The sequence below is a fragment of the Chanodichthys erythropterus genome, chromosome 4, assembly GCF_024489055.1.
Source record: "Chanodichthys erythropterus isolate Z2021 chromosome 4, ASM2448905v1, whole genome shotgun sequence".
NCBI lineage: Eukaryota > Metazoa > Chordata > Actinopteri > Cypriniformes > Xenocyprididae > Chanodichthys > Chanodichthys erythropterus.
Window position 1 is genome coordinate 5,310,947 of NC_090224.1, and position 72,089 is coordinate 5,383,035.

General features: G+C 36.2%; 1 protein-coding gene and 1 long non-coding RNA gene across 2 annotated transcripts; both read left to right on the forward strand.

Moving 5' to 3' along the window:
* Positions 1 to 559: 559 nt before the first annotated feature.
* Positions 560 to 2,619, forward strand: LOC137018364 (uncharacterized). The gene is made up of 4 exons (XR_010894904.1): positions 560 to 616; positions 774 to 863; positions 2,126 to 2,214; positions 2,337 to 2,619. It is a non-coding gene; the product is annotated as an uncharacterized lncRNA (long non-coding RNA).
* A 27,275-nt stretch (positions 2,620 to 29,894) lies between these two features.
* Positions 29,895 to 52,813, forward strand: moxd1 (monooxygenase, DBH-like 1). Its single transcript, XM_067382969.1, has 12 exons — positions 29,895 to 30,164; positions 32,244 to 32,390; positions 32,670 to 32,837; positions 33,300 to 33,383; positions 39,426 to 39,605; positions 39,687 to 39,789; positions 40,262 to 40,428; positions 42,513 to 42,704; positions 43,331 to 43,390; positions 45,094 to 45,236; positions 51,427 to 51,595; positions 52,325 to 52,813. Exons 1-12 carry the CDS (start codon positions 29,895 to 29,897, stop codon positions 52,484 to 52,486), a joined length of 1,845 nt encoding a protein of 614 aa, XP_067239070.1. The 3' UTR covers positions 52,487 to 52,813.
* Positions 52,814 to 72,089: the final 19,276 nt, after the last annotated feature.

Consider the following 72,089-nt stretch of genomic DNA (forward strand, 5'->3'; position numbering starts at 1 on the left):
GATATTTTTAGATTGCTGTTTCGGTATTAATAGCTATGTTAAGCATGTAAAACATGGGAGGAAAACGCTTATCGTGTAACTAAACGCATTGCGTTGATATTTTGGGCTTATCTGCTTTTATTGGAATTGTGTTTCAGAGTTTGGTCTTTGATTATCACAGTCTTGGTATATTAAGGCCTGGTTTCACAGACAGGGCTTAGGCTAAACCAGGATTAGGCATTATTTCAATTAGGGCATTGTAGCTTTTATAAACGTAAACTAGAAAAAACATTACTGGTGTGCATCTTTAGATAAAACAATGACATCCACATATTTTAAGATGTATCAGTACAATTTGCTTTCAGTTAAAACAGCTAAAATATGCATTTTAGTCTGTGAAAATGGGGTAAAGCGTTTTAGCTCCTAAAACCTCCCAGTGTAGTTTCTAAGCTATGCAAGTCCCAGTAAAATTGTACAAATAATGCCACGTTCACCTTGCAGATGCATACATTTTGACATTTTATCTGATATTACTTTTTTATGACAGTTTTTCATCATGGTTTTTGGAGTTCGTCACTGTCTTTGGTGAAATAAAGGAAGGAGATTTATTGAAGGAGAAAATGGCGTTTTGGCTAAGGTAAGTGAAGCACTGTATTTGTCTTTTTAGGTTTTAATAAAAGTAGTTAGTTAGAACCCATGGCTTGGCACAATAAAACTGCTAAACCTGCTCTTCATAACGTCTTTGTTTTTTGTCTTTGTTTTTTATCCCATTGGTGTCAACATTCGTTGTCAAGCTGGATGGATACTCTGGAAAACGGATGTTTTCAAATTGAGGAGTCGTCCTTGGACAAAAAATTAAACATCTCTTGGTGCCCACTACACTGGTATGAAAAACTACACTCAACAAAACCTTAAATTAAAGCGTTAGTTTACCCCAAAATTTAATTTCTGTCATTACTCTCCCTCATGTCGTTCCACACCGGGAAGACCTTCATTCATCTTCAGAACACAAATTAGGATATTTTTGATGAAATCTGAGGGTATCTGATCTACTCATAGGCAGCAACGTCATTACACCTTTTGACGTTCAGAAATATAGTTAAAAACATGGTTAAAATAGTCAACGTGACTGCAGTGGTTTAACCTTAATGGTATGAAGTGACGGGAATACTATTTTGCACAAAAACAAAAATAATGACTTTATTCAACAATTTAAACTGTTGTCATACGTAGTGAACTCACTGCTGACTGACTTGTTTACGTCCGAATAACAGCTCGTTATTGGCTGACTCCTGTGTCAGCATCAAATGCACGTGTTCAGCTTCAGCCTATACTAAGTTGGCATTCGGATGTAAACAAGGATGACAGTTCCAATTGTTGAATAAAGTCATAATGTTTGTTTTGTTTTTGACCACAAAAAGTATTCTTATCGCTTCATAACATTAAAGTTGAACCACTGCAGTCACATGGACTACTTTAACCATATTTTTAACTAACTTTTTGGACGTCAAAAGGTGCAATGACGTTGCTGCCTTTGAGTAGATCAGATACCCTGGGATATCAGCAAAAATATCTTAATTTGTGTTCAGAAGATGAACTAAGATCTTACTGGTGTGTGGCCAATTACGACATGAGGGTGAGTAACAAATGACAGAAATGTAATTTTAGGGTGAACTAACCCTTTAAAACAATATTCTCTCACTGGGGTTATGGTCATGAGCATGCATAAAAAAACAGATATAAGATTGTTTATTACCATGATAAATACAATAAATGCAAAGTAACTGACAGATGTTACATGTATAACACTATTGTTAATGGACAATGTTCTGCAGAGTTTAGCTCTAACTTACCCCAGCGCAAGCTGAAAAGTTTAACACTTTGTTCTTATTTGAAAATTCAAAAAAACATTGATGGTTCAGGTGCATTTAATTTGGGTCGAGCTAAACTCCGCAGAACAGTCCCTCTAAGAGCAAGCTTTCACACCCCTGATGTAAAGCATGAGGAGGATGGATAACTGAAAGTGGTTGAGTATGATGGGAGCAATGGCAGGGTAATCCTATGGAAAGGTGAATTATTTTCATTTTAAAGGGTAAAGGCTATATTTGGGTAATGTTGTTGTTGTTGTTGTTGTTTGCATCTTTAGAATGGTGACATTGAACTGAAGAGAGAGTGCACAATCAAATCTCTCTGTGTCTACATGAAAGAAGGCCCTAGCAGTCTGATCTGTATATGGTGAGTATATGTGCATTTTAAAATGTTGTTTATTTTCAAGGATGCTAAATGCTTTGTTAAAGTTAATACACAGGAATTTAAGAGTACTGTTTTTTTTTTTTTTTTTTTAATATCCACACTAGGACAGGACAGGAGGCGATTCAGAAGACTTTGATGGGGATTTATTTCATAAGACTGGAAGGTGCAGATATAGAAGAGAGCCTAGCAGATGTTGGAGTGGTGTTAGAGGGGCAAAAGGTTCTTCAGACCTTAGCAGTGTCCCATATGCCATATACAGCCATGTTGATGAGAGTAAAATATGGACTGAATTTGAGCTACCCTCCTGGATTCAGGTATACTTTCAAAGCACTGCAAAAGTTGATGGCAACAAGTTATCCAATAAAGTGCATTGAAGGGCACAGTACCATCTGGACACTTTTTTTTTTGTAAATTTGTATAAAAAAAATTTAATTGTATTTATCCTTTGTTTTTTGTTTTTTTTTCTAGGTTAATTTTCACTTTCTGAGTTTGCAGAAGTCTTTTGATTCTAACATTATCTAAAATTACTTTTACATCAGACTGTTAAAAGCATTTGCACAAGTTTAAAGATTCTTGAATGTAATGACTGAATAGGCTGTTTAAAACATAGTTTATTGCAACTGACAAATACAGTTTGATAACTTGTTACATATCTTGTCTTTTTTTTGTCTCTACAAGGTAATCACACACAAATAAATGCTGCTTTGAAGTGAGTTACTTTAAATAGAAATCACTGAGTTAAAGTAACAAAACCTAATTGGATGGAACCACTGTCCATAATTTAATTGAGTTATTTGAAACAAATCTCCTTTTGTTGGTTGAATGAAACATATTTGGCTGGTTTTAAATAAACTAAAGCATGTCCACTAAACTTAACAAGTTTAAGTTACAGGGAAGCAATTGCATTGATTTGATTTGACATTACTATTTTAAATAGATTTGTCCTCATTCAGTTGTGTTGTCACAACACAAGAATTTTACATAGATTAAAAAAATTCTATTAATGTTAATAAAAAACAATTTGCTTGTGTGGAACCACTGTCCATAATAAAATTAAGTAGGTTTAAAGGATCATTTTTTTGAGTGCATGTTCCTGGATCAACATCTTTGTCTTGTCAAGTTTAGGCTTACAACCAGGGTTAGGTGCTTCTACATCAGTGTTATTCAACTATCATTTCCCTTTGATTTTAGTTATAACTTATGGGTAGGGGTAGGTTTAGGGGTAGGGATATGGGTTAGGTATGTGTTGTTCTAGTATCAAAAAAATATGAATGCATTTAACTCTGCAAAATCTGGAAGTGCATTCTACAAAAGGATGCAACAAAATAATAACTTTATTCAACAATATCTAGTGATTCATGAAGCTTCATGAAGCTTTACGAATCTTTTATTTCGAATCAGTGGTTTGGAGTGTGTATCAAACTGCGAAAGTCACCTGAACCATTGAAATTTCGAAACGTTTCGAAACACTTATGACGATGTTTACTGAAATCATGTGACTTTGGCAGTTTGATACACGCTCCGAACCACTGATTCGAAGCGAAAGATTCATAAAGCTCTGATGCTTCATGAAGCAGTGTTTTGAAATCGCCCATCACTAGATATTGTTGAATAAAGTCGTTATTTTGTTTTTTTGGTGCACAAAAAGTATTCTCGTCACTTTATAACATTAAGGTTGAACCACTGTAGTCACATGAACTGTTTTAAATATATCTTTAGTACCTTTCTGGGCATTTGAAAGTGTTAATTGTCTTGCTGTCAATGGAGGCCTCACTGAGCCATCGGATTTTATCAAAAATATCTTAATTTGTGTTCCAAAGATGAACGAAGGTCTTACAGGTGTGGAACGACATGAGTAATTAATGACAGAATTTTCATTTTTGGGTGAACTAACCTTTTAATAATAATGTAAAATGTTATCTGGATATAGATTTATATATATACACAAGTAAAACACGAAAATTTTATCATATGCAGGGGTCCTTTATATTAAAGGTGTAAAAGCCCCTGTCATAGCTGAATGGCACAATTATTTTGCTCTATTAGATTTGCATAGAGCTCAACTTTAGAATAATGCTGTGCTAATTATGCTTAAATTTAAACATCACACTGTTTAAATGTCTGCAATGGGTCCAATAATTTGAAAGTGACTCTCAGCTGGCTTTGAATCTTAATTTTGTTTAATATACCCTCTTGTGTTTTAAAGGAGATCTCAGGGATGAAATATATATGCTGAGTGGACAACCAGAGATAATGGAATATAATGTAAATCAGATGTACTGAGAGTTTTTTCAGCCCCACAGTCATTCAGCCAGACTTATTTCCCCCAAATCTTTCAGGCCACTAGAGGTAAGACTCAACTCAGAGGATTTTTAACTTTTAAACTCTCAGATCTTTATACCTGTTCATTTTTACAGCAGAATATGACTTGGCAGATGAAATCTAATGCTTGTTCATGAATAAACATGAGCTGTAAAAAAATCCACTTTTGCACTTTACATGTCTGTGTACAGTGTTGAAGCCACAAAACCTCCCCATCTGTTTCTGAGGAAGGTGATGGTGTCTTACTTCAGCTTATAGAAATTGTCAAACTTTTAATGGCTAAAATGAAAGATAATGCTATCCAAAGGCTGTTTGCCTAGTTGGTTTGCAGTCTTCAAAGGAAATCAGCCTTCCCACACATATCGAGTTTTGCTTTCCATTCTCTTTACTTATGTAAGATTTTTGTGTCAGATCTCATTTGAATAATCGACAGAAAAAGATTCTTTTCTGTAGCCCACAATACAATCTGAACAGTCTTTTCTATACACTTCCATTACAATGCAACTGCATTGCCAAATGCTCCGTCAATCAAACAGAAAATTATATAATGTTCATCTGACTGTCTCCAACATGTGATGGCAATATGTTGCAGCAGACAGAGGTAAAGACAGACACAGATATGCTGTTCTGTGTGGTATTGATACGGTTCTGCTGCTGTGTGTGGATGACAGTGATTAATGATGTCATAAAGACCTCACATATTCCAGTCTCCACGGCTTTCAAAACCACAGCTCCTCTGACAGCCCAAGATGACACTGGGTCAGCCAGCATAAGTGTGTGTGGGGTGTGGGGTGTGGGGTGTGGGTGGGGGGTGATAGGTATATTCGCCATTGTGACCATGTAGTTGATCCAAAACCTTTTTACAGTATGTGGGCACAGTGGTTCACCCACTCGTGACACTTACACTCACCTCCTATCCAGTGAGTGCCTCTAAAACGCATTCAGTTTCATCCAAAAATAGTGAACGTGAATCTGACATTGTTTTATTATGTTGGTTGTTGTATGTATTGCAGCAGTTTGGAGAGTCCAGTGAGCATCACTAAAAGGTTAATGCTCTGTTGTGTTTGAAAATAACATACCACCTACATTAAACCCTAACCTAAACCTAAACGATGGTGTAAACAAAATAAAACGCAATTGAAACGCTGAAGCAACCATGCCATTTTAGCTTGCTTGTACACATCTTTGAGCGCTTTTATCATGATAAAACTACCCAAAACTATACCCAACTATACCCGAGACCGAAAGTACAATGTACCAGATGAGCTACTGGGCAAGTTTAGTAGGCTATGCCAGAAAAGTCATACATATGGAGCTGGATATGTGGTGCAAACATCAAAAAATTGTGGTATAAGAATCCTGTACTATGGTAAAATGTTTTCAGGACATGATATTGTATTGTGCTTGGAACAGGACAAAATAAGTCTTTATCATTAACGGAGTGTCTATTTACAGTAAGTGCAAATAGCATCTCTTGTTGGCAAACACTATTTACACTAGCTCCACCCACCAAAGTCTGGGGGGGGGGGGTTATTCTCCCAATAAGGCAGCATCCATTTAATAATTTTAATAAATATAATCAGTTACACTCTATGATATTATTGCGTCCTGTTAATGTACAAAAACACTGAGGTGAACAATATAAAGTATAGATAGCAACTAATTACTATTTACTCTTATTGCAAAGAACTGATACTTTTACATGGTGTAAATAGAATATATTGCTATTTTCACCATGTGTAAATAGCATATTGCTAAGAAAATGCTGCTATTGTCACTTAGTGTAAATAGAATATATTACTATTTTCACTTAATGTAAATAGCATCTATCGCTATTTGCACTTTGGAAATAGCCTTTTTAGCTATAGCTTGGAAATACTTTTGCAAATCCGCTGCTTATTGTTTGCCCCTGTAATCATAATTTGTGTGAAAAGGTGATTGACTGCCAATCATTTCAGCTAGAATCTGCAGTGCATTGAATGTATACAATATGTGCATTTTTTTCAAAAATATAGGTAGAGGAACATTTTTCCAGTGAATCTATGTAATCGTCAGTTACTTTAGAATTCAACTCCTTGCAAGCTAAAGCACAGTCAGTCTCTTTATCTCATTTGTAGTGTTTTCCCATTTTCCCACAGGAGACAACTAAAACACCCTACATCCAGCCTCCTGCCCTTCTGAGGTGCAAATTTGGGCTGCGTAATGGCTGATAAAGGTGTCCAGCCATGGGCATAAAATAGATCCTAAATGCCGCATGCTACCGGAGAACAGACTGCCACTCAGACTTAACTGGAGTCTTATTAGTTCGGTGTTGGAGTTAATTTTCATCTCAGCGGCCTGAGTGGAAACAGAATGTAAATGACTCACACATGTCAGGTTTGGTCATCTCTCTCACTCTCACTCTCTCACTCTCTCTCTATTACTTCTATCTCTCTCTCTCTCTCTCTCTCTCTCTCTCTCTCTCTCTCTCTTTTACCTGTTTTTTGAAAATCAAATCTAATCCAGCCACTTTAGGGGGGGAAATAGAATATGACACCGGTCTGTGTAGTTTTACAATTTGTAATAGACATTTTGGAACATTGTGCATTAAGATGGCTTTCCAAAAAAAAAAATGTTGTGTCTTCAGTATGAGTATGAATCTACACTAAATATGTATGTGAATCTCTTACTACAACCTGAATTCTGGAAATATTGGGACGTTTTTTAAATTTGAATAAAATTAAAACTAAAAGACTTTCAAATCACATGAGACAATATTTTATTCACAATAGAACATAGCAGAGGTTGGACAAAGTCATTGTTATGCAAGTCACAAGTAAGTCTCAAGTCTTTGCCCTCGAGTCCCGAGTCAAGTCAAGTCAAAGATGAGGCAAGTCCCAAGTCGAGTCAAAAGTCAAAGCCAACAAGTCTCAAATCGAGCCCAAATCCTACCATTTTAGTTTCGAGTCATTTCAAGTCCTCTTACCACAGAAATAAAATTTATACAAATAAAGTCTGTTTATAGCCTACTGTTAGCCTTTTATATCTGACGACTTTATTTAGGCTTCAAAATCTATAAATGTTGTGTTAACTTGTAAAGATTATCTTTACAGACAAAACGTGTAAGTGTCATAACCCTTTGTTTAACACAGAGCTTATTTTCTGCGATTTTCCAAAAGTCTATGGGAAAAATGAATTGGCTTTCAGTCGAGGGAACCAGTGCGCCGCTAACTTCCGGGTTGGCCAACAAAAACGCGTCATCCCTGGGGCACTCTATTTTGCCGACGTTTTGCACTGGGTGGGGGCGAGGCCAACTTCACGCAGTGATTGACAGGGCGGGACGGGCACATGATCGGCCCAGAATGCATTTTCAAATTGCACATTGAATTTTGCTACATTCATTGCGGGACACTTAATGGAAATGCAATCACAAGTGTCTTACCTGTGACTGTGAGTGTAAATGCAATTAAGAAAAAAATAACATTTAAATTACAATTTTGCTACAGTTTTTGCTTGAACATGTTAATAATTTCTGTTATACATTTTAATTTTAATTTTGCAACTTATAAAGCGTTAAAATTATTATTCAATTTACATATTAAAACTAGTGCCCTCTGCATGCATACAGGTGGTGCACATTTTTTTTCACAGATGCAGATAAACTAAGAGCGGCGCGGCCGTATGAACATTTTTTTTTCCAGGTTTTCATGGGAAGTAGCAAGTCTTCTTGAGTCAAAAGGCGCAAGTCCAAGTGAAGTCACGAGTCATTGATGTTAAAGTCCAAGTCGAGTTGCAAGTCCTTGTACATTTTGTCGAGTTGAGTCTGAAGTCATCAAATTCATGACTCGAGTCTGACTCGACTCCAAGTCACATGACTCGAGTCCACACCTCTGGAACATAGATAACATAACAAATGTTTAAACAGAGAAATTTTACACTTTTATCCACTAAATGAGCTCATTTCAAATTTGATGCCTGCTACAGGTCTCAAAAAAGTTGGCATGGGGACAACAAATGGCTGAAAAAGCAAGAAACTTTGAAAAGATTCAGCTGGGAGAACAACTTATTAACTAATTAACTAGCAACTAATTAAGTTAATTGATATCAGGTCTGTAACATGTATTAGCTATAAAAGGAATGTCTTAGAGATGTCTAGAGAGAGTCTCTCAGAAGTAAAGATGGGCAAAGACTCTCCAATCTGTGAAAGAGTGCGTAAAAAGTACTTTAAAAACAATTTTCCTCAACATCAAATTGCAAAGGCTTTGCAAATCTCAAGAGAAACTAGAGAAATCTTTGTGCATAAGGGACAAGGCCGAAGACCTTTATTGGATGACACTGCATCACTCGTCTGCATGATTGTGTCAATGACATTACTAAATGGGCCCAGGAATACTTCCAGAAACCACTGTCGGTAAACGCAATCCACCGTGCCATCTGCAGATGCCAACTAAAGCTCTATCATGCAAAAAGGAAGCCATATGTGAACATGGTCCAGAAGCACGGTCGTTTTCTGTGAGGCCCATTTAAAATGGACTGTTTCAAAGTGGAAAAGTGTTCTATGGACAGACAAGTCCAAATTTTACATTCTTGTTGGAAATCATGGACACACTCCGGGCTAAAGAGAAGGGAGATCTTCCAGCGTGTTATCAGCATTCAGTTCAAAAGCCAGCATGGGCAGCTTGCATGTTTTGGAAGGCACTATGAAAGCTAAAAGTTATATAAAGGTTTTAGAGCAACATATGCTCCCCTCCAGAGGACGTCTATTTCAGAGAAGGCCTTGTGTATTTCAGCAGGACAATGCAAAACCACATACTGCAGCTATTAAAACAGCATGGCTTCATCGTAGAAGAGTCCAGGTGGTGAATTGGCCTGCCTGCAGTTCAGATCTTTAACCTATAGAGAACATTTGGTGTATTATTAAACGAAAGATGACCACAAACTCTTCAGCAGCTGGAAACATACGTCAGGCAAGAATGGGACCAAATTCCAACACCAAAACTCCAGAAACTCATAACCTCGTTGCCCAGATGTCTTCAAACTGTTTTGAAAAGAAGAGATGCTACACCATGGTAAACATGCCCTAGTCCCAACTATTTTGAGACCTGTAGCAGGCATCAAATTTGAAATGAGCTCATTTTGTGCATAAAATTGTAAATTAAACTTTTATTATGTTATCTATGTTCTATTGTGAATAAAATATTGGCTCATGTGATTTGAAAGTCTTTTAGTTTTCATTTTATTCAAATTAAAAAAAAAACGTCCCATTTCCGGAATCTGGGTTGTAAGTTGCAGTTCATTAGTTTTGGGGATTTTTCAGTTACTCTTTCTGCAGGTTAAATAGTTACAGTTCAGTAGATGGCAACATGACTGACTATGGGTGAGTCATTTTAATAATTAATTCAAATGATTCATTTTAAAAAATACCAATTCATTCATGAACAATACAAGTGAGTCATTGAATCATTTACTCAACTGATTTAATCAAAAACACCATCCCTACATCCAAAATCGCATACTCTGAGTAGGTAATTCTTTTGAATTTGTATTTATTACAGTTTTGTTGATCCTAGAACAACATTCCTGTCTGAAAATGCTTCCCATAACTTACCCCTCAAATCAGAGGGAAATAATAGGTGAATAACACTGATGTAGAAGCACCTAACCCTGGTTGTAAGTCTAAACTTGACAAACTGTAAACTTGTCCCTCGAATCTGATTGGTTAATTGAAATATTGTTCCAGAATCAACAAAGATGTTGATACAGCAACATGTTGCACTTGGTGAAATCATGTTCACCCATATGGCACGAAACATTCGGATGCAGCCACTGTTTTTATGAATCAGTACAAGTCAGTGTGATGTGTTGCTTAGTGACCCATAACAGTTTTTTTATTTTTTATTTTGGCAGAGCATAAATTGCAACATTTTGTCTAAAATCCATGTTATTAACATCACCTAACACTTGCAATCCAACTCTTGCTTCATAGTATAAATTATTTTTTATTAAAATACTAATAATATTAAAAATAAGCATCTAAAAATACTAATATTAATGGTAAATATTATTTTATAAGGTTAAAAGCAGCATATTATTGGTTTATAGTGTTCTTAATGGGGCCTTAGGAAACATAAACAACAAAGGTAGGAAAACATTGACCTTCAAAATCAAATACACACACTATCATTCACACTCCACAACATCTGTTCACATAAATCATTTCCCTCATATGGTGTGTGGCATTATATTATATGCAGTAAAATAATATAATAAATAAATATTGAAATTCTCTTCATGGCAGTGGAAGGTTTAACCTCATCTTCAGACATTAGGACTTCTAGCATGGAAAACCCCAGCTATCTGTCAAGTTGGCTAGAGCGGGCAGCACATGTTCCTGTGGATTCAGATGGCCAGCCAAGGGGATCTCTCAGCAGAGAACCCCTCAGACTGACAGTTGCATGCTGGGACATCACTATGAATCAACCCTCACCAATGCTTTGATGCCACCAAAACACGAAAGAAACTCATGTTCTTGATAAATTGCCTTAAGAAAAAAAAAAAAAAAACTTTGACACGTTGTAGAGGAAGAAAAGTCATAGGAAGAAAAATTACAGCCGTAGCATATTATGTTTTACTCTATTTTTGCCCCTATGTTCCTGTCACAGAAGTTTGACAGATGTGCTTTAAACTTGCAAAATTAGATTTTGATGTGTTTTTCTTCACATACTGTAGAAGCAAACTTATAACTATGATGTAATTTCTGATCAAATTAGGCAATTTAAGCCAGTCAAATTAACCGTCTTCATCTGTTCTCAAAACAGGTCTGATATTAAACAATGCGGTGCCACTGTTTTCACAGGATAGTGTCAGAGAGGCTGGTCTATGTGTCGAACTGACCGACCAGTGTCCCCTGGGGCTCCTTTGGTGTAACGGAGCTGATATCTGTTACTGGGGCTTCTCTCCCTGTCAGTTAACAGACAGATAAGCTACGGCACACTGTCCCTGCTGAGGGCAATCAAACCCTGAGTGGCTTCTCAGAACACTTTTGGACCACACCGGGTTGACAGTTTCAGGGGGAAAGAAGAGGAGGAAAGAGAGAGGGAGAGATGAAATAAGCTAAAATAAAAGAAAGGGAAAATGTACTCTTGCCAGACATGTCGGTTTTGCTGAACCTGAGAGCCCTGTCATAAACTGACTATAGCCGGTCCCTATAGAAAACCTGCTGAAGGATAACATAGTTCTCTCCAGCTACTGCAGTACATCTCAGATAGTGTATGGTATACTGTTCCCTTCAACTTGATATGTTTATTCTCTGAAGAATGTCTAGTAAAAAAATACCTCAGAGATGAGATATTTTTATTTCGGAGCACCTAAAACAACTATTTTCTTTAGTCATGTACTTTTTACAGTGTAGGAACACTCTGCACCGGATTCATAATTATATCAATTACTATGTGTAATGAGAAAAGACCATATAATCTAAGTTTAACTACAATGCCCTATCTAATTGTCAAGAGACACAAACTTTTAATGCAAGAGCATTATGTACTTAGAGGGTTGTTTTTTGTTGTTGTTGTTGTTGTTGTTGTTGTTTGTTTTTGTTTGTTTTTGTTTTGTTTTTTTTACAACAAATGCAGCCAAGAAATATCTATTAGCTATTTTTTGAGCTAGTCATTTTGTACAACCTGTTTTTGGCTTTCTCATCGCAACTAGTGTGACCAATTGATGTTGATTTTCATAAAAGTGCAGCTACTGCAACTTTTGACACTGCATTGTATTTTTCATTGCATTGTGGTGTGATGTGAAGAATTTTGAATAGGCCAATGATTTCAGCTCTTTCCAGTACAATATATATTTTTTATGAATGAGAATGTTTTGTGTTCAGTCGCTTTTTGTGAATACCAACTGACTCTTGATCACATGTTATTTTCGGGGAATATTTGTTTAAAATGAAAAGTGTTGCTGCACCAATGATGGTGTGAATGCCATGATATTTGGAAACTGTAATTTTTTACATTTTTCTAGAAGAGTTAGAGTTATGCAACAAAACACATTTGAATTTGTTAGGTAACAGAGTGACAAATACACTGCAAAATGCAAAATTTTGTAAATTTTTTCATTTTCCAGTACAAAAAATATCTGAACATTCTTAAATCAAGATACATGTACTTGAGAAGCAAAACAACATAACTTTTTTTCTGAAAAAGAAAAAAAAAATCAAAATTAAGTGGCATTATGCATAAATAATAACTAATATCTTTCAATGCATGTTGTAAGAAAAATGAACTTGTTTTCCCTTTGAAGTAAGTTTATTTTTCTGACCCCATAATTGGCAGATAATAATAAGTAGCCTATAACCATTTTTTTCTTCAAAAAATAAGAATTAATACCTTAAGTAATTTTGCCTCTCATGTAAATGTATGTTGATTTAAGAATGTTAGTCACAAAAACAATCAGCTCCCTAGTTTAGTAATCAGGGCATTGATCAAGGAGTCAGCCATTTTATAAAAAATAAATAAATAAATAAAGTCCCACAATGCACAGTGAAAACCAGGGAGAATTTATGCTCACTATATGTTCCTTTAACATAAACATATTTTGCTAGACAGGTAATGAACATAATCTAGCTATACATTTTTTTTATAAATTTATTTACAGCTGAAATGTAGCAGGGATGTGTAACAATCAAAGTATCATAATGTACATTTAAATAACATAAATCATGTCAGAAAGATATCTGCTACTGTTTTTCATAAAGTAGTGACATTGTACAACAAGGACATTGTCATGTCGCCGAAAATATAGCCATCAGTATCTCAATGTGTAGTATACTGATTCACATCCTAGGGATCTAGGGAGCTGATTGAGATGTGCCCTTAGTCTTTTTAGCACATGTACAAGTGTCCTATTGATAGAAGTTAAAGGGTTAGTTCACCCAGAAATGAAAATAACATCATTTATACTCACCCTCATGTCGTTCTACACCCTTAAGACCTTCGTTCATCTTTGGAACACAAATTGAAATATTTTTGTTGAAATTGAGGCCTCTATTGCCTGCAATGTCACTCAACCACTGACAGCCGATTTCAAAACACTTCTTTAACCCTTAAATGCATACCTCGGGTCTTTAGTGACCCGGGACGTCATTCACTACCCTCCTCCTCGTTCATTTTTTAAAGTTAGACATCAACCTTCTTGATATTCCTCAATCAATTCATTATAAAGAATATAACAAGAAAAAAATCATAAAATTATAAAAGAATGCCTATTTTTGTATTCATTTTTTTTAAAAAATTGTATAGGGTCGCAAACGACCCGAGGTGTGTATATGTACATATATTTTTTCTGCACAACAATAATTGAATCTTAGATGACAGAATAAGTGCAATTCACCTTTATTCCACAAGGTGGCAGTGTCTGATACACAATGCTGCAGTGACGACTCATTTAGACAGAAAACGAAATAATAAGAGAAACATGAAATTGCTCAGCGATTTACTGCAGAACAAGCACTGAACGCAATCAAATATGACTGTAACTGTCACTGGATGGATCTGGTGAAGCTGTTAGCGATTGAAATATTGATTTTGAAGATGTTGAAAATTATATAGTTCTGAGAATATGTTTGAGATCGCGAATGGGCTCATATTCGTGACCTCAAACATAAAACTAGTAGCCTGACGTGGTCATACTCAATTCTAGTTCGAATATGAGTCTGATACTGCTCCATTGGGCTTTGATTATGGGGGTGTATTTCAACCGATCCAGGACAGACCTCAATTGGATAGACCTACAACCAATCAGAGCTACAGAGTAAGTGATGTATGTTGAGCGACGCATAGTTGTCAACAGAACTCAACTGCACACATGCTGGAACTAGTAGAAGATGAGCGTAAACAATCTTTGCCGGTGTTGTAAAAAGAATTTAAGTATACACGGAGTACTTGCCAATTAATGCGCTGTCGATATCTTCTATAACGGACGCGATGGCGGAATCTACACATCTCAGTTCTTCAACAACAGCCATCATTGTTGTAAACTAATTCAACCCAAGCACTCTTTGATGACGTGGCTGATTATGTTTCTGGTGATAATCTGTCAGTCATCGCCCTGACAAATGTGATTGGTCCGAACAGTTTCTGTTCGGGCATAATTACTCCTCTACGGATCGAGTCCAGACCGAACTCCCCGACCTCAAAATGTTGTGGGCGGGGCTAAGTTCGGCTGGCATCCAGGCTATAAAACTAGCCCATTATTTGCTGAATTTACTGGGAAATGAGCTCTGACGAGGACAGTGATGATGGCATAAAACATCTGCTCAAACAGAGCCCTTTCAAGCTCCAAAAGGTAACAAAATATGATTTATTTTATTCTTCTGTAATTGTTACTCTAATATTACAGGAGTTTTATATTATCACGACAGGTAGAGATCCTTCCGTGTTAGATATAGATCCGGGTCGATAAAGACCCTAATATGTAAGAATGATTGGCGAAACAGTTAAGGGTTAAAGCTTTACAGATCTTTTGTATCGAATCAGCGGAGTGCCAAAGTCACGTGATTTCAGTAAACGAGGCTTCGTTTATGCGATCCGAACCACTGATTTGAAACAAAAGATCCGTAAAGCTTCGAAGCAGTGTTTTAAAATCGACCATCACTAGATATTGTTGAAGTCGTTATTTTGTATTTTGTTTTTGGCGCACAAAAAGTATTCTTGTCGCTTTGCAATATTATTATAAACCACTGTACTCAAATTAACTGTTTTAAATATGTCTTTAGTACCTTTCTGGATCTTAAGAGGTTCAGTGACATTGCTGGCAATAGAGGCCTCACTGAGCAATCGGATTTCATCAAAAATATTTTAATTTGTGTTCTGAAGATGAACAAATGTCTTACGGGTTTGGGAGAACATGAGACTGAGTACTTAATGACAGAAATTTCATTTTTGGGTGAACTAAACTGCAAAATTATGTTTATGCAATCCAATTGTATAAGTTAGCTTTATCAAAATTTCAATTAAAGGTCCCGTTCTTCGTGATCCCATAGTTAGTGTGTAATGTTGTTGTTAGAGTATAAATAAAATCTGTAAAATGTTAAAGCTCAAAGTTCAATGCCAATCGAGATATTTTATTTAACAGAAGTCACCTACATCAAACGGCCAGTTTGGACTACATCCCTCTACTTCCTTCTTTAATGACGTCACTAAAACAGTTTTTTGATTAACCTCCGCCCACAGGAATACACAAGAGTTGCATTGGTAGAGTGTGTTTGTCGCCATGTCGTCGAAACGCTGTTATTTTCATCCCGCAGTCCAATCACCGGGTCTGATTCCGGCTCAAATTGATAGGGTAAAATTAAAGACATGCTTACAATAACACTGAGCACGTGCATCTCCACGTTATGGTAAGAGGCGTGACCTTTCCGGGCAAGATGCGCTTAACTGCTGTCGAATCACAACACAGGAACCGCTGGCACAATCAGAACTCGTTACGTATTTCTGAAGGAGGGACTTCATAGAACAAGGAAGTCATCAGCCCATTTTTATGACAGTGGAAACAGCAGTATACAGATAAGTAAATTATGTATAAGTATATTTTACACGCGAAACATGAACACATGTTATATTGCACACTATAAACACAATCAAAGCTTCAAAAAAACACGAAAAACGGGACCTTTAAATTGCATTTTATATGCTTGCGTTGTACAAAATCAAAATGTAAAGTTCTACCTACTTAATCTTTGAGTTTAACTTAAAAAAAAACTTGATGTAACTGATTACTTCACATTTTTGAGTTCTGCCAACTTATTAGGGTTTACAGTGTAATATGTTTATTATGTACACCTTAAATTCTTAGTTTGCAGAAGCACAACTTATCAACATTGTTGTAGTTAATGGCTTAATGTATCCAGTTCCATATACAGTTATACAAAGTGTGGATTTTATGTGGATGACACTTTATTATATTATATTAATATATAAAGACAGAGGTCGGTTTCTTTACTTGGCTTCTCGCAAATGATTTTTCATTTATTGAATGTCTCATCTGGATTTCAGCCATATTGTTGATGTGTTTATTGTCAATAAATGGGCACTTGAGTCTTTCTGATGCAGCTTTCAGTGTACTTAAGACAGAAAAGAAACCCTGAACCAGACAGACATTCATGGTCAAGTGGAGACAGTTACTAAACGATTAACTTATTCATGATTTTAGACATAGTAAATGGCAGCAGCTTTCTTTGTGCAATAAAAGTATGAAAAGTATTGATATGCAATAAAAATATTCATTTAATTTCTGCTATGGCATTGAAAAAATTCCAGGTATACTCACATAATGCAGCAGCTTAAACCCTTCATAACTGAGCTGTTTTAATGGCTAGAGAACAAAATTAATGACTCCAGAAATCCGATTCCCACGCAGACAACCAGGGACAGTTTAAGTCATTTTCTCCCCCACCCATTCACTGCATCTTTCTTGTGACAGGAAAAGTTGTGGTTTTGCTGACCTTAATTTCATCTCCTCATCATGCTGCTATAGATCTCTGTGGAGCGCTTCACCGTGCTAAACAACGACTTCTCCTGCATAACTTATCTCCCTCCCACACACACACACACCTCGAAAACACCAGCGTTGGCCTAGCAGCACATTTCTACAACTCAGTGCCTGCCATCAGCATCACTCACAATGAGGTCTACAGCAGATGACTAGTAATAAAAGGCAGAAAGCTTGACTTCTGGGTAGATGTGGGAGGACAATGGTATAAGCTGAATAGAAACTCATGTGCAACAAATAACCTTTTTTTACCTCAGTAATCATTTGTAGCTCCATTTGATTTATTAAATTTAACATATATCTGTAAACAATATTCTGTATAAAAATTGGTTCAATTGTTATTATTGGATATATATATATATATATATATATATATATATATATATATATATATATATATATATATATATATATATATATATATATCCAATAATGACAATTGAACCAATTTTTATACAGAATATATACTGTTAGTTAACTCTGTAGGCCTAACATGCAAATTATAGAGCAAAACCAATGAAAATATGTTAATTGGTAAATTTGTGTTTCTACTAAAAAAATCTCATGCTTAATTGGCATCATTAAATAATATAATTTATATTAAACAGAAGGCATACATTATTATTAACACATTTCTGGTTTTTACTCTTAAAGACAATATTGTTTAGTTTAACTCCGTAGGCCTAATATGCAAATCAAAGAGCAAAACCAATTAAAGTACGTATTCATTTATTAGTGAATATTTTATTAATCTAAAATGAAACAGAAGGCATACAATATTATTAATTATTACTATTATTATTGAGCGCATTTCTGGTTTGTACTCTGTTTTTAGAGTCTCTAGCCCAAATTAGTTAACGCTGTAGGCCTAATATGCAAATGAAAGAGCAAAAACCAATGCAAGTTATGTGTTTCTACATGCTCTCCTCTGTGATTATATTTCAAAGAGGCTCCCTCTTAATTTCTAAATCACTGAGAAAACTCGACCTAATTTCTTGAAAGAATGTCTACACATGAAAAAGGCAAGGAGGTCTTTGAAGTCTAGAATTAGAAACATGAACTCTTGCCCCTCCTTTAGCGCAATGACGCCTTATCAGTTCTGCTTCTTATTTATTCATAATCTGAATGAATGCTTTTGAGGCATTCAGACAATTGATCCGCAGCAAAACACTCCACATCCAGGGGTTTGTAAATGTTAGGACATATATTCAAAGGCAGCGATTAATGTTTCATATCAGCCTTCGGGATTAGAAAAAGGGTAACGCAGATAAATTGCCCAAAGACAAAGGTTTCTCACTCTAATGCTGCCGTAGCGTTCCCTTAAATATTTAAGGTAATAAAGTGCCATTTATTTTCTCAGTCTAGAGCAACGGATTTAGCTGAACAGCGAACATTTCGAAACAACTCCACCGAATGTTATGTGAATCAGTCACGCTCAATGGCCACTTTGCTGCCTAACCATACTAGCGAAATAATGTGAAAGCCACCAATTGTGCTGTCTTTGTAGTCTCTTATAGGAACGTGTAGACTATGAAAGCATTTATTCTTTCACTCAGCTCGTGCTCACAGCTCCTCAGAGGAGACAGCGGGCAGCTGAAGGACTGTAATTAGCACCTGAAGGCTAATTCTCACCCGGAGTTTATTTTTCGATTAAGGTAGCATGGTGGTCTTACTGGGTCACAGTGACCATTCATTGGAAAGAGTTCAAATTTGATTTATGCGCATGTCTGTTGTGTAGTACTGTAAATTCCATTCTCAGTCACAAGCTATCAAACTAACAGGCTGAATAGGCTACTAACAATCAATGACAAATAACAATCTAAAGGCTACAGATTCAGAATGAAAGTGTCAAAGAGAAGGAAATGGGAAAAAATGTGCTGATGTTGACTCAGTGTTAACAGCAATTACATAATTATATCTAAATGAAGAAAGCTGGGAACATCTAGTAACAGCTTTGAGTACCGGTGTTAATGTTCCTTCCCTCTCCAGCTGTTGTGCTCTCACCTGCTATTGTGTTGCGTGTAGTGTTACAATGTGCCTGCAGAGGGAGACAGAATTCATTGTTAGATTAGTTTTTGTTTGTTTGCTTTTTGGTGAACAATTTTAACCTACACAAACTTACAAGATACACATCAGAGTAGAGTAAACATAAGTTATCCTTCCAGAACAAACATAAACTCAATCTTTTAATTTCGAAGGTGCACTGTTTTTTCCTCATTAAAAAAGTTTTTCATTTTACATTTTTATTGTACAGAAATCTTGAGGTTACATAGCTTAATATTACACTTTGGTAGTCTGACACATGCTCTAAACCACTTATGACGAAGCCTCGTTTACTGAAATCACGTGATTTTGGCGCTCCGAACCATTGGTTTGAAACAAATGATTCGTAAAGCTTCGAAGCTACATGAAGCATTGTTTTGAAATTGCCCATCACTAGATATTGTAGAATAAAGTCATTATTTTGTTTTGTTTTTTGTCGCAAAAAACAGTATTCTCATCACTAGGGTTAGGGTTAGTTCACCCAAAAATGAAAATTCTGTCATTTATTACTCACGCTCATGCCGTTCCACACCCGTAAGACCTTCGTTAATCTTCGGAACGCAAATTGAGACATTTGAAATCCGATGGCTCCTTGAGGCCTGCATAGAGAGCAATGACATTTCCTCTCTCAATAACCATAAAGGTACTAAAAACATATTTAAACCAGTTCATGTGAGTATAGTGGTTCAATATTAATATTATAAAGTGACGAGAATTTTTTTGGTGCATATAATGACTTATTTAGTGATGGCCGATTTCAAAACACTGCTTCAGGTACATTCGGAGCACAAATTAATCAGTGTATCGAATCATGATTCGGAGCACCAAAGTCACGTGATTTCAGCAGTTTGGCGGTTTGACATGCGATCCGAATAATGATTCGATACACTAATTCATTGTGCTCCGAATCTTCCTGAAGCAGTGTTTTGAAATCGGTCATCACTAAATAAGTTGTTATTTTGGGTTTTTTTTGGCGCACCAAAAATATTCTCGTCACTTTATAATATTAATATTGAACCACTGTACTCACATGAACTGATTTAAATATGTTTTTAGTACATTAATGAATCTTGAGAGAGGAAATGTCATTGCCGGCTATGCAGGCCTCACAGAGCCATCGGATTTTAAGCAAAATATCTTAATTTGTGTTTCGGAGATCAACGAAGTTCTTATGAGTGTAAAACAGCATGAGGGTGAGTAATTAATTACAGGATTTTCATTTTTAGGTGAACTAACCCTTTAAGGTTGAATGACTGTAATCACATGAACTGTTTTAAATATGTCTTTAGTAGCTTTCTGGGCATCTGAAAGTGTTGATTATCTTGCTGGCAATGCAGGCCTTACTGAGCCATCGGGTTTCATCAAAAACATCTTAATTTGTGTTCCGAAGGTGAACAAAGGTCCTGTGCTGCGTTCACACCAGACGTGACTTGCGCGAATAAATCGCTCTACTCGCGCGTAGTTGTAGTTGAACATTTTGAGTTTACTCGCTTCATTTGCGCGTGATATTCGCTTTATTCGTGCGTGAAAATCCCTTCACAACAGACGCGAATTCGCGTCATGAGAGGGGCTCTCCCGCTCCTTTTTGTGTAAATTAAAACGAATAAGCTCAATTGGTCGTATTTAGTTGGCTTGTAGTATTGAGTAAAGAGCGTTTTTTACAACTTATCAGATTATCCGACCTCCTCACTCACTTTCTTTCAAACACGATCCTTTTTATTTCTGTTTCTATAAATGTATGAAGATGTATAGCGACGATGATTTTGTTCTCCTTTGTTGTTTCGAATTTCTGCCTCAGCTCGCTACGTCACTACTAGAGCAAGCTCCTGATTGGTTAATGCGGCGCGGAAATTCGCCAAAGTTAAGATTTTTCAACTTACGCGAGAATCGCGCCGCAGGATGTCAATTAGCGTCTTTGTATTGACTTAACATGTAAATCACTCGCACTTACCTCTTCATTCGCGTCCAGTGTGAACGCACCATTACGGGTGTGGAACGACATTAGGGTGAATAATAAATGACAGAATTTTCATTTTTGGGTGAATCAACCCTTTAATTTTCTCATAGTTTCCACAAGATTTAACTGATTTTTATGGAAGCTTGTTTCTGCCACAGAATAAAAAAAAAATAAAAAAAAAACCTAAATTTGACTTTGTATCTGACAGCTTTTACTTATTTTCTCGAAATTGCAAGTTTATATCTCACAAACTTAGAATTGCGAGAAATACGGTCAGAATTTCATGATATAAACTCGCAATTGCAGAAAAGGCAGAAATGCGAGATATAAACTTGCAATTCTGACTTTTTTTTCTAAGGATTTTGAGATATAAACTCACAATTGAGAGAAAAAAAATTAGAATTGTAAGATAAAAAGTCGCAAATTACCTTTTTTATTATTTTATTCCGTAGCAAAAATAAGCTTCAGTAGATTTTTATAGTTGTTGTGGTAAGATGTTGATGCGCTATGTGGTTAGTGGATCTCTAGGTGGGAAAATCAACAGAAAATTGTTGGTTTTCAAGTGATGGGAGTAAACAAACAGACAGAAGCATATTGCGGTCTGTCTGCTAGTGTTGTGCTTGAACAAGGTACTTAACCCCACCACTGGAGTGATGCACAGTAGCTGACTGTGACCTCCTCGGTGTGCTACTTGAAGGACATGCAGGATTTTGCTTGTGCTTTCAGTCCAATGGCCAAAAGCATATTTGTATCTAATGTACATAAACATTTACTTTTCAATGCCGCAATATAATCAAATAACAGTGTTTTTCTTATTCTCAAAACATAACCGTACTGACTACGTGCAGCACTTTAACACTGTGTGAAATCCAAACCCCATTATTTTAGGCCTGGCTAATCTTGCTAGGTGGACACAGCAATAAAACCTCATCGCAAAAGATGTACTGTACTAAACATTTAAACACACTCACTGAGCAGCCCAATCTAACCTGCCAGAAAGCCATTGTTTAGATGTTTCAGTGTGTGAGCGGCCCAAATGAAAGAACACACAGATGGAAAATGGATTTTTTTTTGTCACCAAATGTTTCTTTAGCATAACAGAAACAAGAGTTTATTTCTTTTATCCCTCTTCTTTTGTTCACACCACATTCTTTTAAGGCAGTCTCATGGGGCAGGAGAGTTTGAAATACATGCACAGGTATTTCCAATTATACGTGGAGAAACAGATGGTAAATGAGGTTGATTGAACATTAAAATAACAGTAGCTCATGGTGACACCATATAAAAGACAACAAAAATTAAAAAAGTTCATACATAACTCACATCTCATGTACAAAAGCTGTGCGACCGAGTCTCCTCTCGCAGAGAGAGTGTCCCCTGAAAGCTGCTCGTATTTTATCCACTCTGAGGTGATGGAGGGATATGCCTGGAGGAGAGAAATGAAAAGGATCCGAGTGAAAATTAAATGGCTCCGTCTGGCAGTCAGCTCAGCGGGGGCCTAGGGTTAATCAGAGGGGGTGAGAAAAAGAGAAAGAGAGAGAGAGAGAGGACGACAGTGATGCAGACAGACTGGAAAGCATCAGAGAGACAGAAACAGAGCAAGAGGAGAGACTAAGAGAGCAGCGAGTGTGAGATACAGTCAAAACCAGACAGAAAGATTCATCAGAATGGAAAGACACAGGGACAGGAGGCATGTTTAGAGAGGCTCGGCTGCCCTCAGAGACCTTTTGAACCTTCCGCAGCGGGTCCGTCTGTGAGTCAGCACTACATGAGGTGCTGTATGTGTGTGATGTGCATCAGTGAAAGCGCAGGTGTGTGTTGAGGGGAGGGACTTTTTCAATCTCAGTCTCTATTGAACCTCACCATAGGTATAGCAATATACTTGAAATTTAAATCTAAATTCAAATACTTGAAATCTTATTTAATTGTATAGTTGAAGTTTTTTTTTTTTTTTTGGCCTACAGCTTATTTAATACATGATCGAGGCATGGACTCCACTACATCCCTGAAGGTGTGCTGTGGTTTCTGGCACCAAGATGTTAGCAGCAGATCCTTTAAGTCCTGTAAGTTGCGAGGTGGGGCCTCCATGGATCGGACTTGTTTGTTCAGCACATCCCACAGATGCTCGATTGGACTGAGATCTGGGGAATTTGGAGGCTATGTCAACACCTCAAACTTGTTGTTGTGCTCCTCAAACCATCCCTGAACCATTTTTGCTTTGTGGCAGGGCACATTATCCTGCTGGAAGAGGCCGCATGAGGTTTCCATGAAAGGATGTACATGGTCTGCAACAATGCTTAGGTAGGTGGTACATGTAAAAGTAACATACACATGGATGGCAGGACCCAAGGTTTCCCAGCAGAACATTGCCTCTGCCGTCTTGCCTTCTTCCCATAGTGCATCCTGGTGCAATATGTTCAACATGGGCACCCTGACTGGTCTGCGGCTATACAGCCCCATACGTGACAAACTTTGATGCACTGTGTATTCTGACACCTTTCAATCAGAACCAGCATTAACTTCTTGAGAAATTTGAGTTACAGTAGCTCGTCTGTTGGATCGGACCACACGGGCCAGCCTTAGCTCCCCACGTGCATCAATGAGCCTTGGCTGCCCACAACCCTGTCGACGCCGTTCCTTCCTTGGACCACTTTTGATAGATACTGACCACTGCAGACCAGGAACACCCCACAAGAGCTGCAGTTTTGGAGATGCTCTGACCCAGTCGTCTAGCCATCACAATTTTCCTGCTTCTAACACATCGACTTTGAAGACAAAGGCTGAATCCGAAAACCTGGGCAGCTGATTTGTTGCCTCACTGCCTTCTCAGACAATGACTTATAAAGCAGCGTTTGTGCATGAAGGTACCTCACGAATTTCAGACAAACTTCTGAGGCAGCGTAACAGTTTAAAGATCTACAGCAAAATAGCACGAGCTTTGTTGAGAACTAAACAAATATTTAAAGGTGCCCTAGAACCTTTTTTAAAAAGATATGATATAAGTCTAAGGTGTCCCCTGAATGTGTCTGTGAAGTTTCAGCTCAAAATACCCCATAGATTTTTTTTTTAATTCATTTTTTTAACTGCCTATTTTGGGGCAACATTATAAATGAGCCGATTCAGGGCTACTGGCCCTTTAATTCTCCTGCTCCACGCCCACGGAGCTCACGCTTGCCTTGAACAAGTTTACACAGCTAATATAACCCTTAAATGGATCTTTACAAAGTGTTCATCATGCATGCGTCGGATTATGTGAGTATTGTATACTGTTATATTGTTTACATTTGATTCTGAATGAGTTTGAGGCTATGCTCTGTGGCTAACGGCTAATGCTACACTGTTGGAGAGATTTATAAAGAATGAAGTTGTGTTTATGAATTATACAGACTGCAAGTGTTTAAAAATGAAAATAGCGACGGCTCTTGTCTCCGTGAATACAGTAAGAAACAATGGTAACTTTAACCACATTTAACAGTACATTAGCAACATGCTAACGAAACATTTAGAAAGACAATTTACAAATATCACTAATAATATCATGTTATGAATCATGTCAGTTATTATCGCTCCATCTGCCATTTTTCACTATTGTTCTTGCTTGCTTACCTAGTCTGTTGATTCTGTGCAGATCAAGATGTTAATACTGGCTGCCCTTGTCTAATGCCTTTCATAATGTTGGGAACATGGGCTGGCATATGCAAATATTGGGGGTGTACATATTAATAATCCCGACTGTTACATAACAGTCGGTGTTATGTTGAGATTCGCCTGTTCTTCGGAGGTCTTTTAAACAAATGAGATTTATATAAGGAGGAAACAATGGAGTTTGAGACTCACTGTATGTCATTTCCATGTACTGAACTCTTGTTATTCAACTATGCCAAGATAAAATAAATTTTTCATTCGAGGGCACCTTTAATAACTACACTAGTAATTTGTTGCTAGAAATGACATCAAAAATGGAAAACGCTGGTCAAAAACATACATTTACACACCAAATGACCAGCAAATGCAACTTTTGAACGCCATCTTTATTTTTCTAGCTCAACTGTCACAGAATGGAAAGCACAGGATTGTAGGATATCAAAGGTAGTGAAGGATTCATCTATGCTCCCTTCAAAAGTCGATCAGATGAAGGTATCTCAGGAGACAGGAAGTGAAGCTAACATTGGATTCGGACGTGCCTTGATGCCTTTGTTTCTACCTTGAAATGTGTCCTCCGAAGGCAATATTTTCCAGCTTTCAGATGCAGCCAAAATGTTAATTTGCTGCCTAATATATCCCACCTACTAACAGGTGCTGTGATGAAGAGATAATCAGTGTTATTCACTTCACCTCTCAGTGGTCATAATGTAATGCCTGTAATTATATATATATATATATATATATATATATATATATATATATATATATATATATATATATATATATATATATATATATATATATATATGTATATGTGTGTGTATGTTTTTTTTTTTTCAGAGAGAATACATTTTTTATAACATTTAAAATAATATTATAAATGCTATAAAAATGATTTATTTACATTTATTCTCCAAAATGAGTTTTCTAAAATGTAAAAGAGATAGATAGAAAAGCTTAAAAAGCTATTGAATTATTCACAAATCTACAAAATGTCATATTTTACTTTCATTATTTTCCTCAGTTTGAAAATATGCAGTCCATATGCTCATTTTACAAGGATGGGTCAGCTTGCATCCATGTGCTTATGACAGTGTGCTAATCTCAGTCTGGGCAGCTGCTTCTAGTGAAGGCTAAATATCTTCAATTTGATATATATTGAAAGTTCAGCTGAGTAGTCAGAAGCCATTATCAGCAGTTTAACTCCGCACAGGCTTCTGAAGTCAATTATGCTGCATATTATATGCGACTGAAAGCACCCATTTGACATAAAGTACTTACAGTGTCTATAAAATAGCTGTGCAAATACAGTAATGTCCTTTGGCCTAATATATAGGAATATGAGACAATCACAATGAAGAAGCTCTCAAAACGCTGTTGGAGGCCTTCAGAAGGGAAAGTTACATCACCTGAAGAGATGAGTAACTTTTTTAAAAGGGTTTTTCTAACGCTACACTGCATCAAGGCTTCTTGGTGAGGAAATTAAGGAAAGTTGTTTTTTTTAACAACTTTGAAACTTTAGTGGAGAAGTGTTCCAAATTTCCAAAAGAAAAGCAATTTCACGCTTCATTCCAAGATCCAAACACTACCTTATTGGAATTAAAACTCTTACACACCAAGACTCGAACACTTTGTTAGCACATTAATACCACTTAATTATCAGTATAACACATCTTGTTAACACAACCTCCCATGATAATATCATTAATAGCATCACCAAATACCTTTTGAATCCTAAATTGCCCTCAAAAACAACAATTTCAACTCTTTAATATATAAATACATTGAAGTACTTAGGGCTTTATTTGGATTTTGGTGTGAATTCAGGAAACTGTGCTGACAAAATTATATACTTGAGCAGCATTAAAAAGTAAATAACACTGTTTCATAGAGTAAATATTAAATCCAAACTCTTTATGGGATCTCAATATGGTTGGTAAACTAACTTGTCAGCAATGCTTAAATCTCAAAATCTTAATTTTTTTTTAATTTTTTTTTTTTTTTTAAAGGTCTCTGCAAAATATATATAAGGAAGATGTGACACAGCAGGAAAATTGTGTCAGATCCTGAACACACACGTCCTTCATTGGGAGCTGAACTTATGCTACTGGGAAGAAAGTACAAGTTACCACTGTGTTTAAAAAAAAATAAAAAAAAAACGCTCTATATTTTGATGTTTTGGATCTTTGATGTGACTAATGCCACTCAGTTAATCGTTGTACTCTACTGTCCTCTAGTGTCGACAGAAGAAACTACAAAACAGATAATGGAAATGTCTGCGAAAATAGATGGTCGTACTGTTGTGGATGTATGGCATTAATCACTAATCAGAGTGGTATAACAAAGAAGCCTCAGGTGTTTAAAAAAAATTAAAAAATAAGATAAAATTGTGAAACAAAAAATAGTGTGTACCGATCATCCAATCGACCATCTCGATCTGTTTCCTAGACAACATTCTTAAACATCCAAAGTAAGCCACTGTAGAAAAATCATTCGTTTTTCCACCATCTCGATGTGTTTAAAAGACAGCATTCTTAAACATCCAAAGTAAGCCACTGAGCTAACATAGGCTACACTTACCATTTTTCTGTCCATAAATTGATGTCAAAGGCAATTTACATCCATTAAAATGCCCTAAACATCCCAGCCAATTAATCTATTTAATGAAATCATCCATACTTTTGTAGGCTACTTTGTCTTTCTAAGATTCAGATCTCAATCATTTGTCTAAAACAGCACAAATGGATTTTGTCATCACTCTGAATAGGATTTGATGGACAGATGAATATATGACTGACATTCTCGTTACAAGTGTACTCGTATGCATTGTCACCACTAGATGGCAGTCATCCGTCACAAATGCATAACCCTAGAATAGAATAGAATAGAATAGAATAGAATAGAATAGAATAGAATAGAATAGAATAGAATAGAATAGAAGACATAGCTTTTGTTTCCACACAACCATTGCCAGATGAAATTGTATTATTAAAATGATTGGAACTTTCACATGTAGGCTAAATGAACAAAGATCTCCAAATCCTTTAGAGTGAATAAAAAGGCTTATTTTAATTTCATACCTCCAAAGATGCAGAGGTCTTTAAGAACACATCTTTGCATCTTCCAAACAAAGATTAGGTCTCTCGTGTCTCTCAGACACATATATGAAAAACTGCCAAACTCATAGTTGCCTAACTTGATCTGCTTGTACCTTCTACTGTAGCACAAAACACATACAGTAATTAAACTAGAGTAATTAAGATGAGTCACTGGGAGCCACTTTTATTCTCAGAGTAAGAGATATCTGCATAAATATGTTTTCACTTGCTCGGTTGTAAATGAATTTCAATCAGTTATTCAAAGATCTCAGTTGTCTTCAAACATAAATATTTATTATGGACAACCAACATGTACCACAGTGACACATATAAAAACAGTTATACACACTGTTTTTATATTGTGCTGTAATGCTAAATATCAGTCTTGTGTCTACGGCTGATCACAACAGTGCTGATATTCAGAACAATAACATTTGTGTGATATCGCTTAATTTTGTAGAGGAGACTTTTATCTTATACATTCACTGGCTGCACACTTCAGAATCTCACAGGATGCGTAGAGCATTGACATTACCGACAACAATATTCGAAAGACCCAAGACTTTTCTAGTTTAATATGAGGCTTTCTCATATTTGTTCTAGACAATCCTGTGGCAGGTTGCATGCTTAAACTAGTCCTAAAAGTCATATAAGTTTTTTTTTTGTTTGTTTGTTTGTTTGTTTTTTTCATAATTATATAAAAAAGTAGTCTTAAAAAACTAGTTCTTCAAACTCGTTCTTAACATAGTGGCTACGTTTTTGAAATTGGCCCCTGGTTCCTCAATATATATATATATATATATATATATATATATATATATATATATATATATATATATATATATAATGAGAAAATAATCCATATTACATATAAAACAACAAAAATATTGAAAATTATGACATTAAAAAGACCGCAAGTCACACATATTTCTTAAGGAACACTGTCCAACAGCGACACCCACAGGTAAATTTACAGCAGGAGACATGCCTCCCTTTGCTCTCATAGGAAACCATAGAAAATCATTAGACCCCCGGCGTGCGGTGGGTTTTGTGGGGGGTAATTGAGAATGAATGGGGCAAAGTCACATGAGAGGAGGCAATGTCTCCATCGCGCTATGATTGTATGTAATTGGTTATGATTGGATATGATTGGTTTGTGTTATAAATCCCGCCTCTTGTTTACGTGCACATTCTGCGCGTCAGTTTGACTGAACAAATGATGGCGTCAGTGGGAAGATTAATTGAAAAGTACGTAAACAGATCACCCAGTTAGATATCGCCCCTCTATGTCACGTCAAATTTAAACTTGAAATGGACTGAAAAAATGATGACTGCGGGGATTTTAGTGCAATCAGCTTGGTGAAATTAAAACTACAATTCGTGTCTGTGACAGCCAGTGTTTACAGAGCATGACTGATGATCCAAAATAGCCTAAGTTGACTATATATAGAATACACACACACACACACACACACACACAAACACACCTAAGTTTGTTTAGACCCCAACCTGGCCCCTTGGTTAAATACTACTTTTAAATAGGCCTACTAAATATATTAGGGAAGTGTCCATATTCTGAAGTGTAGATGGGCTCAAGGCTCTTTTTCCACACACTGATGAAGAAATTATTTAGGTTATTAATTGTTATAATTACATTTGAAGATATAGCAGAGAAAAATGAAGTAGGATTTTATATGAACCCAAAGTCACCAACATTCAAGTGATTCTTCACTTGGTACTTGAACTTCAGAAATGAAGCATTACACTAGTTTAACAGTGTATTGATTAAAATGGCTGTATGGCTGTAGCTGCTTGACTTTTGTCGCGTCGCGCGCTCATAGTCACGGTGTTCAGCTCTACACGTCTTTCCACATCAAAGAGAAATCAAATCACACAAGTTCCAACAGTTCAGCGGTGGGAGGCTGCCAGCGCTTGAAAGGATCGTTCGCCTCCAATGCACCAAAGCAAACAAACACTCTTGCCCTCGGAAGTTACATATTTCCATAAACTGCTCTATGGATAAAAAGCGTCCTTGAGTGCTGTCAGTGTTGTTTGCGATTTAACTCAATATGTCTGAAAATCAGCATCTTTGCGCTCTAGTTTTCCTAACTTCACTCTTCTGCTCGACATGCTCACAGGGGACACGATTCGTTCATTCAGCTGCCCTAGATGCGGATGGGAGATACAACATTAAGTGGGGATTTGACGAGTCCTCGATAACTTTTGAAGTAGAAGTGGAAACGACGGGATATATAGGATTCGGTTTGTCACCGACCGGTGCTATGTCTTCGTCTGATATCGTGATAGGTGGTGTGCTCAACGGAAGTCCATATCTGCTGGTAAGTGTGCACGCACCTTTGGGTGTGAATGCATCTCTGATTATACAGTTAAAGATGACTGACTCACAGTTTAAAATTAGCCTGCTGCATTTTGGCCACTGTAAATGTTGTTCTGGATTGATTAATTAGCATATTTGCTTCCATCCGTTTACCTTATGTAAAAATAAAAAATAAAATAAAGTAAAAAAAAAAAGTTTTAAAAACAGTCAAATCAGTTTGATTTTATTTTTACTTTCATTTGTTTTACTATGCCATAATGCCACTGTGAATGTAACAACACTGGTCACATTTCAGAGGCAATGTAATGTAGCTATAATTTTTGCATATTTACAGCCATTTGTTCTCATATGGACATTTTAAATTAATAGTTATAGACATAGTATTTGTGTCAATAAAGAAGAAATATAACTAAAATTAATAAACTGTTCTGCATTTCGTTGTAAAATCATCTGTATTGGTAGTGGTTGTAAAAACAATATAGATTATATATTGTTACAGTTTCTGTCAGTTTTACTTGATTTCCCTATTTTTATTTTTATTTTTATTTATTTATTTTTTTTAACAGTAAATGGGAATCTTACAAACTCTATGCATGTTTCTTAGATTTAAAATGACCCGTACATAATTATCAAGAGTGTGTGCAACATTAAAGACCACTGTCTGCAGTGATATAGTTTTTTGTGTACTGAAATCTATTGCGATGAGATCATCAACAGTAACCCACTGACCTGACTATAATCAGCTGCCCTATTTTGACCTGGTTTTTAATCAGACAGTGCTTGCACAGACACTACTGTTCAAAATTCACACAGTTTCAAATGCAAGCAGGGCTGTATTTGAATACATCCACACCAGCTGTCCATATTCTCTGCACATTATAATCTCAATCCAGCTGTGTCTAACTTTATGCTGTCAATGGCGTGACAGGTCATTTTTTTTTTTTGTCCAAAGGCCTTAATAATAATAAAAAACAAAGATATTACATCCAAAGTATGTAAGGTTGTACAATGAGATCGCTTTTATTGAAGCCAATACAGCCAATTCAATTGTGATTAAAATATCTTAAAATGTAATAAATGTATATGTTTTTTTTTTTTTATTTTGGCATGATTTTATAACATTATATATCAACATAGTGCAAAATGGTATTAAAATTATGTGTAGAAGTCATTGCTTTGTTATGAGAAAGAATGTCTAGAAAAAAGAAATTCATGGATGTCATTCGGAGTAACCAAAATAAAGGGATCATTTTGGATCAAGTCATGCATTCAATATCATGTGACAGGATGTGATATCATTCAAACACCTGCAAAGGACTACATGGTTGTAAAGCAAAGTAACTAACTCTCTCTTAACTATTTGAAAATTCATGTTTTCATTTGCTCATACGCATGTCCCGAAACGTCGCGTCATTCGGTACAACTGCTATAAAACATGGAAAATGTTGTAATATTTTAAAAACTTGTACTAAATAATATGTTTGATTGTCCTTTTGCTAGCTAGCTAGATATCAGCCTGTTAGCATTGCTTGAAAATATCGTCATTTGGTATAACCAAAATTTTTGTTTAACCGAATTACATTTTTGGTGACAAATTTTGTCCGTCTTGTAAAAAATGACAAAAGCAGTGTTAATTAATTATAAAAACCACATAATCTCATTGTTAACACTTAATAAAACTTAAAAATTAATTATATCTCTAGGAGGTTTTTTGCACTTTTAAAAACCTTATTCATCAATGACCCGTATACAATAGTCCTAGATGTTTATGATTAGTGTTCAGCACAGGGCTATTCAACAGCATTGTTTAATGAAGGCTCTTTTATACCTATACATTTTAGTTTTGTAAGCATGAGTCATGACTGCTTTTGTTCCAAAACTTAGTCATAGTTCTGTCTGAATGTATTGGACAAAAATAGGACATTTGTGAGTGCAGCTGACCAAACATTTTGATAACAGGTTATCACATGTGAGCAGACCAAAACCAAAAGGATTTCCTCACATGATCTCAATACTACATCAAAACCTAAAAGATGCAAACCTGAGATGGTCTAACTTGGTTCCTCCTAATTTTGCTCAGGACTACTTTACAGACTCAAACAGAAAGGTCCACAAAGATCCACTGCAGAGCTACAAGCTGCTGTATGGCAGAGAGAATGGCACACATACTGTCCTGGCTTTCAGCAGAAACCTCCAGACCTGTGATGACAATGACAAAGTCATTACGGTAGGTTTGACAACTACATGCATCATTACATCTGGCTCCATAAGTCTAAAAGAAACAGCTTTCAGTGGCAGGGTCTCTTTATCCAATTTTTGGAGCGTGCACCAAAACCAAATCTGTGATCTCGGGTTGTAATTATAATGTCAGCAAATTGCCTTTTGTTCAGGGGAAAACTATAGTGTGGTGTTTTGTTGAGGAGTTCAACAAAACTCAATTACTTATATAAGAAGTCTCTTGCACTTCCAGTAAGTGTACAATTACCCATAATTTGTCACTGACCAGGGCAGTACAGTGAGAGTGATCTGGGCGTTCCATGCAGAGGACGTGGGAGTGTCAGGACCAGTCTACCATGGGATGAACAGAGGCAGAAAGAGTCTGCGATTACTCAACCCTGGAAGCAGCTCCAGCATCCCAGCAGGAACAGCTTTCTTTGACCTTCAAAATGAGGAGGTGAGGAAAGTGCATGCAGCAGACTGCTGGAGCGTTTGATGAGTTAAGAGTGACATAGATCGGCTTAGCCTTAGGCAGTGTTATGCCTACCGTTTTGTCTGTTTGTGTGCATGCTTAAAAATCAAGGTCCTTAATGTCAAGGTTTTGTGGTTACATATGAATCCTTTTAAAAATACAGACTCTTTGCCTGCTGATTGGGAATTTTCTATGAAAACAAGGCCCCTTTTATGCCTGTGGGATACTGCCAAACACCAGATTTTATAAGAGTGTACATATTTACAACCTCATAACAAATACTCAGCATTGAATAGGGAAAAAACAGGAAATGGGATTAATAAAAAGCTGGAAGTCCACACTATCCAGTCCACAATGGAATATTGCTGGTTGTTGCCATCTAACTGCTATGTTTAACTGTTTTGTGACTTGTGCAAACCTACAATTTTGTAAACATTTTTTGTTCAGGTTCTTGTGCCTCATAAGGATACAACATACTGGTGTCAGATCTATAGATTTCCAGAATTGAAGAAGAAGCATCATGTAATCAGAGTGAGTAATAAAACTAAAGCATAAAGCATGCCCATCTTAATGAAATTATAATGTTTAAAACACTTACATTCATTTAAGTCATGTTTTAATCCATAGATGAGATAACTATTACAGAAAATTATAGGCTTACTTATTGCCAATTAAATCCTCCCTGTTGTGATGTACCTTTTACTTTCTCAGTTAACTTCTACTGTACCTACATTTATGGGCTTTAATGAAGCTTGTGCATTTTCTTCTGACTGCGGTTTAAAAAAAAATACAATTAAAGAAAAAGTAACTAATTGCGCTACTTAGTTACTTTTTATGAAAAGTAATGTGTTACGTTACTTTTGCGTTACTTTTTCTCACCTGGGCTGGGCTTGCTTGTTTTTTTAAAGCAAAAAGTTCTATTTCTGGCAAATGCTAAGGCCCTTTCACAACAAAAGTGTATTGAGTAAGCCTAAAGTGGAAGGAAATACATATTTACGCCTGTACAGTAGAGGGCGCAGCTCAAACAAACCTTTCAGCTGTGCTGCCATTCTGGATTAAAGAAGAATAGGATACGGGAGAAGGAAGTTCAACACTCTTATTTCTAAATCTAATATAAAGTAGTTTTTGATTATTAGTACATGTTTGGTTGAATTGGATCATTTGAGATCAGCAGCAAAGACATTGGTTAATAAAGTGAGATTAAATACATAAAGTATATTTGTGTAATTTAATATATTTAATTATTACAGGTTTGCGTAAAATTCTGAGATTGCATTTCACTGTTTTTATTCATTTTGAGGAATACTGTATGTTTTGTACAAGTGAGATGAGTAAATGCATGTTCACATTTAGTCTAGAACTACAATAGCCATCATGTTCACACAGCCCACACAACACCTCTGTACTTACCCTATTTCTCTCAACATGGGGACAGGAGAGCTGTCAGTCAGTAAATGTGAAAAAGTAACTTGTGTTACTTATTTGAAAAAGTAACTTAGATATTTTGTTGTAAATTCAAAAAGTAATGCGTTACTTTACTGGTCACTTGAAGTTAATATATATTCCCCAACACTGATGAGTTTTATGTTGACAGTATCAAACTTGAAGAGATACATTTACACTAAATATGACAAAATCATTCTAATTTACATAACTGAGTCGAAATATAAAACAGGGACTCGAATAGGTGAATCACTTTTGTGAATCTGTTTATTTACGTAGATGATCAGGTACACTATAATGATTTTTCATAACATGAAAATGCTACATATGAAAGAGGACCATTTAGGATGAGCTTTGCTTTGCTAAGCATGTTTGATTATTCCCCCATAGCTATAGAAAAAGCTATTATTATGAAAATAACTGAAATACAAAGTTCTGTCATGAAACTCCAGATGGCGTAGGCCGATAGGTCCTTAACTCAATCTGTTAGCAACCACATCATTCTCTATGGAGCACAGCTGTTGCATCAGCAGCAAATGAGCTCAGTTTTTAAATATTTGGTCAGTGTTTGCTGTAGCAGTTTGCAGTGCTTTTTCAGAAACCCTCCACCTTCCCCATCTCCACCTGTGTAGATCTGCTACAGGTAATTTAAATGTTATATTGTTGCAGCAGCATGTCTTACTTGCTCACAGCAGCGTGTCTGTGTATGTATTGGAAGTAGCAAGTCCTGTACTTGCTCTGCAGCAACAGCCATAAGAGCAGCAGCAGTGCAGCAGATCTATTCCATCCAAACATATTAACATTGTCATATCCATTACCATGCCAAACACTGACAGTTTTCATGACAACTACTGTCACGCTACATTTGTTGTTAGTTACTTAGTGAGATACTATTTTTTTTTTCTTGAAAATATTCAAAACATAAATTAGATTCCACATGCATGTTTCAAAACATGGTATGTTTTACCTCATATTGGTTGTTTTTACATCAGTTTATTTTTGCTGTTGTCACCTACGCCGGTTGCCATCTCTTTCTGTCTCTCTGTCTCCCTCGCTTCTATTTTATGTCTCACCTGCTTATTAATGTCTTTTGCAGCTGCTATTTGTAGATCAGACGCGTTACTGAAATTATACTCTCTGACCAGATGAAAGAGTCTTCCCATAACTAAGCTTTTCAAGTTTTACTTAATTAAAGGCAGAATAGGTACTTTAATCACATGATAAAATACTACAATTAAGCTTCATCCTTTCAGGCTAATTTTTCAGATGCACTAACCTTTAATTTTATTTAATTGTTGTAGTCACCAGTTTGTGTCTATGTAAAATTCAGCTGTGGAAACACAGGCATGCATTCATCTCCATGAATTCATCACTATGGCTACAGCTCCACGTTTTTAGCGAAAACATAAGCAGAAATGAGCAGCTTGCAGTATGAATGCAAGCCATTTACTGTAGTTTGCTGCAATGTTCAGCATGTAGTGTGCTGGATACAAAGACTCTACAGTGAATAGACCTGAGTAGTCCATGTTTTACAGGATGATGAATCATACAGACAAATGCACACATACACTTGCTTGCATTCACTAGCCAGTGGCATACAGCCTTTAGTCATGGCCTAAATCAAGCAGTTCTAAATGACCAAAAAACTGCTGGAGCAAATTGTAAAATAAAGTTTGTCATATCACTTATGTACTGTAAATGGACCATGTTTGAGTTAGATATTATATTTAGTCTCAATTTAACCTCTCATTAACACCAACTGAACACAAATCAGTAAAAACCAACAAGTCAATAGTTATTGCTGACCCCTCTTCACCCTCTTTTCCTGTCTTCTCTACATATAGTCTGGTATTTGTGAAGCTCCAGGCTGTGATGCCAACAGCTGCCCTATAACCACAGCAGTGTCTGGATGTTTCCTGCTCTGTTCCTTCTCAGTTTCATGGAGCAGATGTTGAACTGTGAAACAGGAGCAGATTTTCCAGACATATGCTCTCACTGTCTATATTCAGGCGATATTGTCACTGTCCTTATTCAGGCTAAACCTCATACTCTGTGATGCTAGAAGAGGCTGTCTGGGTGTACTTTATACAGTAAGATCCCAAATAAAAGGTAGTTTATTTGCTCTAACAGATTGCACGCACACATTGCTGATGATACTAACAATAAATGCATAACTGGCCTCGTGCAAAATATACAAACCCATATTTGATTTAGGAATGTGCTTGTAGTAATTGTCACAAATGTTTGTCATCTAGCTAATTTTCTGGGCTCTGTGATGAGCATTTTATCAGAATACCCACTGTAAACCCTAATGCTCAAAATAATGAGTTGGTTTGAGTTGAAAAACTTAAATTAAACAAATGAGTTCACTTAAATTAACTTTTATGAGTATTTAGCACTTTCGTTTGCTTTCACGTTCACAGAACTGATATATTTCAAGTAAACTGAACTGTTTCATTGTTTTGAGTTTTATTAACTTATTTCTTTTAATTTAGACGAACTTAAGTTTAACGGAAACTGGGCTGGGATTTCTATTTCTTTCTATTTATTCTATTTTCTATTTATTTATCTCCTCGAAAGGGAGAGTTCATGTTAAAATGTTGGCAAATGAGCAAGTTAGCACACTAAGTTTACACTAATAAAAATGTTTACATTGAGGATACATGATAATTTGAAGTTAAATGTATGAATATGTACTCAAACATTTCAAGTTAAGAACAATTAAAATAGAAAATAAAAATCTGCCAGTTTTGCTTACTTAAACTTTGAATTTTTTAACTTAAAAAATTTGAGGCAACTGATAGTTTTGCCTACTTATTCGGGTTTACAGTGTGTGTTTACAAAATGTGGCGCAACATTTTTGAATGATTGTAAGTGATGTTAGTGTCTTCTCAATGACATAACACACAATTGTGTTACTTAAACAAAAAGTGCATCTTTCATAGCAACGTTTTGGTTAATATCAATGCAGCCATGTCCGTTAAATCAAACTGTTCAATATAATGACAACATAGCATCATATGGATGGTGGGAGCTGAATATGTGATGGATTTACAGTAGATGGATGGATCAGACATGCTGTTACAATAGAATACTACTACTAACATGTTCATTAGATTTTAGGGTCTCAAACTAAATAGTTCCCCATGGGTAAAAAAGAGGAGGTGGAAGGGAAATAAAGGAATGTTTGAATATTTATTCAGCCACTGTTTGGCCCTGGGTCCCACTGCTTCAGGCAGATGCCCCTGGAAGAGAGAACACAGTTCACTCTGTTGGAAGTGCTTTTATTTAGAATTCCAGTTCCGACAGAAGAAGCCCACTGTGAGGAGAAAAATAATTCTAAATTCCCCCACTTCCTACTCCAAAGATATCCGAGCTAGTTTTAGCTCAAGAATCCACACACACACAGACACACAGAGAGAGAGAGAGAGAGAGAGAGAGAGCGAGTGAAAAAGATAACCTACTTTTAACAAATCTTTATGGCTGATCCCTTTATCAAAGCTCAGAACAGCATGTGTAGTGTAAAGTGTTCTTGTTTTGGATTATATAAAAAAAAATTGCATAACATTTCAAATCTATTTCATTGCATTTAATTTCACCATTTTTTTTGGTTTTGTTTTTAACATCAAAGGAATTAATTACATTTTAAAATATGTTAAAATAAACAATTATTTTGAATTGCAATAATATTTCACAATAGTACACTCAAAAAAATGAATTGTTGGATTTACTTAAAAAATAAGCGTCAAGTGGTTCCACGCAACAATATTGAGTAATTTGTACAAAAAACGATTTAGTTGAATGAACAAAAGAAATTCAAATAAAGCTGACAAAATTTAAATACAAATCATTTGAATGTCACTGTTACATAACGTTTATATGTGCAGTTTACTTAATAATGTTATGTTGATTACGTAAGGTGAACACATTTTTTTTTTTTTTTTAATAATCATTTAAATAAAAAGGATACAAAGAATCAGAATGCAGCTCCTCACCCCAAAATGCACTCAAAAAATAACTTATTGAACAAACTCAATTGAATTGAGAGCAGGAATTTCATCCTATAAGCATGCGAATATGATTGCGCACAGCCTAAACACAGGCGACATTTTTCTGCATGATGGTAATCACAAAATTCAAAAACATTACAGAAACTACTCTAAATGTCCAACATAACTGAACATTAAACACTAACATAAACTAACAACATCTTTCCCTTTACTGAAAAACACATAAAATAACACTTTAATCCCTAAATTTACTCTCCTAATGCAGTCCCTTGCAAAGCATACTGGGGACTACGGATCCACTGCACAGTTAGTTATGTCAACAATAATGTGTGCGTTTCAAACAGCAATGTTAAGTTGACTGAACAAACACTTACTAAGTAAAGCTGACAATACTCAGTTTTAGTAGAAACAACGCAGTTAAATTACGTTCATGTAGTTACATGAGTTTTTTAAGTAATGTGAACAAGGGTGGTTTGAGTGAAACTAACAACAGTGAAAGTTCATTTTTTTGAGTGTACTGTTTTTACTGTATTTTTTAACAAATAAATGCAGTGTGGGCGAGCATATGAGACCCCAAACTTGGTATGGTAGTGTACAATAATACATTTATGTAAGAATTTGCCATACCCATAAACAGGATTGTTGAACTGGAACTTGAATTGTTGTAACAAATTTACTGAATTTTGAGATAAAATATAAATATTAACATCAATAATTTTGGCTAATTATGTCTGTTCATTCTCTGATAAGTAGTTTACAAGTTGTCAAATCTTTAACATAGAAAACCAAACAGTAACAAAAAATGTCCACCACATTGTTTAACATACATATTGACATTTATAATATAATTTTCAGGTTCAATCTATAATGATATAAATGCACTAATAATAAAGAAAGAAAGAAATACATTTTATAGTACATTAGTCCTTCTTAAGGTTTTTCTGTACTGTTAAGGGAACCAATATGAATTTAATATTATTTTAATTCCTTAAATTCAAACTATTCTGCACCATTTGCTACCTCAGTTTAAACTCAGAAATGAACGAAATTCAAAAGTATTCTCAATTCAATTCTGAGTGGCGCACGACCCTGCTTTGCATATTATGTTTGGTGTTTTCAGATAGAGCCATTGATTCAGAAGGGTCATGAGAATCTGGTTCATCACATTCTGCTCTACCAATGCGACAGCAATCTGAACAAGAGTGAGATCAACAGAGGACATGAATGCTACCATCCAAATATGCCAGACTCCTTCTTCACCTGCGAAACCGTCCTGTTCGCCTGGGCTATTGGGGGAGAGGTAGTCATTTCATAAGTTCATATTAATTCAAAGTAAATGATAGTTTCAAATATTGAATGGAAATTATTTTATGTATTGCAGGGCTTCACCTATCCTCCACATGCTGGAATGTCTATAGGAACCTCAATAGATCCAGTCTATGTGCAGATGGAGATTCACTTTGATAACCCATCTTTACAAAGAGGTACCATATGTTATATCTGTTTTTATGTAACACTTGAACAGTTTAAGGCCAAACCTGCCATACTTAGTGACCTTACTTAGTGCATAAAATAATCAATATAGTCTCCATGGTAATACTAAATGATTTTCAGCCAATCAATAATGAGCTTTTTTGTAATGATTGAGCAAACACAATCTTATGGCAATTCATAACTATTTTAAGTTTTGGTGAACTGATGGCGTATGAATGCCTACATTCTTATTCATATATATTCATATACGATCTGCTCTCGCCCCGGTGACGGGTATGTTTGGGGGTGGGGTTAGGGGGGGGGACCTTCATGCTTGCTTTTTTTTTCCGAAAAATCATGTTTTTGTTTAATTCACAAATTCATGTGAAATCGCCACCTAGTAACATAGTTAAGTTTTCCCATGAGATCAGGTTGGTCAAGCCACAAACTTCAGAGCTGCTCAGAGTTTTAATCTCATCACAGGGATAGTGGACAGTTCAGGCCTGCGTTTGTACTACAGCCCCAGCCTGAGGCGCTATGATGCTGGGGTCATCGAGACAGGAGTGTGGGTCAGTCTCTACCACATGCTGCCCCCAGGCATGCAGGATTATATTACAGAAGGACACTGCACACAGGAGTGTCTCCAGGAGGTGGGACTGCAAAAACACAGGAATTATTGTGGTTACACTCCATTTACTCTTTATAATATGATATTTGATAGCTACACTACCATTCAGACAATTGGAATCAATATGAAAGAGTGTTTTTGAAAGAAATCAATACTCTTGTTCACCAGGATGCGTTAAATTACAGTAAAGACTTACAAATGACTACTTATATAAATAAATGCTATTGTAGAGGTATTTTATGCATACCAAGGCTGCATTTATGCGATGAAATATGGTAAAAATAGCAATATTGTGAAATATTAATACAATTTAAAATAACTTTTCCTGGGATGGTAAAGCTGAATTTTCTGAAGCCATTATTCCAGTCTACTTCAGTCACTTGGTCTTTCAGAAATCATTCTAGTATGCTTATTTGCTGCTCAAGTAACATTTCTTTTTATTTTCAGTGTTGAGAACAGCTGGTTAAAGGATTAGTTCACTTTAAAATGAAAATTACCCCAAGCTTTACTCACCGTCAAGCCATCCTAGGTGTATTTGAGTTTCTTCTTTCTGATGAACACAATCTGAGTTATATTAATAAATATCCTGACGTATCCAATATCCATATTATAATGGCAGTGAATGGGACCAGCGAGTATGAAGCTCAAGAAAGTGCATCCATCCATTATAAACGTACTCAACATGGCTCTGGAGGGTTAATAAAGGCCTTCTAAAGCGAAGCGATGTGTTTGTGTAAGAAAAATATGATATAATATTCATCTTATAAAGAAAGCGTAAAACTCTCGCATTTCAAAACGCATACGCTACATCCTACGCCGTATTCAAATTATGGAGAGAAAAAAATGTAAGTTGAAAACGGAAAGCGGTCTGTTTATAACTTTATAACTTGTTAAATATGGGTATTTTTCTTACACAAATGCATCACTTCATTTCAGAAGGCCTTTATTAACCCCCCAGAGCCGTGTGGAGTACAGTTATGATGGATGGATACACTTTCTTGAGCTTCATACTCGTTGGTCCCATTCACGGCCATTATAAAGCTTGGACGCGTCAGGATATTTATTAATATAACTCAAATTGTGTTCATCAGAAAGAAGAAAGTCATATCCACATAGGCTGGCTTTAGGGTGAGTAAAGCTTGTGCTAATTTTCATTTTAAAGTGAATTTAAAGGTGATAAAGAGGATCTTTTCGTCGACTGAGAAACCAAAGACTGTTACTGAGTTTTTGAAATGATCGCATGCGTAAGAACAACCCCCCTCCTTTCGAGGGAACGCCTCCCAAAACTCGTGCCACGAGTATTGGAACACGTGTGTTTACCACCGGCATTCGCTGTGTCATGTTAGTGGATTCATTATGTCGGACTCACCGCAGGTAACTCATAATCTGCAGTTGTTACTCCTGTCTCCTGACAAAAACATTTTGGAGACTCCTGTCCCCAGTGTGGAAAGTTACTGGAGCGCGCTGCCGCGCTTGTCTCTCACAAGGAACGTCATGGCAGTGATTGACAAGCCAGAGGGCCAATCGTTTACACGATGATCGCGTAAACGATTGGCTGATGTTTTTAAGGCCCTACCTCATGCACAGATGATGTATATTAATATTATTCCTTTCAGTGCACCTAATAAATAGTCTTTTATCAGTTAGTAAAGACAGTTTTAAGTAATATTGCAAAAATGTATGAAACAAAACATCCTCTTTAGCACCTTTAATATTTCTGTGGAAACTGTGATGCATTTTTCAAGGACAAGAACAAGAACAGAACTGATTTAAAGTACAAATCTTTTGTATCACTATAAAAATCTTTACTGTCACTTTTGATTAATTTAATGCATCCTTGCTGAATAAAAGTATTAATTTATTAAAAAAAAAAAATTGCATTGATTCCAAACTTTTAAACAGTAGTGCATAAAAACAGAAAACAATTATTTCCAACATTTTTTTTTTTTTTTTTTTTTTACCAAATTAAATGCTACATTGCTGAACAGAAGTATTAGTTTGCTTTAAAAACATAAACATGTCTTATTAGTTCCATACATTTTAAAGTTTCTCAAAACCGATACCACACAAAAAAAGGAGTATAACATGTGTCTCTCTTTCTGTAAGTCATTAGACAGTGAGATGCCCAGTGGAGTTCATGTGTTTGCAGTTCTGCTCCATGCTCACCTGGCAGGACGGGCTATCAGAACCAGACACTTCCGCCAGCAGGTCGAGCTTCAGCCACTTGCCTCAGATGATCAGTTTGATTTCAACTTCCAGGAGTTCCAGCCGCTCAGCCAGGAGAGGATCATCCTGCCGGTCAGTCAGAATCCATTTCAGTTTCATAATCTTCATTGCTCCATCTGAGGGTGAAATTGATGTGTTGCATTAATCACCAGAAATACAGTGAACCTCACAGTTTGCTTTACTAATTTTTTGATATAGTGAACAGACTGTGCTTTTATCCCTCAAAGTCTCATTTGGGTCAAATTAAATATGGCATTTACTCCAACTAAAGTCTTTACACTGTTCTCAGGGTTTATAGTTTATATCTGAGGGATTAGTAGTATTTTAGTAGTAAAGTATAAAGCAATTATCATTATCCGCTCAAGTGTCTCAGCCGTATCCGAGCACTTTGTATTACCTAAGAGTGGTGTAATAAATTCAACATATAAAGAGTGCACACCGTACACCGTAAGACTGGTGTCTATTTATTTAAAAGGGCCCACAGGCAAGAGGTGACTCATGTGTGAGTTGTGACTTGTTATCCTGTTCTGTTCTGTGATAACAATCAGCGAGGTTTTAACGGTTTATACTCAAATAAGTTTCAATGATATATTCATTTTGGCCAGCATACAACAGTGAGCATAATAGATAAGCAAATGTTTTTTTGTAATTCCCTTTTTACTATCCGTGTGTTAACAGACCTGTTATTCTGTCACCAGGGGGATTCTCTAATCACTGAATGTAGATACAATACTAAAGGCAGAATGAACATGACCTGGGTAAGATTAAAGCTTGTGAAGTCTTGTTTGTTTGTTTTTTTAACAACAATTGTACAGATGTGTGTCATATACAGAATTATTTATAATATTAATCCTGGATAATAGCAAACCTTAGTTAACTGTAACAGAGCTGTTCAGTCAAGATTGATTTGTAGGCCACCCCGAGCGGTAATTTCCCATGGCTTCCTTTGGGAATTTCTAATGGGATATTAAAATAGCATTTCTTGATTTATGAGTAAGACATTTCTGTGGTGAATATTACTTGAAACTTTATCATTTTGTTCTCCAACAAAGGGATAGTTCATCCAAAAATGAAAATTATGTCATCATCTGTCATCATGTTTTTCCAAAACTATGACTTTCTTTCTTTCTTCTGTGGAACATAAACGATACGTTATTTAAATTATCTTATTTTGTGCTTCACAGAAGAAAGACAGTTATACCAGACAGTTTTGGACTAACATGAAGGTCTCCAGGTGAAAAAAAAAAAAAAAAGTGGACTAAAATACATTTTATTTTAGTACACTTAGTACACTTTCATAATGTACTAAACGTGCTGTTTTTGTGCACTAATTTTGTACTTAATATACTAAAAATTCTTCTTTAGTACTTCTTTTTTTTAAGTAATGCATTTATAAAACACTTCTGTATATTTGGTTTATTTTATCTGACTACACTTAAAATCAATTTAAGTGTTAGTGCTAATTAGTGCATTTATATTAAGTGTACTTAAGTACACTTATAACCAGTACATTAGTAATATATTTTTATTTAAATCAATTTTATTTAAACTTAGGATTACTATATAATATGCATTTTTAAAGTTTTTAAAGCACACTTTTAAGAAATACGCTAATAAAACTATGTATATTTTTGCGATAATATTCTTTATTTCAATGCGCTAAAAATCAATTTAAGTATTAGTGGTATTTATTATACTTTTTTAAGTGCACTGAAGTACTACTGAAGTAGAAATATACTTTTAATTAGTGTATTTATAGTGTATAATTTTTACAATTTTATTTAGCACAAAAAATAAGAATGTACTTTTCTTTTTTGGGTGAACTATTCCTTTTACAACCTTTTACATGTTGTAAGGTACACAACCACAGTAGTCCTAATGTGTCAACTCTATTAGCAAACTCTATCTGTACTCTATTAAGTACCCTAACATATACAAAAAAAACCTTAAAATTTAATTTAAAATATAAAATTCTAAAAACTGTACGACAATAGACTAAAACTATAGACTTTAGGACTACAAACTGAACAGCTCTATTAGAAACACGTCTTTGAATCTCAACAACAGGGTTTTTTTTTCCAGCTGGTCTGTGAAAGTCTGCATGCTCTTGGCTAAACAATGTGTCTGCAAACAGCTGCAAGTCTGTGGAGATGGATCCAGCTGCTGACGTTTGCCCGTACACATGAAGCCAGTGAGCTGATAGGCTGAGCCGAGCTGCTTTTTCTCTGTAGACAGTCCACAATCCATAAACATCAGAGCCAAATCACTGGTGTTTTGGATTCATATTAGAGAGATCAAGATATATTTGCTGCTCTGTGCATGTCAGTTCAGCTTTGCTCAGTAATGGGCATAATTTGTCACAGGCCTTTGGCTGTAACAGTGATTCAAATGCATTATGTCAGTGTAGTATTTCAAGGTCTTGACCCTAGTAATGTGGAATCTATTTTTTTTTTTTCTACAGGGAGGTCTTAGTACACGGGATGAGATGTGTTTGTCATATCTGCTGTACTACCCCAGGGTTAACCTTGCCAGGTGTGAGAGTTTACCAGAAATTACCGGCCAGCTCAGATTCATTGGGGTCAAAGAGATCCAGGAGCCTGTTACGTAAGTCTGAAAAAAACGCCTCAGAGAAGGGCTTCTTAAGTTCATAACAATGAATAAGCACATTTATCGTAAATGGCACTGAAGTATGCAGCAGCAGTACAAAAACATCCCATTTACCTGAAAGAAATGACTGTAATAACCATCCGGAAATATCTGTGACAGCCTGAAACTAGACTGTAGATTTTTTGTTTAGCCAATCAGTCAGTCATTTTGCTATATCCAGCCTTATTTAGCAATTGTCCATTGTAACTTTATTATTCGAAAGCGCTATTGCTGTTTGTTGCTCTTGTTTTTGTCAAATTTGACAGCACCATTCACATGCTCCAAGTACAATGGTATCTTTGAAGGCGGGGTTTTGGATAGTCTAATTCGGTGGCTAAAGTATACTTCAGTTTTGACATGAATACTAACGTATGCGTACATCCGAACACATAGCCTATTAATGTATACTACATTTGATAGTGTGCTCAATAGACCTCCTTTAAACTAGAGTTGCATGTGTCCTGAAAAAGAAACAGATGAGATGGAACAACAAAGATGGCTGAGTCCCCGTTTACACTAGCGTGTTTTCGCTTAAAAACGCATAACTTTTGCTACAGTTACGCCTGTCGCGTACACTACTCCGGTGTTTTCGACACTAGAAAACGGAGACTTTCAAAAACGCTGCAGAGCCTGTTTTAGTTAGAAAACGCCAGGGTTGCATTTCACTGTAAATGGACCAAAACAGAGATTTTTGAAAACGATGGCGTGGCTGCCCAGGTTCGCTCTGCGTATCCTTGACGACCAAATAAACAATAACATGGGGACTGAACTGCAATCTTTGCTGGCTTTGGTAAACTCTGCATTTTTAAAGGTGTCATCGAATTGAAAATTGAATTTACCTCAGTATAGTTGAATAACGAGTTCAGTACATGGAAAGACATACAGTGAGTCTCAAACTCCATTGTATCCTCCTTCTTATATAAATCTCATTTGTTTAAAAGACCTCCGGGGAACAGGCATAACATAACACAGACTGTTACATAACAGTCGGGATCATTAATATGTACGCCCCCAATATTTACATATGCCAGCCCATGATCGTGGCATTACACAAGGGCAGGACATCTGGATCTGCACAGCTGAATCATCAGACTAGGTAAGCAAGCAAGGACAACAGTGAAAAATGGCAGATGGAGCGATAATAACTGACGTGATCCTTGATATCATGATATTTTTAGTGATATTTGTAAATTGTCTTTCTAAATGTTTCGTTAGCATGTTGCTAATGTACTGTTAAATGTGGTTAAAGTTACCATCGTTTCTTACTGTATTCACAGAGACAAGACTGGCGTTATTTTCATTATTAAACACTTGCAGTCTGAATTGGCGCATTTGTAATTATGCCTCAAAATAGGCAGTTAAAAAAATGTATTAAAAAAGTCTATGGGGTATTTTGAGCTGCAACTTCACAGACACATTCAGGGGACACCTTAGACTTATATTACATCTTGTAAAAAAACGTTCGATGTCACCTTTAAATACTGCAGCTATCTACATGCGCAAAAGGCTACTGTTTAAACTTGTACACGCATGCCAAGTGTGCATGAACGGTCATGTGACATGCGTTTTCGGTTGTGTAGTGTAGACGCAGATCGTTTCTGAAACGCTGTAAAAATGGCAGTGTAGACGAAGATCGTTTTCATTTCAAAATGCCGTTTTAAAATGAAAACGCACTAGTGTAAACATTAACAAGCACTTGTGTGAAAGAATTAAGAGATACAAGCAACTAGTTTTAAAAAGTACAAAGTTATCGGTCATAACTTCTGGAGAGAAATAGCACAGATAATGGATGAACACCTGTGTTCACACACACTGTCAACTTTTCATCAAAACTGATGTATACTTTGGGCTTTAGAAAAATTAGGGTGTGAGCATACAGTTGGCCAATAACAAAATTTACATCACACACACAAAAACCTGAGTATCCACCTTATTTTACAACGTGGAAGTAAACTATTTTCAGATTCATTAGTCACTAATAACTAGAACAAACAAAGTGCAGTAAACATTTAAAAAATAGTAAAAATTACAATATCAAGCAGCATAGCTGTTTCTTTACAGCTAAAATAACTGGAAGCAGATGAGACCGGAAGCAAATGGCTGGACCAGCTGTTACGTTAAAAATAAGGTGAATACTTTGGGTTTTAATCTGGTTTAAGTTCCAAAACAGCTAACATCACTTACAGCTCCTTTAAAATGAAATTTGAAATAACAAAAGCAAGTACTAAGCAGAAAGAGTAGGTTATGAAACTTAATAAGAAGAAAACCGAGAGAAGCAATGGGAGGAAAACAATGGAAAGAAAGTTCAAGGACAAAAGGTTTAGTTAAATGGAACAAACTTGAGACAATAGTGTGAAATGGAAGAACTTCCAATGACAACTTGGTTCACATAAGACTGGCGTCACTATCACAGACCCGTAATAGATTAACGGCGGTTAATTGATGGCCTGCCGAGTAGGTAAATGATCAAGTGAGGATAAATGTTTTCACTTATCCAAATGTTCTTGCTGTCATGTCAGCACAAGAGCTTTACCAGAAGACATGCCATCTTGCTCCCATCAGAAAGTACAAATTGTTTGTCCGCCCCACTGGAACATCTGGAATGGTCATTATAAAATGTGTTTGTCTCATTCTAAGAGAGCTAAAAAAGAAAGACACTTTGAAACCACAAGCCATCTGACAGATGTTATCAAATCTAGTTTGCTGCTCTTGCGATTTTCATTGCTTAGATTAAAAAAATACATGTTTCTGAAATTCCAGTAATGCTAACCATTATATTTGATTGGAAAGCATCATCTCTGGGTATCATAACATCACTGTTGTATCTGCATTAGTAATGCATTCAAACATAGTGACTCTCTAGAACTCATCTAGAAAGACAAGCAGTTCTTGTCTCATTTTAGGTGGAACTAGCTGTTCGAGATGTTATGCAACCATGGTATAAATCTAAACACATAATATAGCATATGAGTTTTAAGGGAGGTCTACATCTTAGAGCAGCTGCGTGTTTTCAAATCCCAGGTTCTGTGGGCGTCTGCTGAGCTGCTGATGTTTTGTATAGATTCCTTTCACTAGTTTGTATAGAGAGAGAGAGAGCGAGAGAGAGATGTGTGTGGTTTGTTATGTCCGCACATGTTTGTTTGTGATTTCGCATGCGAGCAGGCGAATGTGTGTTTTGGATGGACGTGGGTGTGTGTGTGTACGTCTAAAATGAGGAACATCTGAAGGACCCTGCTGGTGGAGTGTGTTTATTTGACCCCCTGAGGCTCAGAACAGTATTGTGCTCAGATGCTGGAATTAGGGGGATTGTGAGGGAAAAGACCTGGCAACTCTAAACAGATTTAGTTTCAAAGCTCTGCCCCAAGCGCCCTCTGTCTTTCGATCACCACACACTTACACACCCCTATAAAGCTCACTGAGAGGATATGGACCCTCAGGAGAATCTTTGATCAGTATATTTATGGCACTCAAACCATCATGGGGAATATGCTTAACAGTACCATAATTAATATGTTAAAAATTCATATCTGTATTTTCACATGCAGTCTTCATTCAAGTAGCACAGAAGTAAGAAACATTAAAGGTGCCCTAGACCTTTTTTTTTACAAGATGTAATATAAGTCTAAGGTGTCCCCTGAATGTGTCTGTGAAGTTTCAGCTCAAATTACCCCATAGATTTTTTTTTTTAATTCATTTTTTTAACTGCCTATTTTGGGGCATAATTATAAATGAGCCGATTCAGGGTGTGTGGCCCTTTAAATCTGGTGCTCCACGCCCCAAGAGCTCGCACTTGCCTTAAACAACATAAAAAAAAGTTCAAACAGCTAATATAACCCTCAAAATGGATCTTTGCAAAGTGTTCGTCATGCAGCATGTCTAATCGTGTAAGTACAGTGTTTATTTTGATGTTTACATTTGATTCTGAATGAGTTTGAGGCTGTGCTCCGTGGCTAACGGCTAATGCTACACTGTTGGAGAGATTTATAAAGAATGAAGTTATGTTTATGAATTATACAGACTGCAAGTGTTTAAAAATGAAAATAGCGACGGCTCTTGTCTCCGTGAATACAGTAAGAAACGATGGTAACTTTAACCACATTTAACAGTACATTAGCAACATGCTAACGAAACATTTAGAAAGACAATTTACAAAAAAATATCACTAAAAATATCATATTATCATGAATCATGTCAGTTATTATTGCTCCATCTGCCTTTTTTTTTTTTTTTGCTATTGTCCTTGCTTGCTTACCTAGTCTGATGATTCAGCTGTGCAGATCCAGACGTTAATACTGGCTACCCTTGTGTAATGCCTCGATCATGGGCTGGCATATGCAAATATTGGGGTCATACATATTAATGATCCCGACTGTTATGTAACAGTCTGTGTTATGTTGAGATTCGCCTGTTCTTCAGAGGTCTTTTAAACAAATGAGATTTATATAAGAAGGAGGAAACAATGGAGTTTGAGACTCACTGTATGTAATTTCCACGTACTGAACTCTTGTTATTTAACTATGCCGAGGTAAATTCAATTTTTGAATCTAGGGTACCTTTAATTATTACCTTAAAAATCATTTTTAAAAGTTCATTACTGCTAAGAGGAGTTGAAATAAAGGTCATTAAATGTATAAACTATGATATTTGCATTGATATGTATAGCAAAGCGTAAAGCATTTAATATTAAAGGAGTAGTTGACTGAAAAATGAAAAAAAAAAGTCATCATTTACTCACCCTCAAGCCGTTTCAAACCTGTATGATTTTCTTCTCTGAAACACAAATGCATACATTTAAAAGAATTGTGCTGGTTGCTGATTCCATGCAATTACTGTACAATATCAAAAATCTGACCAAATCATTCAGTTTTGTAAAACAAAACAATCAATTTACAGTTTTTTCACACAAAATCCTTACTTGTCACACAATTTCTGAAACCTGACTCTTAAACACCAAAACCACACACCAAATCTGCAAAACCATACACTTATTCTCAGCCTTCAACTTCATACAACAGTTTTCAATTTCATAAAACATTTTTTTTTCAAAACACAACACACAATTCTCTATGTAACACACAAAACTGTACTTAGAGACTTAGAGGGTTAGTTGACCCAAAAATTAAATTTCTGTCATTGAGTATTCACCCTCATGTCATCCTAAACCCTTAAGACTTTCGATATTCGGAACACAAATTAAGATATTTTTGATGAAATCCAAGGGTTTCTGAACCAGGCAGCAACGTCATTGCACCTTTTGAGGTCCAGAAAGGTATTAAAACATTGTTAAAATAGTCCATGTGACTTCAGTGTTATGAAGCGATGAGAATACTTTTTGTGCACCAAAAACAAAACAAAAATAACTTTGTTTAACAACTTGAACTGTTGTCATACACAGTTGACGTAGTGAACACAGTTAAGCACTTCCGTGTTTACGTCCGAACACCGGCTCAGTATTGGCCGATGCTGTACACATGAGCAGCACAATGCATGAGTATGATGCTAACGCAGGAGCCGGCCAATAATGAGTCGGCATTCTGGCGTAGAACACAGAAGTGCTGAACTGTGTTCACTACTGCATATGACAGCGGTTCAGATTGTTAAACAAAGTTTTTATTTTTGTTTTGTTTTTGCACCCAAAAAGTATTCTCGTTGAACCACTGTAGTCACGTTGACTATTTTAACAATGTCTTTACTACCTTTCTGGACCTCAAAAGGTGCAATGACGTTGCTCCCTATGTGTGTTTCAGAAACCCTCAGATTTCATCAAAAATACCTTAATTTATCTTCCAAAGATGAATGAAGGTCTTAAGGGTTTGAGACGACATGGTGGTGAGTACTTAATGACAGACATTTCATTTTCAGATGAACTAACCCTTTAAGTATTGTTATGATATAAACTGTGAACATCTCTGAAATATATTATAGATACTATTATTTCAATTATTTTCTTTTGTTGTTGTTTTGTTTTTTTTGTTTTTTTCCTTTACCCAATGTGGGTATAATGTATAATACTGTACAATATATTCATCTTTCTGTGTACAATATTTTTATTTCTATGGCTCGAAATAAAGTAATCAATCAAAGTAATCAATCAATGATATTAAGTAAATGCACTACACCAAACACCAATCTCTTTTGCTTTTTAAAGAACTTGGCCATTTGTGATTAAGAGTCCTAAGAAATACAGCAACCTATCCTTCACGGAGGCCATGGACAAATATAAGTGGACAAGGAAGAGAGGAAAAACGTTCAACGACATTGTACGGAAACTCCCCATGAACGTTCGCTGCTCCAAGATCGGCCAGGATGAGTGGTCGGTGAGTGATTTTGGTTACGCTGGGCCTGTACTGTGTTCTTTTATATTCTTTTATTGCCCTCATTCATTTTTTGTATATGTGGCCAATAAGGCGCCTTGGACGTATACTGACCTGACACCTAGTGATGTGGATGCAGAATAATAAAAAAGAAGCCATTTTTAGCTACCGAATGCACATTAAATATGCTGTTCACAATGGAAGATATTCAGATAATACTATTATTTGGCTGGTCATGTGATCTCAAATGTCATATTTGTATGGGAAGAACTTTTTAATGTGGAAACAAATACTGAGGGCACAAACGCACTGAAATACTGTTCAAAAGTTTAGGTTCAGTATATTTTTAGACGGTAAATTGATCAAAAGTGACAGTAAAAAAAATACATTGATACAAATAATATATGTAAAAATAAATAAAAATAAATGTTGTTCTCTTGAACTCTTGTTCTCAGCATATTAGAATGATTTCTGACGGATCATGTGACACTGAAGACTGGAGTAATGATACTGAAAATTCAGCTTTGCCATCACAGGAATAAATTACATTTTAAAATATATTAAAATAGAAAACAGTTATTTTTGACAAAAAAAAAAACAACCTTGGTCAACATAAAAACATTTTTAAAAATCTGAACAGTAGTATCCACGTCAAAGTGTTTTTTCAAGTGGTTTTTAAGTGGTCAGTATTTTCAAGTGGTTTCTAAAAGTTCTTTTCTCTGTCTCTATCAGATTCAAGGGATGATCGTCTCTCCTCCGGATCTAAAGTCAGAGCAGACATCTGCTGCTGTCGTGACCTGTAGGAATGTCTCAGAAATTCACTGTGAAAGTTCCCTCGCTCTGCTTCTCATCGCTAGTCTCTTGCTCATACTGCAGACCTGCTTACACCTCTAATGTCTGCTGTCATCTCATCCCCTGTACTCATAAACATACACAATTACAGCAGGTTCAATTGGGTCTAGTGTTTTCCAGCAACAGTGAAGCTCAAGATTTACACCTTGCAGACAGTATAAAGTAATTGCACTGTGTGACACACTCTTACTTAACCTAAATCAAGTTTATCACTAACACTGATCACAACTGTGCTGTATTCATGTTGGCATCATACATGCTTCTCATGGAATATCCTTTGGTTAGTACACTGCGGTGTTGAAAGCCTTTCTAACAAACGCCTTGCATAGCTGTAAATCTTCATAATCTCACCACATTCTTTGTCTAGTGAGTTAAAGAGAACAAAAATGAAAAATTCTGTCATTTACTCACTCTCATACCATTCCAACTCCTCAACTTTCTTCTGTGGAACACAAAAGAAGATATTTAGAAAAATGTGTTTTGTTTTCGGTCCATACACTGCGTTCCAAATTATTTTGCAAGTGACATATCAGTAAGATTTCAGTAGAATAAACATTCAGATTTTAGTTTTTCTAAGAAAATGTTTGTTTGTTTATTTATCCATGTCTTTTTAGATAACTGGTATCAATCTCAGACAAAATAATTTGCCAGGTCTATGGAAACCCTACTTAGAGGTTGTTCCACATTATTAAGCAAGACACAGTTCTCATGCAATATGGAGAGGAAGAAAGATCTTTCTGAAGATGAAAAGCATGAAATGGTGCAAAAGGCATGAAAACAACTAATATTTTGTGAAAACTGAATGCAGATTATTGAACTATCATAAGATTTGTGAGTGATTTAAAGCACAGCAGAACTCGGTCAGATAAAGCCTTATTAATGAAAGTTCCTGTCAAAAAAAATAATTGTATTAAAAGGGCAGCTATAAAAAAGCCATTATTGAGCAGCAAACAGGTATTTGAAGCTACTGGTGTCTCTGGAGTCTCAAGAAGCTCTGCATGCAGGCTGGCAGTTGTGTGTAAAGATGCACTTTAGACACCACTAACCAAACCTCAGAAAGAGAAACATTTACAGTGGGTGTAGAAATACATGAAGACTCATTTTTTAAATAGTTTTATTCACTGACTAATGCTTTACTACAATAGATGGTCTAAACGGATGGATTTCTGGATGGTTGGTGAATGGCCACCACATTCCAACAAGACATCAGCAGGGAACTAGCGGTGATTTGGGCTGGAATATTGGGAAGTGAGATGGAAGGTCCCTTTAGGGTCTCTGAGGGTATTAAAATTACTTTTGCAAGATATGTGAGTTCATAACTGGCCATTTTCAGCTATGATATAAAAAGTAGCATAGTGCCTTCTGAAATACAACGCACTGTGCACTATCCCATGCTGCAAAAAAACCCCAAAGCAATAAAACTGTTTGAAAATGTATTTCTTCACCCACTGTAAATGATTCTCTTTGTGAGGTTTGGTTAGTGGCATTTAATACTAAAATGCATCTTTACGCACAACTGCCAGCCTGCATGGAGAGCTTCTTGAGACTCCAGAGACACCAGTAGCTTCAAATACCTGTTTGCTGCTCAACACTGGCTTTTTTATAGCTGCCCTTTTAATACAATTAATTTTTTTGACAGGAACTTTCATTAATAAGCCTTTATCTGATCGAGTTCTGCTGTGCTCTAAATCACTCACAAATCTAATGATAATTCGATAATCTCCATTCAGTTTCACACAATATTAGTTGTTTTCATGCCTTTTTCACAACATTGCACCATTTCATGCTTTTCATCTTCAGAAAGATCTTTCTTCCTCTCCATATGGCATGAGAACTGTGACTTGCTTAATAATGTGGAACAACTTCTAAGTAGGGTTTTCATAGATCTGGCAAATTATTTTGTCTGAGATTGATACCAGTTATCTAAAAAGACATGGATAAATAAACAAACATACATTTTCTTAGAAAAACTAAAATCTGAATGTTTATTCTGAAATCTTACTGATATGTCACTTAATAATTTGGAACGCGGTGTAAAATGAAAGTCAGTGAGGTCTAATGTTGTTTTGGACCCCAATGACTTCACTGTATGGACAAAAACAGTTTAAACTACTTCAAGCACTGTCATGCAGAACTCCACAGAAGTGGTGTATATTTTTTAATATAGTACATGTCTCTCATTCACACTGGTAGTTTTATTAAAAGTGAAAACTGCCTTAAAAATAACATGTGCAAAAGCGTTCAGTCCAGAGCTCTGCGAACTGTGTTCCTCTCATTATAAGCTAAATGTGTGTTTCATAAATGAATGCTGGCATTATATTCAAAACCATTACATTTTTATACGCTGTCTATGTCTTTGAAGCAATAAATGTTTATTTCTTGTATATATTCTTGTAATATTTAGAGTATTTGTAGCTGGAGTTTTTAAGGAAATGACAGACTCATGGCCATTTTTACATGTTTACTGTTTTTTTTTATTATTCTGTTTGCTTTATTCAATTTTGTTTGCTTGTTTTTAAGGTTTAGTTCATCTGAAAATGAAAATTATTCCTGCGTATAAAACAAAAGCATGATAATTTGATGAATGTCTTATAAATACACACACACACACACACGCACTTACACTTATATTCATCATGAATGCACCAACATGGTGTTCCAAACATGTAAGACTTTCTATCTTCTGTGGAACATAAAAGGAGACATTTTCAGGATTTTTTATTTTTATTTTTTTGTCCATACAATGAAATTAAAGGTGCTAAAGAGGATGTTTTGTTTTATACATTTTTGCAATATTACTTGAAACTGTCTTTACTAACTGATAAAAGACTATTTATTAGGTGCACTGAAAGGAATAATATTAATGCACATCATCTGTGCACGAGGTAGGGCCTTAAAAACATCAGCCAATCGTTTACGCGATCATCGTGTAAACGATTGGCCCTCTGGCTTGTCAATCACTGCCATGATGTTCCTTGTGAGAGACGTGCGCGGCTGCGCGCTCCAGTAACTTTCCACACTCTACATGCACCGCATACAATGTTTTTGTCCAGAGACAGGAGTAACAACTGCAGATTATGAGTTACCTGTGGTGAGTCCGACATAATGAATCCACTAACATGACACAGCGAATGCCGGTGGTAAACACTCGTGTTCCAATACTGCACGAGTTTTGGGAGGCGTTCCTTCAAAAGGAGGGGGGGTGTTCTTACACATGCTCATTTCAAAAACTCAGTAACAGTCTTTGGTTTCTCAGTCGACGAAAAGATCCTCTTTATCACCTTTAAATGGGGTTCAAAATTGTTTAGACCCCCCAAATTTTTCAAAATATCTTCTTTTTTTGCTGCAGATCAAAGAAAGTTAAACAGGTTTGGAATGACATGATGGTTAGTAAATGTTTTTGGATGAACTATCCCTTTTAAAAAGGACACAAAGGTTTTCTTAAGCCGAACAACATCTTTGCTTGCCGCACAGGCCTAAATTTAAGTCTTTTAAGGGAAAAAAGTGACACAATTGTGACTTTTATGTAGCATAATTCGAACTGGTACAAAAATAGGATCAGAAACGGACTCCTCTTCAGGACTCGAACTAGTCAGGATGTATTTTACAGTCTTTAAGTTTGAATCTGAAGGGATGTGATTGTTCTGAAGGCTCGCAGTAGATTTATCCACTGTTACAGCAGGGTACTGTAAGCCCACTGGTACTGCCTGGGAGTCCCTGGTACAGCACGGAACATCTCTTGTTAAGGCCTCCAGGCTCTCTCACTCACACACACACCAGTACGGCAAAAATGTGCCAATGTGTGCTCGAGAATGCCACAGAACGGTTTTCTTCCCTCATTCTCTCATTCCTAACTCTTTCTGACCCGGCCCCAAGATGTTCTTCAAGTGCGGTAAGATTTGTTACTTGTTTACTGTTTCAGAAAATGCTTAGCCCAAGACGGCACTAATGAAGTGCTAGTTGTGTTAAAAAATTGTACCACAAATGTCAACCTAAGAGTGAAAGAGGAAGGGAGAGGAATTATGATCTCACTTTTTCTTTTTCTTCAAAAGTCTTTTATGTTGGTATGTTTAGTCCTATTATAATTGGCATATGGAAAACAGCAGTCAGGCATTATGAGTCTTATTAGTTAACAGGCCGCTATTAGAGGTTGCGGTCATAGTAGAGGTTAGGAGAGGAAGTCACTGATGTAATGCAAGGACAATAGCCTTTGGTTTGAGGCTACACTTCTTCTTGTCAGCTGGAGCCGTGAAAAGAGGTTTTGTGACTGAGAATTTCCAGGCTTTGGTGTGGGAACACAGACCTTCATCAATTTAGCCACATCACAGGAACCACGGATGTTTAGATGGTGTCTAAAATCTCAACTAATGTAAAGAAACAAGGATTAAAAGACATGTAATTTTAAACATGTATCTGTGGTTGAGTTATTGTTTATATTGTGGCTTGAAATGGGTTATATAAAGTAGAGAGACTTGGTTGAAAAAGTCATGTTTGGGAGTCTTGTAGTCTTCCAGTCTGAGCTAAACTTTAACTGAGGTTTAGATTCTTGTAATGGAACATCACAGAGAGTTGAGAATATGGCAGGGTAATGAGAAAGCTAACACATCCTGTAGTGCCAAGGCAACTTCCTGTTGATTTTGTTTCCATTTTGACTAAGTCAGAGTTGTAGGCTTTATATAAATTTCATTTTGTATTATACATTTTGTAATATTTATGTTGTTGACGTTATTAATGATGAATTATTATTATGAATTTATATAAGAGAGCGAAAACCTGACATGACTTGTGCAGACATTCTGTGTAGCGTCACACTATTTTTTCAGATTATGTTAATTCCAGTAGGAGCCAGCAGAGGGCGGTGTTTGCCAGGGATGGAAATTACTTGTTCATTGGGAATGTTTAAACAGAGATATTCTTTGGTCTGATTTGGAGAATATTAAAAAGTTTTTTTCATTTTTTTCCCTGGAATTTTCAAGTAAGTTTTACAAAAGACTTCTGTGACAGTAGCCTACTATCAGAAGGCAATACTATTGTACTCTGACGTATACTATAGTACTGAGATTAATGTACCATGGTATTTATAAGATACTTCCAAGAAGACCATGGTACCTACATGGCACATGTCCAAAAAAATCCCCAATTGCAGTACTAGTGAGTTGATTTAAACGTCAGATTGTTCAACATCAGTTTTTCTGAAGTGACAGACACACTGAATAAGTCCTTTTATTAGATGGCTTGTAACGTCTTTTTCAAGTATCATTTCAAGTTTTTGTTCAATTTAAAACCCTTTGCTTTGGTATGCTTGTAAATGACAAAACCCATCTGCTCCTTTAGTACATTCTGTCCTCGCTTATGTACTTTTTATTCTGACAGTAATTCATACTGGCACTAAAACTCAGAATAACCAGATAAAAATATTCCATATGTCTCTTTAAGGATCAACTATGTTACAAAATAGTCAAAGCATTACTGGAATTCATCCCTGAAGGACAACTGACTAAGACTATATGCTTAAAATAGATGTGACATCCATACATCCTGGGAAGCTCATAACACATGATTAGATTTATCTAAATATTATATGACTTTGGAATGAGGAGCTTTGAGGCATAGCACATGGTCCAAACTGCTGCTGCTGAGGTAAAACCCACTGTTTGTCTCCCAATCTTGGTTTCCTCATTAGGACTTTGAATGAGTACTGTAGTCTGGGACCATGAATGACCTAAATATCCTTCAATAGGCCTAAAACCAAACTGTTTTCCAATAAAGGGCTCTGCTGAAAAAAAAAACAATCTAGTTAGCTGGTTTAGCTGGTTTCTCAGCCAGTCTAGCTAAATGAAATGTGTCCAAACCATTTAGGTGTGTTTAAGCTTCTTTTTTTCTGTACTGCATTAAAGGGTTAGTTCACACAAAAATGAAAATAATGGCATTAATTACTCACCCTCATGTCGTTCTACACCCGTAAGGCCTTCGTTCATCTTCGGAACACAAATTAAGATATTTTTGATGAAATCCGATGGCTCAGTGAGGCCTCTATTGCCAGCAATGTCACTGAACCTCAGGTACTCAAAACATAATTTAAAACTGTTCATGTGACTACAGTGGTTCTACCTTAATATTATAAAGCGATGAGAATACTTTTTGTGTGCCAAAAAAACCCAAAATAACGACTTTTCAACAATATCTAGAGATGGACAATTTCAAAACACTGCTTCATGAAGCTCTGAAGCTTTACGAATCTTTTGTTTCGAATCAGTGGTTCGGATGGTGTATCAAACTGCCAAACTGCTGAAATCATGTGACTTTGGTGATCCGAACCACTGATTCGAAACAAAAGATTCGTAAAGCTTCGAAGCAGTGTTTCGAAATCGTCCATCACTAGATATTGTTAAAATGTTTTTGTTTTGTAAAAAAATTTGTTTTTTGGCCGCACAAAATATATTCTTGTATTCTGACATAATGTTAATTTTTTGGTGAACTAACTAGTAATATATTACTGCAATGCACTAATTTCTGTACTTAAAACTATAAATAAATAAAAAATCGTTGATTGAAATAAATCAAAAAATGACTAAAACTAAATTAAAGCTAAATATAAAATAAACAACAAAAGCAAATAACAAAATGACTAAAACCTAAACTAAAATTAAAATGAAAACTTAAAACATAAAAATGAAAGTTAATTTAATGCTATAATAGTATATTAATAATACTAAAATAACACTAAGTACAAAAAAATACAATAAAAATAATATACAAAATAAATAATACAGATTTTTTTTTGTACTTCAGAGTAGAACTCAAGCCCAGGTTCATTTGTCTTTGATTCCCGCCAAATGTACCAGAGTGTTCTGCCAGCCATATTTTTAGAGACTGTGCCAGCCCACGGGAAATACATTTCTGTATTTATCTTTATCCGGAGGGAAAGGAAATAACTGCAAACCAAAAAGCTACAACTCTTGTTCGAAACGTACATTCCTCCCCTGCCCAATAAAACGGTTCCAGCTAGGATTTGCTTACGGGCGGATTCAAGGGGCTCTTCCACAACACATTCTGTCAGATTCATCAAAACCTCCACGGAATGCAAACTTTACTTTGGAGCGTTCGCGTCGTCCATGCTAGCGGCTCCATGTGTGCAGATGTTGTGTGTTTGCCCATGAAAGAGCATATTTGAGCACTGTAAAAATACAGTTCACATCTTGCCCCAGGCCTCAAGTCCTGATGCATGAGCTTTGAGTTAAGTTTACGATGAGGGTTAGTCTGCTCCGCAGTGTTTTTGAGTATGGCAACAAGGCCTCGGGATGTTCAGGATTCCTCTCAGGTCTGCAAGGAATGTGGAACATTTGAGGTGCCAATGCTAGTGACGCACACGACTGACGGCAAACATTTCCTTCCACCTGTCCTTTTCCCTTCTGGCTGGAGTCCTGTCCAGAAAAAAACACGTTGGATGGCATTGTTTCATTGAATCTTATTTGGAGGACTCAGCGTTGAAATTTTTCTTGGATTATGGAATTAAATGACTTGTGTATTTCGCGTCCGACTGGCTGGATGGTGCCATATAGTGCCTCAAGAAATCATGGCAAATTGCGTCAAAGCAAACAGAAAAATGGATAGAAATGAGTGATGTAAATAGGATCCACCCTGCCAAGTGAGTGACATCAGCTATGCCAGAGTAAACCATTACACCCCATGTTACCATGTCAGCAGACACTGTTTGTTGTTAAAATCGCATGGTGGAAACTCAAAACAGAGCGCTGCTAAGCTGTTGTCCGTGCAAAACCAGCTTTCTTTCCATTTCTAGACAATATCACTTTCAGACTCAACTGCCCTGAGTTCAGCGCTTACAAATACATTAACAAATACCACTTTTCCTTTTCCTGTTTTCCGTCATGGTAAGAACTGCCTCTATCTGGAGCTTCCACTAACTAACATAGACACAGTACTGCTGTGAAGAATATGCTTTAAAGAGACAGTTCACCCAAAAATTAAAATGTTGTCATCATTTATTCACCCTGATGTCATTCCACATACTTTATTTCATCAATGGAACACAAGTGTAGAAGTTTTGTTAACGGTTTGTGCCACTCTCTTCCATACAATAAAAGTGGATGGGGACCAGAGGCTGTCAAGCTCCAAAAAGGGCCATCATAAAAGCATCGTAAAAGTAGTTCATATGCACTGATTATATTCTTTGTCTTTTGAAGCCATACAGCTTTCTGTGAAAAAGACTGAAATTTAAAGGGTAAATTCACCCAAAAATGAAAATTCTGTCATTAATAACTCATGCTGTTCCACACCTGTAAGACCTTCGTTCATCTTCGGAACACAAATTAAGATATTTTGATGAAATCTAAGAGTTTTTTTTTATCCCCCATTGAAAGCAATGAAATTACCATCATTCAAGGTCCAGAAAAGTAGTAAAGACATTGTTAAAATAGTCAGCGTGACTACAGTGGTTCAACCATAATGTTATGAAGTGACAAGAATACTTTTTTGTGTGCATAAACAAAACAAAATTATAATTTTATTCAAAAAATTCATCTGTCCCTTGTCATTCTCATACACTATTTTCGTAGCAGAGCTTCTGTTTACGTGTAACAATGTTTTTACTACTTTGCTGGACCTTGAATGACGGTAATGTCGTTGCTTTCAATGAAGGATTAAAGGTGCCCTTGATTCAAAAATTGAATTTACCTCGGCATAGTCAAATAACAAGAGTTCAGTACATGGAAAAGACATACAGTGAGTTTCAAACTCCATTGTTTCCTCCTTCTTATATAAATCTCATTTGTTTAAAAGACCTCCGAAGAACAGGCGAATCTCAACATAACACCGACTGTTACGTAACAGTCGGGATCATTAATATGTACGCCCCCAATATTTGCATATGCCAGCCCATGTTCCCAACATTATGAAAGGGATTACACATCTGGATCTGCACAGCTGAAACATCAGACTAGGTAAGCAAGCAAGGACAATAGCGAAAAATGGCAGATGGAGCGATAATAACTGACATGATCCATCATTACATGATATTTTTAGTGATATTTTTGTAAATTGTCTTTCTAAATGTTTCGTTAGCATGTTGCTAATGTACTGTTAAATGTGGTTAAAGTTACCATCGTTTCTTACTGTATTCACGGAGACAAGAGCCGTCGCTATTTTCATTTTTAAACACTTGCAGTCTGTATAATTCATAAACACAACTTCATTCTTTATAAATCTCTCCAACAGTGTAGCATTAGCCGTTAGCCACGGAGCACTATCAAACTCATTTATAACCAAATGTAAACATTCAAATAAACACTGTACTTACGCGATTAGACATGCTGCATGACGAATACTTTGTAAAGATCCATTTTGAGGGTTATATTAGCTGTTTTAAATTTTTTTATGTTGTTTAAGGCAAGCGCGAGCTCTTGGGGCGCGGAGCACCAGATTTAAAGGGGCCGCGTACCCTGAATCGGCTCTTTTATAATGATGCCCCAAAATAGGCAGTTAAAAAAATGAATTAAAAAAAAAAATCTATGGAGTTTTTTGAGCTAAAACTTCACAGACACATTTAGGGGACACCTTAGACTTATATTACATCTTTTAAAAAAAAGTTCTAGGGCACCTTTAAAAAACCTTTCGGATTTCATCAAAATATTTTAATTTGTGTTCCGAAGATGAACGAAGGTCCTACGGGTGTGGAACGACATGAAAGTGAGTATGACAGAAATTTCATTTTTGGGTGAACTAACCCTTTCAGTAATTATCCTATAAAAAATTTTGATTTACAGCCTTGGCCACCATTCACTTTTACTGTATAAAAAAGAAAGTTTTTTATTGGCATTTTTTTTATCATTATATATTATTATTTATGTAAACTATTAATTATGGCTGGAATACACTACATGATTTTTCCCAGATTTTTGCCTATAATTTGTCAACACGATTTAATCTGTTAAATCTTTCAACTCTGACCTCCAAAAATCTGCAGACTGGCAGAAATTTTGTTGTGTATGATGGGAACAGATTTATTTTAATCTTTAGACTATGATTCCATGCAGCTGGAGGATATCAAACATGTTTGACAGTTGGAGCCAATTTTAAAACACATATTTTCATTTGCCATGAGTCTCCTGGCAAAGAGGACTGAAGGTTTATGTATGAGTTTGTTGTTTTCAGAACTACTCGAGAAAGTTGATAGTGTGATATCCTCAGTCAGTTGTTACAATTGACAAATTCTTAATGTTTAATATTTTAAAATCTCTTCAGATTTTGAGTCGTATAGCGCATTTCAGCCTTTACATTCTTCATGTTACATAAGTAACACATTATGGGTTGCAGCTCAAGCTCTAAAGCTTCAGATGGTTTCCTTTGGAAGGAAAACATGTAATAGACGCAAACAGGCTCATGTAAAAACATGAGCTTTCCTTTCTATTCTATTCTATGCATTTGATCGTGTCCTGTGTCTTCTAGGCCTGTAGAGATAGTAATATGAATCAATGTAGGTTATTATAGGTAGTTCAACAGACAGACTAAGGGATTAGAGGTCAAGGGTCAAAGACCTGACTACACTGAAGCCAGACAGAAGGAAGTTGTTCTGTACCTCTCACACATATTAGACACCCTTTATCAAGCACAACACCTTATTCAAAAAAAAAGATTAAAAAAAAGAATATAATCCCATAAAAATAAGTAAATTTCATTTATTTTCCCTTACATTTATTAGAAGAGGCATTTATCCTTACATTGAATTAAATTGAATTTACAACTTAATTTTGTAGGGTGTACTGTTGCCATTCTTAATAATAATAATAATAATTATCATCATTATATATAATTAGATTTACTATATAAATGAAGAGTCAATAAAAACAGACCTTAAAGCTGCTTTGTGACCCCTAAGCTTTCCATAGAGCCCTGTTCTAATAACACATATTCCCAGATAGACAAACTCTCTTACACTCACTCACTCACAGATTCCCCCACAGCAAAGCATTTATTGACTCACAGCATACTGTTACTTTCGTCACAATCTCACGCAGGCTACTCCGTTTCCGTTTTGTGTTTTTTTTTTCCGTCTGTCTTACCTCTGTCCAGACAGATTAACAGAAATACAGGCGGGCTAGAGAGATCACAAATGTGTGTTTGAGGAAGTGATGTGGCATAAAGCCTGAATTCGACAGGTGAGTGTGTGCGAACGCTGTACGTCTCACTTACATCCTGGGCAAACAGGGACGGATTGCAAAAGCGCTCCCTGAGCTTAAACCGTAGTTGCGAGCTGGGCCTATTGACAGACGCTTCGTTCATTCGCCACAAAACGTTGTTTCTCCTCGCAAACCAGTTTGAGCCGACCCCACTGCTGGACATAGCTTCAGCATCAAAAGATATTTTTAATAAAGTGGTCAACAGCAGTTGCGCAAACATTCTAAAGTAGCTTACGAAAACAGCCGCTCGAACGGCCGTAGAGAGAGAAGCCTTCTTATGTCCGCTGGAATGTTCGTAAGGCCCCGTTTCACCACCCTCACAGACACAGGGGCTCTTTGTGACTGTTCACTGACCACACAGTACACCAGATCGCTCTGGAATTCTGGGGTTGTTTGTCCTGCAGCGTGCAGGACTTGTTTATTTTCTTTGACATTTTTCAATACAGTATGTACTATAGGAGTTTGTCTAGCTGTCACAGTTAATCCTGTGAACCTTATGAAGTAAAATTAGAAATAGACTTTAGTGAGTTTCTGAAGTTAGTTAGGAAAATGTTTGCCTTTAATTTAGAAGTTCAAGTTTAGCTTCAGTGAATATGGCGGCCTGCTTTTAACAGCTCCAAAGGTGAAGTCTGTGTGTGGTAGTGACCAGTTTAACGTTTCAGAGCTCTCGCAGATGTGTGTGTGTTTATGGGTAACATTTTGGTATTATTACTTTACATTTCTCTGAAACAATGAAGCAGTGCGAGTTAAAAAAATAAAACAGTTGACTTTTTACAGCAAAAGTGGGTTCTCAGTGTTTTCTAACCTCTAATGAGCTCATATTTTGAATAAAATCTCTTTTAAATCTTGGACACGAGAAAATGATTAGAGGGCCCCTGAAGGGCCTAAAGCGGGTCATTCACTGATGGATAGACTATGGAAGCTGGAGAGAAACCAAGAGTTATCCAAGGTGAACATATAATTCATACACCTTGGCATAAAAATTAGGATGAAAAAAAAACATGTTTTTCTGAATACCTAGTATTAATCTCTCACCCTTTCACTGATAAAAACTTTCAGCTTATCTGTGGGTGTTTCTGGCTGGCATGCTGCTTAATGTTTATTAAAGGGTTAGTTCACCCAAAAATGAAAATTCAGTCATTAATTACTCGCATGTCGTTCCACACCCGTAAGACCTTCGTTCATCATCGGAACACAAATTAAGATATTTTTGATCAAATCCAATGGCTCAGTGAGGCCTGCATTGAAGTTAATTTACACTTTCAAACACCCAGAAAGGTAATAAAACATATTCAAAACAGTACATGTGACTACAATGGAAAATAAAAATAAACAAAATTCAACAATATCTAGTTTTGGCCGATTTCAAAACACTGCTTCATGAAGCTTTGCAGCTTTACGAATCTTTTGTTTTGAATCAGTGGTTCGGAGCGTGAAAGTCACGTGATTTCAGTAAGCCTTCGTTACGTCATAAGTTTTTTGAAATTTTGATTTGCAGTAGTATATTACTAGTTAGTTCACCCAAAAATTAACATTATGTCAGAATACGAGAATATATTTTGTGCGGCCAAAAAACGAATTTTTTTACAAAACAAAAACATTTTAACAATATCTAGTGATGGACGATTTCTAAACACTGCTTCAAAGCTTTACGAATCTTTTGTTTCGAATCAGTGGTTCGGATCACCAAAGTCACATGATTTCAGCAGTTTGGCAGTGTGATATACCATCCGAACCACTGATTTGAAACAAAAGATTCGTAAAGATTCAGAGCTTCATGAAGCAGTGTTTAGAAATTGTCCATCACTAGATATTGTTGAATAAAGTCATTATTTTGTTTTTTGGTGCACAAAAAGTATTCTCGTCGCTTTATAATATTAAGGTTGAACCACTGTAGTCACATGAACTGTTTTAAATACGTCTTTAGTAGCTTTCTGGGTGTTTGAAAGTGTAAATTACCTTGCTGTCAATGGAGGCCTCACTGAGCCATCAGATTTTATTAAAAAATATCTTAATTTGTGTTTCGAAGATGAACGAAGGTCTTACGGGTGTGAAACAACATGAGGGTGAGTAATTAAAGGGTTAGTTCACCCAAAAATGAAAATTCTGTCATTTATTACTTACCCTCATGCCGTTCCACACCCGTAAGACCTTCATTAATCTTCGAAACACAAATTAAGATATTTTAGTTGAAATCCGATGGCTCCGTGAGGCCTCCTTGGGAAGCAATGACATTTCCTCTCTCAAGGTCCATAAAGGTACTAAAAGATATTTAAATCAGTTCATGTGAGTACAGTGGTTCAATATTAATATTATAAAGCGACGAGAATACTTTTGGAGCACCAAAAAAAACAAAATAACAACTTATTTAGTGATGGCCGATTTCAAAACAATGCTTCAGGAAGCATCGGAGCACAGTGAATCAGTGTATCGAATCTGCTGTTCGGAGCGCAAAAGTCACGTGATTTCAGCTATTGGCAGTTTGACACGCAATCTGAATCATGATTCGACATACTGATTCGTTTATGCTCCGATGCTTCCTGAAGCAGTGTTTTCAAATCGGCCATCAGTAAATAAGTCGTTATTTTGTTTTTTTTGGCGGCCCAAAAATATTCTCGTCGCTTTATAATATTAATATTGATCCACTGTACTCACATGAACTGATTTAAATATGTTTTTAGTACCTTTCTGGATCTTAAGAGAGGAAGTGTCATTGCTCCCTATTAAGGCCTCACGGAGCCATTGGATTTCAACTAAAATATCTTAATTTGTGTTAAAGATTAACGAAGATTAACGAAGGTCTTACGGGTGTGGAATGGCATGAGGGTATTTTCATTTTTGGTTGAACTAACCCTTTAAGACTGTATTTCTAAAAATTCATAAATCGTAAAGAAAAATCCATGGCAAGCAATGTAACAAAGAGCAAAAGCAAAAAATGTGTGTGAAAAATGTCCCTACAAAGATTGTAATATCCTTGTCCTTGTGTTCCCCATGAGCAAAACAGCTTATAAATCATACTAAGTAATGTTTTTTGAAAATGTAAAAATGCTAAAAGTTTTCTGTGATGGTTAGGTTTAGGGTTAGGGAATAGAATATACAGTTTGTACAGTATAAAAATCATTATGTCTATGGAAAATCCCCATAAAGCATGGAAACCCAGTGTGCGTGTGTATTCTGGAATGTTAAATCTTTCCTAATCCTGATTACTTATGGAGTATGACTTCCTAGTTTATTTTCTGTAAATGACTTCAAATCACATGTAAGATGTATTGCTTCTCTGCGCCTTTGAAATAAACCCAGTCATCTGGCGATGGAACTATTGCTATTCGAGGTGTCTGGAGCAGTGAATAGCTATTGGATGATATCTAAACAGAGTTGCTCTGATGCAAGGCCTGTTTTAAACTTCACCCATGATATATGCCTTAACGTCACATACCTCTCTTCCTCAGTTCATCTTTGGCAGCCTAAACAATTACAATGACTTCACCACCTCTTGAGTTCTGCCGCAATAATAGCAGGGTGTGTGTGTCTGTGCGTCCTGGAAGCAGTCTGTTTGCGTTATTTGAACTGCATTAAGTGGGTCTAATACTTGGAACGGACACTAACCAATCTGTGATTAAAGAATGCAGGGCTTTTTTGTCCTCGCTGTTACTGTGTGTGCTGAGAAGAATTATCCTATTTCCCAAGCTTTCCATTCAGCACCGCGCCAAAGACGTTTGAAACAGCACGTACACTAATCAAGGGATAGCCTTGGCTGGGTTTCATTCCACAAAGAGAATGATCAATTAAGCTACTTGATTTATGAAGAAAAACTGTACAAAAATGTCTTAGCTACTTGTTTTTCATCTGGCTATGTAATGTACTCTCATCCATTTTAGTCTGATTTTTCAGAAACTCTGGGTCAAGAGGTCGCGCAGTTATTGAGCTCATGGTTATCTTTGGAAATTAAGGTGTGGGAGAAAACATGTTTTTAAGAGATTAAAATGGTCCATAAAAGATTGTTTTTTTTGTTTCTTCCTATCAGAGGTAAAGTGTCCACACAGGGAGGCCGTAAATCACACTCCCATAATCGGAATGTCCGCTTTCAGGGCAAACAGCACCCGCTGTAGTGCAAACAGTCCTGGCATTTACTGAGAAAATTTTGACCCTATTCTGCCAAAATGCCAAAAAAGTGGAATTTATCATGTCAAAAACATCCTCCAGCCCTGCATGCTTATGTTTGCACACTCAAGTTCGCAGGCAGGTCCTCTCTGAGCGCTATCAGATTGGGTCAGAGTTTATCCAACATTATTATAGTTAACAAAAACTAAAAATATTGAAATAAAATAAACGTTATTTGAAATAAAATAAATATAAAAATATATATTTGATTAAAAACTTAAGCAACATTTGTCATTTTCAATTAGTTTAACTTGATGTACTATAATAACTAAAACTGAAATAAAAATGTAGAAAAACTATACAGATTTTAATAAAAAATAAAAATAAAAACAACAAAAACTTTAACTAACTTGAGATACAAAATAAAAAAAATTAAAAAATATTGAATTCAAAATATTATCCCAATGACTAAAATATCACAGGAACAAGAGTAATATGAGTAATATGAATCTGAATTCACAGTATTCATAAAACAGTACGCCTAAAGTACCTGGATGACCTATATTACTTCCTGTGAGATTCTAAAGTGCACATACGATGGACACTTTATTATCCCATAAGGCAATGGGAAGAGTTGAATGACATTGAAGTGACAAAACTGATGCTCACAGTCACGTGACAACATGCAGATGTAGTATGTCCGGATAAAATTCATATTATAGTGAACTTACTTTTTAATTTGGACCTTTGCCATGTGATTTGTCTCGCATTTGGTGTGAACAGGCTTTTACATGTTAGACTAACAATAAAAGTATAATGAGGTTTTCAATTCTGTAAGACTGCTGGTCATTCAAAACCTGTATGAAATGACTGACATGAATACACAAGTTATTTGACATGGCAGCAGAAGCTCTGACCTTGTCTGTATGTTGTTCATCAGACTTAGCCAGGCCTTGGAGTTTTTTTTAATGGTTAGCTGAGCGGTTTGGCTCTAAACTATGACCTTAAGCATCTTGATTTGTTCTGAAGAGGATTTGTTCACAGCATGTGAGAAACTGAAGAAAACAGAGATTCTGTAACATGGCTGAATGAGGTGAGAGCTCCAGGAGTTCCCCGATGAAAGTTGTGTGTTTCAGTAATGTACTGTGGTTTATGAGCTCAGGGATCAGACTATAGGCTGGGCAAATGAGTGGTGAACTAATGCCATAACTGTTTTTATACTTCCCAGGGCTCCAGTTATTAAACTCAAAACGAATGAGACCCAGACCTGACTTCTAGCCGCCTTTTTATCTTGATCCCCTGGTACTGAGATAAAAATCTGAAATGCACAAGCCTCAGAGGACGCAGAGAGGGTATTTCCCAAGTTTTCTGCTGACCTCTATCCCAGGTGTGCACCTCTGAAACAATGACTTCAACATGGAGGTGGATACAGACACACACACAAAGTAGCTGTGGAAAAACAAAAAACATCAGGTCAGCAGCTTTACAGAGATTTTACCCAAAGCCACAGAGATTATAGGTGGTGGGTGTGGACTCTGGGACGAACACACCATATGATGCACATTTTCTATTCCAAATATGCATACTTTCATACTATATATTAAGCAAAACACACTTACATACTTACTAACTTGCTAGACACTTACATATAATAAGTGAACTTAATACTTGAACTCTAAGTTAAAGGCAACAGGACAAAGATACAAAAACAAATATCAAAATCAACACAAAAATGGGTCACTGAGCACAAAACCAAGCTTCTGTCATGACCATCTCAATTCCTTGACCTAAACCCTATAGAAAATGAGTGTGGTGAACTGAAGACGAGAAGCATTGAGCTGTTAATCTGAAGGGTCTGGAGAGATTCTGTATGAAGGAATGGTCTCTGATCTCTTCTCGGGTGTTCTCCAAACTCACCAGGCATTATAGGTGAAGACTCAGAGCTGTTATCATGGCAAAAGGTTGCAAAAAGTATTGAATAAAAAGGTATGATTAATTGTGATCAATGTGTATTAGAGAAAAACATAATGAGAGTTTCCTCCCCATTTAATATTCTTATTCTCCAATGAAAGGTTAGATTGTTGTAAATTCAAAAAGATTCACAATGCAGATTTATTTTCACAGCCTCCTTTGCTCATATTTACCAAGGATATGAATAATTTTAAGCAAAATTGTGTATACGGTGCAAAAGTCTTAGGCACAGCAGTATTTTCACATCAGTATATTGCTTTTTTGTGCCTGGGCTTTAGGAAAGTCTTCTTTCGTGGACGGCACCCATGCATGCCATTCCTCTGCAGTGTACGCCGTATTGTGTCATGAGAAAAAGTCACCCCAGTTTGGCTTTCTACTTCTTTAGATAACTGCAGTGAACTTGCATGCCGATTTTCTTCAACCCTTCTCATCAGAAGACGCTCCTGTTGAAGTGTTAACTCCCGTTGAAGACCTGGACGTCTCTGTGAGATGGTTTCAGTTCCATCTTTTTTAAATTTTTGTACCACTTTTGCTACAGTATTCTGACTGATAAGTAAAGCTTTGCTGATCTTCTTGTAGCATTCACCTTTCTGGTGTAAAGAAATTATTTGCTTGTGACATTTCTCTTCCATGTGGTGCCATTGCTGACAGCATGAAATGGGAAGGGGTTTTAACACTCTTTTATAGTCAACTGTCTGCTGGACACCTGTGTAAAGAATATGGTAAAAAGGTTTTAATTTATTAACACTCAAAAGCTATTCTTTGAATTAATGTAATTAAATCATGGAAAGGATTTCCGCGATTAAATGGCTTTCTTTCAGCATTAAGCACTTTTGTTAGGCTAACTTAAAATGCTGAAATAAAGCAACTTAATCATGTGGAAATAATTTTCATGATTTTTTTATGTTTGTTCAAAGAGTTATTTTTTTGAGTGTAATTAGACTCACCTGTGGTTGAATTCTTGTTAAATCAGACTTTTGTATCTAAAATGTAGCTTTGCTCCAGAGACTTTCAGTAGGGTGTACTCTCAAAATTTTATTTTCTAATTTATATTATTAACCTTACTTTCATGTTATAAGTAAAACAGATGTTATATAAAACTTAGTCTTGTCAACATTTTGGAAATTGTTTTTGTGCTCATTGAGATATTGCTTAAAATGTTACTTTTCAAAGGGGGTGGACTCATTTACGCTGAGTGTGTGTGTGTGTGTGTGTGTGTGTGTGTGTGTGTGTGTGTGTGTGTGTGTGTGTGTGTGTGTGTGTGTGTGTGTGTGTGTGTGTGTATATATATAGACATATACTACGCCTCGATTTGCTGTGGGTATCTCAATCTGCAAATGCAGTCTTGAATTTTTGCAGTCTTGCCCTAATTCTGTGGGCAAAACTCTGCCCCTGTGCTTACAAAGCCATTTGTGTTCTTAGCAAAATCTTTCTTAAACCCCAGATAGTGGCTGATATATGAACCGTCACAAAGCAAGAGAATAACATCATCACATTACAACAGCTAGGGGCATAAGTTCAGAGTGCTATCTGGTCACCCTCTGAATCTGACCTACTTGAGCTACAAAAATGCATGTGTCATTGCATCATGAGAATCTAAATGTGTTTAAAGTGACCTTAAGGCCTGGCGTGAACTTTTGACACGGAGCAAAATAACCATGACGCAACCCACACAAACCGTGTCTTTGTAATGGCCTCGTTGCTAATAACAGCACAGCGGAAATGTACCAGTGTACAGACAGTTCAAGAAGACCCAACATCTGCACTGCGGACTGCCCTTGTCCTTGCCTTTGCAAGTGTGCGAGCGAGGCGACTACTTCGGTGGTTATTTCCGCCACCCACCGCCGTCGTGTGTGGCTGAAGAGGCCTCAAGACCTCCAGCATGTTCTTGGAAATGTTGCTTAGTAACTTGTGAAATGCTTAGAGGAAATAAGTAACTAAAAGTGCAGTACAGTGGTAAAAAAACAACAGTGGTTCGGCCTGCACTGTTCTATATAAAGTAACTGTCCCATTTCTCTTGTTGGCATCACTATTGATAAACCATAGAAAAACACACACACACACACACATCATATAGCCTTCCTGCTCACTTTCGATCTTTCTTCTGCGTCATCATACCACACACAGGTTTACATACATATTAAAACACATAGTCTACTAGGCCAAGTGACCAACTGACGCAGTCGTACACGCAAAACGGATTAGTACTTCCGCAAGCAATGTTAGGACATATGATTTTTACCCAAAGTGGTTCCAAGATAAAACCAAAGCAAAATTTCTCTCTTATTATTCAGTAAGTCATGTGTAAAATAGTAACCTACTTACCACCAGCAAAGATAAATTAATCATTCTATGGTGATTTTGCTGGAGGCAACTGA

Bases quoted from the DNA above. Each gene is read 5' to 3' on its own strand.
- moxd1 (XM_067382969.1), top strand. From the start codon at position 29,895: ATGTCTGAAAATCAGCATCTTTGCGCTCTAGTTTTCCTAACTTCACTC. The intron at 33,384-39,425 runs GTGAGTAATAAA...TGGTGTTTTCAG, and splicing joins AGAAGCATCATGTAATCAGA to ATAGAGCCATTGATTCAGAA. The intron at 43,391-45,093 runs GTAAGATTAAAG...TTTTTTCTACAG, and splicing joins GCAGAATGAACATGACCTGG to GGAGGTCTTAGTACACGGGA.